Source organism: Onychomys torridus, chromosome 1 (assembly GCF_903995425.1).
Source record: "Onychomys torridus chromosome 1, mOncTor1.1, whole genome shotgun sequence".
Classification (NCBI taxonomy): domain Eukaryota; kingdom Metazoa; phylum Chordata; class Mammalia; order Rodentia; family Cricetidae; genus Onychomys; species Onychomys torridus.
In genome coordinates this window covers 147,444,362-147,516,450 of record NC_050443.1, presented here as the reverse complement: position 1 = coordinate 147,516,450, position 72,089 = coordinate 147,444,362, and the positions used below count along the sequence as shown (strand labels likewise).

General features: G+C 44.2%; 1 protein-coding gene across 2 annotated transcripts; it reads right to left on the bottom strand.

Moving 5' to 3' along the window:
- Positions 1 to 21,818: 21,818 nt before the first annotated feature.
- Positions 21,819 to 71,253, bottom strand: Rcl1 (RNA terminal phosphate cyclase like 1). 2 transcript variants are annotated; one of them, XM_036176928.1, is made up of 9 exons: positions 70,998 to 71,253; positions 51,117 to 51,188; positions 49,275 to 49,450; positions 46,144 to 46,218; positions 45,573 to 45,697; positions 41,127 to 41,252; positions 37,613 to 37,769; positions 33,738 to 33,841; positions 21,819 to 24,440 (listed from the first exon to the last, which is right to left on the bottom strand). In XM_036176928.1, the coding sequence occupies exons 1-9, from the start codon at positions 71,131 to 71,133 to the stop codon at positions 24,290 to 24,292; spliced, it is 1,122 nt and encodes a 373-aa protein (XP_036032821.1). In that variant the 5' UTR covers positions 71,134 to 71,253; the 3' UTR covers positions 21,819 to 24,289. The 2 variants fall into 2 exon arrangements, with proteins under 2 accessions (XP_036032821.1, XP_036032822.1); XM_036176929.1 differs by lacking the exon at positions 33,738 to 33,841 and having other exon boundaries at positions 24,323 to 24,440.
- Positions 71,254 to 72,089: the final 836 nt, after the last annotated feature.

Sequence of the window (72,089 nt, the reverse complement as noted above, 5' to 3'; positions counted from 1 at the left end):
ACTGAGTCCTTACTTAATAGGGGCCCAAGAACCATCTCTACCCTCACAAAGCTTAACTGCCATATTTGCCTCTTAAATGTCACTCAAAAGCAAATCCGTGGGTTAGAAGGGAATGAAGGAGCTAGAACGCAGCTGCTAGCAGCTACAGAAATGAAGAAGGGACTGTCCTCACTTGCTGGACAGTTCTGAGTAGAAGGCCATCCGCAAAACTGTAGTCTGCTCCACTCATCAGCAGAACAATGCTGATTGGAGGGATAATGCATGCTCTTTGCTCTGGGTTTACAATATAACAAAACTGGTGGTTTTAATGTTCCATACCAATGTCTGCCAGACTTTGGTTGGGGATAACTCTCTCAATGAGGAGGTGCACGTCCCTAAGCAGAACACTTGGGTACCAGGAATTGGTGGACACCTTGCACTATGCTGATGTAATAAAGCAAGAGGATATGGCTAGGATACAGATCTTATTATCTATGATTTCCACTGACTTCTGTATCCCCTAGAAAACGGGAAGATAGCACAACTAAGGGCATGTTACCATCTCCAGCCCGTCCACCAGACCTCTCTCTGTAAGCCATTTCTAACCATCTACCTAAGTATTCCACATGGCTCTGGCGATTTATGTTCTGAGAAACACAGCTCTGTAGAGTACATTGAATGGTGTCTAGCAAACAACCAACACTGGCTAGAAGGTGGAACACATAGTTTGTAGAACAAGCTTGTGGTAATGCTGTGGAATAATCCTTCTGCACACTGTGTAAATTACACTGCGATTGGTTTCATAAAGAATCTGACTGGCCAACAGCTGGACAGGATAAGGTTAGGGGAGAGCTGAACAGAGAATTCTAGAAAGAAGGATGGAGTCGAGGAGTAGTAAGCAGACACAGAGAGAAGCAACATGGACATGCTGTACTGAGAAAAGGTGCCAAGCCACATGGCAAAGCATAGACAAAAATATGGGTTAATTGAAAATGTAGAGCTAGTTAATAATAAGCCTGAGCTATTGGCTGAGCATTTATACTTAATATTAAGCCTATGTGTGGTTACTTGGAAGTGGCTTGTGGGACAGAAACTTCTGCCTCTGTGGTAACATTTTCTGTTGTATCTTTTTTTACAGGGGTTTTTTTTTCCCCTATCAACACACTTCCAGTTGAGAGACTTTGTTTTCCTTTAGTATGCTGTCTTCTTAGGCTCTGCTGCTCACTCTTCAGTGTGTTGTTGATAATTGGTTCATATGGCAAATATTTCCAGAGTCCCATTGTATGTAGAGCCCCATGTGTGTTGTGGGGTCCACACAAATAACTAACTTGGACCCTTCCTTCAAAAAAGCATTTGTGGACCCTTTCTAATGTTGCTGGAATTTTTCTTTAACTTCTTATTAATTTCTTCTCTTTGCCACCTGTTAGAGCCCACCAAGGTTTCCTAGTGGCTGTACCCAGCAGGACTGCATAAGGGGATGATTGGACCACAGGCCTGGGTACTAGGCATTTGTAAGGGTCTATAATCGGCTGTAACCAGCAAAGTGGAGGTCTTTTGCTCCATCCCTTGACATTGTTATAAGTAGACCTTTGGAATAAAGTTCTGGGCTGGTGGATAAGGATCCAAGCCCACTTGAGGCTATTCTGTGTTTCTCTCCCTTCTTTATTTCTAAGTCCCTTATCCCTCACTCCTCAAGAGTCCCTGGGGTAAATAAATGTGGGGGCTGGTCCCCCACAGCCACCCCACTTAGAACCTACTGCTTCTGAGACACAAACTTCATAGTTACGTACATTGTTTCATTAGTGGAGGCTCCAAATGAAAGTCCCATTGGCTCCTAGGGCTGAGCTCTTCTATCCTGGTCCCAAACATGGTCATAAATTTGCTTTGCTAGTGGACATTGCCAACCTGATACAAGCCAGCCGAGGCTGGATACCCATCACACACTGTAGCTTTTGCTTATGGAATGCCGCACAGCCGTGGGCAGCTGTTCTACAATCTGTAAAGGTGAAAAATCATGGAAACAGATATCTCGCTGTCTGTCTGGGATGAACCCTACATTAGGTGGACATGCCTGCCGGATGTAGCTGTGATAGGGAGCCAGACCAAAACAACAATCCATCCTGGGATACAGAGTCAAGCAATGTAATTGTTGCCGAGGTCACTGTTTGTTTTTTTTTTCTGACTTCTCATTTTTAAACCTATTTTCTACTAAAATTTATTCTTTCTCAAGCTCTAATGCTGATAGGTGCATTTATTCTCTTCACTCTATAGTGTTATTTAAAGGATCTGCAACACTGGTGTAGTGGTCATTGATTGCTTTAGTTTATGCTTATCATGGAAGGTTTTTTTTTTTTTCCCATCAATTTTATTTTATTGTTGTTGCTTAAGGAAGAGTTTTTTTTATGTAGCCCTGGCTGACCTGGAACTCACCTTATAGACTGACCTCAAACTCAGAGAAATCCATTCACTTCAACCTTCTGAGTGCTGGGATTAAAGGCCTGTGTCATTACATCCAGCCCCCTTCACTGTTAAAGGACAACGTTGATGGGCGTAGAGGTCTCAGTTAGCAGTTATTTGCTCCAGAGTTTGAAAATACATCAAGCAGACTGCTTTCTCCTGTTTTTTTGGTGTTGTTTTAACTTCGGCACACCTTACGCTGCTGCTATTTCAGCCACCAACTGAGACTCCACAGTTACTGGCTTGCTTCTCTGGAAGCAGCCTGGCCACTTAGGCCACAGTCTGCAGGAATTCTGTTCCCACAGGCACCAGCTCTGTTGCTGCCATTAAAGGGATCTTTAACTAAATCTCTACCATACTATTTACAAATAAGATTCAAGATTCAAAGGCTGGAGTGAAAACCTGCTAGCTCAGAGAGGCTGGGTCACAACTAGCTAACCTCCTTTCCTTGCTGGTGTCTATGAAAGACCAGTGTTTCTGCTTCGACACACCAGAAAAGGGTGTGCCACTCCAAATCCCTCCCTACTTCATTTTGTGTCTCGCTGTCTCTCCCAGATGCCCTCTGATTACTTCCTGTCAACTAGTTGCTAACTCAGCCTCCTGACCCAAGGTTTATTTTATCAATGCAAATGCAAACTTGGGGTTCACAGTGTGATCAAATATCCCCCAACCCTTGAGTGTTTCTACTGAAAAGTCTGCTGTTACTCTGATAGGTTTGCTTTTGTTTGTCAATTGGAATTTCTTGCTTCCTGATTTCCATATTTGTTCTTTGTCTTATACACTTGGGCATTTTAACTACAACAAAACATAGAGAGGTTCTTTTCTTTTCTTTCCTTTTTTCAAGACAGGGTTTCTCTGTGTAGTTTTGGTTCCTGTCCTGAATCTCGCTCTGTAGACCAGGCTGGCTTCAAAGTCACAGAGATCCACCTGGCTCTGTCTCCCGAGTGCTGGGATAAAAGGTGTGTGCCACCACCACCTGGCTTGAGAGGTTCTTTTTTTAGTCATGCCCACTTGCGGTTCCAAATGTCTCCAAGTACTTGAATGCACATTCTTTCCTTTGATTTGGGAAATTTCTGCCTTAATTTAATCTGAACAGTTCTACACCTTTTGTTCATATCTTGCTTTCCTCTCCAACACCACAAATGTATAAGGTTGGCTCCTAGGTTTTGTTCCAGAGGTCTTAGATGTTGTAGCCATGATTGCTTAATTTTACTCTTTTTTTGTTTGGTTAGTTTTTTGTTTTGTTTTGCTTTGTTTGGAAATAGGTTTCTCTGCATAATTCTGGCTGTCCTGGAGCTCGCTTTGTAGACCAGGCTGGCCTCAAACTCACAGCAGTCCACTTGCCTCTGCTTCCCGAGTGCTGGGATGAAAGGTCCACACCACCACACCCAGTGCTTAATTTTATTTGTAATTGCTATCTGAATATAGTAACTCCTCAATTTTGTTTTATATTCTTTCTTTCACCTGGTCTATCTTGGTTCTTTGCATTGAATTTTTATTTTGTTTCTTGGCCTTTTAATTTATAAGATTTATTTATTTTTTTTTCAATCACTTTTGGCTAAATTTCTCATTGGAGCTATTAAAATTCTCACCCAACTGGCTGAAATTACTCTGAAGGGAGGAACGCATCCATTTCTTCACTTCCTGTTCACCTCCTCCATCACATACGCCTGGCACTGTTGTGTCCTGTACAAGCCACCATGGCCTGAACTCCAAAATCGTGAGCCTGAATCAGTCCTTCCTCCTTGAAGCTGTCCTTTCAGGGATTTCGGGTCCAACTATGCAAAGGAAACTGAATTCTACAATAACTTCTGTCTCAGAAGCTTTTGTCCTCATCTTTAGGATTCAGAAGACTTCGAAGACCACTTTTCTTCCGAAATAAAAGCTCTTTTTCTCATTTCTTTCTAATGATTCATTTCTTTTGATTTCTCCAAGGAAACGTAACATCAAGGACTTACCATGGTGAATACAGGGATAACATATAGTCTTTACCCCTGCAGGTATGGTACCCCAGCTCCCTAACACAAATTTTCAGACTTAATAACTTGATGGACTATGAAAATACAAAACAATACAATGCCTATCCTAGTTTGAGGGACCAAGAGGGTTTCCATGAGCAATTCCCAGCTGAGAAAAATGTTAAACAGGGGATAGGGATCGAGCAAGCCATGACTTAGATAAAGAGGTGAAAGGTCCATTCCAGGCAGAGGCAACATCAGAAGTGAGGACTGTGAAGGAAGATTCTAGGTTTTGAGTTTTTCAATTGAGTGTGTTTCATACATGCATATGTGTATATCATTATATGTTTCTTTCTACTGTTCTCTATAGATTAAACCCAGTAATTTGTTGTTGTTGTTGTTGTTGTTTTAAGACAGGGTTTCTCTGGGTAATCCTGGCTATCCTGAAACTCACTCTGTAGACCAGCCTGGACTCAAACTCAGAAATTCTGTCTCCCAGGTGCTGGGATTAAAAGCTTGTGCCACCACTCTCTGGCTAGACCCAATATTGAATCCAAATTATTGGGGTGTAGAATCTGGAATGAATATCCCGAGGCTTGACATCTGGTTCTACTTGAATCCTTATCTGGCTTCTGTGCACACAGGAGTTTTTTGTTTGTTTGCTTTGAATTATTTTGCTTGATATTACAATTACATCATTTCCCCTTCCCTTTCTTCCTTGCAAACCCTTCTATGTATTCCCCCTTGCTCTCCTTCAATGCCATGGTCTCTTTTCTCATTAATTGTTGTTATACACACACACACACACACACACACACACACACACACACTCCAAATACATAAATACAACCTGCTCAGACTGTGTAATGTTACCTGTATGTATACATTTTCAGGGCTGACCACTTGCTATTGAATAACAATTGGTGTGCTCTTCCCAGGGGTAGACTGTTCTTCTGCTCAGCATTTCTGGCTGCCCCTAGTTCTTTGAGTAGGGTTGAGACCTCATGAAAGCTTTCCCCCAAGTCAATGTTAGCATGTCTATTGTTTTCCTTATTTATCTCATGTTTAGGCAGTCATGTTGGGGAGACTTTATGGATGTAGCTTCTGATATTCAAGTAACCTGATGTCCATCTCCCTGAAGACTAGCTTTCATGGTACCAGAAGGCACCACGCAGGCTTCCAAAGGAGGGAGTGCTTTTTTAGGAAACCAAGACATCTTCACACCATGAAGGCCTGTTTGGCACAGTGGTTATTAGACTTGAATCCCATCAGGGTTGTGATTTTATTTGGGTCAGAACAGCTATCTTTAGACTACCTTCCAGTCCACTCCTACCCTCTCACAACTTGTTTTCATTTTGCTCTGAGGAAACTGGAGAGCTGGATGGAAACTCTGACAGAGTAACTCCCTCTCAACACCTGTGGAATTGAGTTCAGAGCCCAGTTTCCAGGGGACTCAGACATCTGAAGGAGATGGCATTTGTGACTAGCTGTGAGGAAAGAGAAAGGATACAATGAAAACCAGATGCTCTGGCAGAGCCAGCAGCAAGGCGGGCACCCAACCTCGTGTCTGGCAGCATGTGACAGCCATGCTGAGAACATGGGATTGTTTTTCTATCAACAGAACCTGGGAAGGCCTGTCCAGAGCATGGGAAGGAAGGAGAGTGGAGGACACTCAGGAAGTGTAGCAAACAAACATACAAGGGGTTTTTTGTTGTTGTTGTTGTTTGTTTGTTTTGTTTTGTACCCTAGAAAGCTGCATACAAGACAAGCCCCCAGCTTGTCTGGCCTTGTCAACAAGCTAATAGAAGACAGAGATGATTTGGCACACTACTCACAAGGGATAAAAGGCACCCATGCTGAGACCAGTGCTGTTCAGCTGGAAATAGTCTCAATGAGCTGCAGGAGAGATCTGGAAGATGAGCTGCTAATTACCCAAGCAGTCCTCCAGAGTTTCCCTTTGGTAAGACTGTACACAACCTCATTCACCAATCCCTCCAGCCTGCTGTGGAGAGGATCTACCAACCAAGCCAGCCAAGCCTCTAACTCAGTGAGAACAGCTGGCTTCCCTTTGCATTTGCAAGCATCCTCAAAGGGTGGTAAGTGGAGAGAGCAGAGTGGGAGCCGCCTTCCTCCAGAGAAGTAGCCTGAGGCACAGAAAACATCAAAACAAGCCCCTTCTTGCAGATATTTGACATTCCTGGGTTTCCCAGCATCCCAGTGGGGGTGGAATTACTGTTCAATTAAGGTCAGCACCAAGGAGAGCATCAAAATGTGGCGCTCACCTTTTGGAGAATCGGGTTTTGATGACTCAGACTGCACCGGGCACTGATGAGTGGATCAGGTCAGGCTTCTCCAGCCTCTGCCAGCCTCACTTAGGTAACCAGGGACCAGCAGCCACCACTCTCCTGCTGCCTCAGTCTACCCACCCAACCCTCTTCATACTCAGGGTCCGATCCATCCCCCACTCTCCTCTTCACTCACCCCACAGCCTAAGCCGTTGGCTTTCAAGAACTGGGTGTGAGAAAGATGAGAACGCTACTGCGCAGGCGCATAACGCACCACATCCACTAACTTCAGAACATTGGGTGGAGAGTCCTCCCTGTGGAGGGGAAGAAATGAAATTCTGAGTCTGGGATATTTGACATGCGGGGGTGGGGGAGTGGGATCCTGGGGGTGGTGGTGGACGGACATTGCCTTTAATTTTGGACACACCACTGAGGAACATGTAAAATCCTGTACTGGGTAAGGTAGCAGCCATACACACCTATGCCCATCCATACCTCACTGGACTAGGGTCAGCAGTAGCTCCCAGAAAGAAGGTACTCACTCCTCTAGAACATGGACCCTAAGAGAACAAGCTGGAGAAAAAGTGTCCAGGCTGAGGATGTGCAACCACAGGCTAGATAGATACGTGTACATGGAAATGGCCAGAGCAGAGCAGGCTGTAGAGATGGGGGAGGGGCGGTGCTAAGATTCACCACCGGCACTCTGGAGGTACTTGACTGAGACATCACCCTAAGGCTGCCTGGGTAACCACGCCCAAATGTGGAAAGTGTACTGCTGAGCCTGGCGCTCCTGGGGACAAGGTGACAAAGGGGCCTTCCACAGCCCCTCAGAGAGTCCCATGTATGGAGATGACAGTCCCCAGGACACCAGAGACAAAGCTGTCTAGTCTCAGACTAGAGGATCAGCAGAAAGACGGACTTCTCACATAAAGATCTGTCATCACGGCCAAAGAGATGGCTCAGTGGGAAAGGTGAGATTCCCAGCACACATGCATAAGGTAGGTGTGTGTCTGCCACCTCAGCACTGGAGGGAAGACACAGAGGATCCCATGGGCTCCGGCCAGCCAGTCTAGCCCAGATCATGAGGACCAGATTCAGTGAGAGTCTCTGTGTGGTGGCTTGAAAGAGAACGGCCTCCTGTCTTATAGTTTCTATTGCTATGAAGAGACACACACCATGACCAGGGCAACTCTTACAAGGAAAGCATTTAACTGGGGCTGGCTGACAGTTCAGGGGATTAGTCGATTCTTGTCATGGTGGGCAGCATGGTGGCACACAGGCAGACAGGGTGCTGGAGAAGGGTTGAGAGTTCTACATCTGGATTGGCGGAGAGCAGGGAGAGAGAGAAAGCCACTGGGCCTAGTTTAGACCTTTTAACCCCAAAGCCCACCCCAAATGACACGCTCCCTCCAACAAGGCCACACCTACTCCAACAAGGCCACACCTACTCCAACAAGGCCACACCTCCTAAAGCCACTCCCTAAGCATGCAAATATGAGTCTATGGGGGCCGTTCTTATTCAAACCACCACATTCCCATAGGCTCATAGGTTCAATACTAGGTCCCCAGTCAGTGAACTGTTTGGGCAGGATTAGGAGGTGCCGCCTTGGAGGAAGTGTTACTGGGGGCAGACTTTGAAGTTTAAAAGTCTATGCCATTCCCAGGTCATTCTCTCTGCCGTGTGCTTCGCGGATCAAAATGTAAGCTACGGGGAAGTGCTTCGATGCCACGCCTGCTTGCCTTTTGCCCCGCTCCCCACACATGCAAAACAAAGAAGAGAGAAACCCTTGTCCTCAGGAACCGCACACACTGGCTCAACTTGTTTGAATTACTGAGACAAGCAGCCCATCCCTCACCTGCTGAGACTCACACAGAGGAAAATCCAGGGAAGGGCAACTCCTCCGCCATCCCAGCGAGAAAGGACTATGACTAAGTCTTTGTGACATCTACTTTATTTTGCTTTATCTTATTTTAATAACTGTAATTATTCTGTTGCTGGGTTTATGTTTGTATCTCCCCAGTACACTTTAGGACTGGTCTGGCACCTTCTGTGCTGTAATTTCTCCTCTGTTTCAATACCCAATCCATGCCTTTCCTTCTCGCTCACTCCACTTGCCGTTCTCACCTTTTCCCATTGCCTCCCCATTTCCCTAGAGAATTACCGACACCCTTAGTCCTCAAGAGCTACAGACTACATACCCCATCAGCACCCTGGTGCCACTGGCTCTGAATCTTGTCTGGGACACAAGTCCAGTTCACAAATGTCTTCTACTACAAGTTAAACACCCAGACTGGTGCCGAATCCTTCAGTCTGCTATTTCAGTCAACTTCCTTCGAAACAGAACTAAAGAGAACCACCATACGACCCAGCTGTACACTTTTGAGCATATACCCAAAGAACTCGCAGTCCCACCACAAAGATCTAATTGAGAACTCCATGGAGTCTGCTTAAAGGGCAAAGGGATTAGTTAAGAAAGGAAAACTCACAAGACAGAATATAGGAATTGTTGCAGTGTCCTGGAAAAGGTCAGGCACGATCCCACGCTGTTCTTCCAGGCCTGAGGCTGTCTCAGCATCCAAGTCCCACAAGGGAGTGAAGAAAAGAGGTGAAAGTGTACCTCAGGTCTTAAGGGTAGCCCAGAGGCCATGCCCCAGGGGCAGGTACTTCAAGATCATAGGCAGCTAGAGCAGTTACCTGCTATGGCTCTAGGGCTGTGCTTCAGGGTCATAGAGCAGATAGCCACTACAAAGATCCATGCACATTCACGTTTACATCATGCTGTTCACAGCATCTAGAAAAGGGAACCAGCCTAAATGGCCATCAGTGAAAGAGTAAAGAAAATGTGGTACATAAACCCAACAGAATTTTATTCAGCCTTAAAGAAAAAAGACAGCGCTTTACAGGAAAGTGGATGGAGCTGGAACTAATTATATTAAGTGAAATAATCCAGACTTAGAAAGACACATACCCCTTGTTTTCTGTAGACATAGACCCGAGCTTTCATTTCTGTGTGTGTGTGTGTGTGTGTGTGTGTGTGTGTGTGTGTGTGTGTACACGGAGGGAGGATAGGTCATAGAATTGGGAAGGGGACCAAGAGAGGGGACAAGTAGATCTGGGGGAAACACACCAGATAATAGTAGGGAATGGAGCACACGGGACAAAAGAAAAGAAGCAGAAATGAAGGGTAAGGGGTGTTTGAGGAAGCGGGCTTGGAGAAGAGGGATGGAGAGTGAGAGAACAGATAAAGTGCATATTCAATGTCACAATGAAACTCATTGCTCTCTACACTAGCTTAAAAAATAATCAAAAGTAAAATGAAACGAAATGAAAACCATCTTGAAGCTAGAACACCCCCAGGTACACATCACTGCTCTAAACCCTGGGAGTGAAAGAGATAGAAATACCATCGTCCCCTTCTGGATTTCCTAATTTCATATGAACGCTCCAAGAAGAAATAAACCCTGCTCTGAGAGACCTGGGTGCCAGGTACTAGAACACATCAGCTGGGCCAAGCTGGTCTCCCACAAAGTCTCACAATGTTACTACATCATGATTTACATGGACCAAACAGGATGCTGACAGACAAAGCCCATTTTTGTTTGAGCCTGTCTGAATTGTTTTCAATTAGAAAGAAAGAAAGAAAGAAAGAAAGAAAGAAAGAAAGAAAGAAAGAAAGAAAGAAAGGAAAAGAAAAAGAAAAAAATGGAACTACACTGATTAATTTTAAACTCGAGTATAGTTTTCATGGGTTTGGGTAACACAAGATAACCAATTTGCCCTTGCTGTGAAATATGCCATGACAAGAAGCAAGTTGGGGAGCAAAGGGTTTATTTTGCTTACATTTCCACATCACATTCATTATTAAGGAAAGTCAAGTCAGGAACTCAAGCAGGAGCAGAGGCAGGAACCCTGGAGGAATGCTGCTTCCTGGCTTTCAAGCAGACACGAGACCCATTGGCAGGCAGCTGCCCTGAGGAGAAGAGGACTCCAAGGAGGAGGATGCAGCTTCACTAAGGCAGTACTGGAGAGACAACCACCTCATAGCACCCCTCTAACCTTTCCAAGGATACCTGAGCACCTCTTTTCAACCCCCAGCCCCAAATTTCAGACTTGTTTTGACCTGACAGAATCCACTGCCCAAGAAAATTCTTGATGGAAGAAGTTCCACAGCATTTTATTTGTGGGTTGTTTTTTATTTCATTTCGTTTCATTTCACTTCTTTCCTTCCTTCCTTCCTTCCTTCCTTCCTTCCTTCCTTCCTTTCTTTCTTTCTTTCTTTCTTTCTTTCTTTCTTTCTTTCTTTCTTTCTTTAGAGGCGGTCTTGCTAAGTATCCCAGTGTCTTAGTCAGGGTTTTATTGCTGTGAAGAGACACCATGACCATGGCAACTCTTATAAAGGAAAACATTTAACTGAGATAGTGGCTTACAGTCTCAGAGGTTCAGTCCATTATCATCATGGCAGGGAGTATGGCTGCATAAGGCGGACATGGTGCTGGAGGAGTGGCCGAGTGTTACATCTTGCAGGAAACAGGAAGTCAACTGAGGCACTGGGCAGTATCCTGAGCATAGGAAACTTCAAAGCGCACCCCCACAGTGACACACTTCCTACAGAATATGCATGGTCTATCCTGCACCCTGATGCACAGAATCCTGGCAAACAGAACAGACAAGTGGGACTGTTTGCAGGGGTTAAATGGCTGACCCTCTGCTGTTTGCCTGTGTCCTCCTCCTTTTGCCAAAGCTATTTAGTAATATTGTAATGAAGATTCCTGCTACATCATTCCTTCCATCTGAGGGCATTTGCCATGTGTTCTTTCTCTTCTCGGGGAAAATGGGCAGGGCACTCAGTGATTCAGCTATTCTAGCTGGGTTGGACAGGGGCTAGTTGAATCCTATGTGCTCAACAGACAAAAACAGGACTGAAAAACAGCACCCACTTAGGCAGTAAAGAGCTCCAAAAGTGTACACATGTAACAGGAGCAAATGCTTCGAGAGACACCCACATGAACTCTCCACTATAGAGAAGTCAGAGCAACCACTCAGGCTCTTTTCTGGAGAGCCCATCCAGAGAACAAGCTACCAGCTTTCATGACAAGAGCTTGTTTTATGTGCAACAGCATCTTTCCAGAAACCCACTCACAAGGCCCAAGCCCTCTTTTCCATTCCCAGAAACCGGGTTCTTTGCTCTAAAAAGACCTATCTTTGCTAGGCTTAGCAGTGCAGATCTGTCATCCCAGCTACTTGGGATGCCAGGGCAAGTTCAGAGCCTTCCTGGGTTAGAATAAACTGAGACAGCTTGGGCTTAAGGAGTCCCTCACACACACACACACACACACACACACACACACACACACACACACACACACACACGACGACTGGAGATGTAGTTCAGTGGTAGAGCACTTGCCCAGCATGCCCAGATTCCTAGGTTTTAATCCCAGTACCCCTTAAAAAGGGGCACAGTTTTGTATCTCAGTGACATGCTAAAGTGGAACACCCAAGTCAGACTTCTCTAAAGCACAGGCATTTGAAGGCTCAGATGTGACCTAGGTTAACCATAGATGTACAGGGGCTCTCCATTTCTCCAGGGTCCCCTTCCTCAAGTATTTCTCCCTAAGTTCTTCTTACCTCATCTTGCCAAGGACTCAGAGTGGGCTCCAGGGGCACACTGAACTATTGGGAGGAGGAGAACAGTCCATGTGACTCTCAGAAACTGGGCTCTTTGTAACAATCACATAATTGAAAAAAGAAAAGTCCCATCCTACCCATACATCTGAATTTTCTAATTCCTGAAAGCCAAGACATGAGGATATGCCTTGGGGCCTGCTGGGGTGGGCAGCCATGATTTGACACTCAGATGTGGGGATTGTTGATGTTATAGGTAGGGTGGGGATAAAGCCTGGATTTCCACCTCAAGTCCCTCATATTACTCAGCTTCTCAAAAATATTTCCGTCAAGAACATGAGAGTTTAAGCTCGCTGTGGTGATGCATACCTGTAAACCTAGCACTAGGGAATCTGAAACATGAAGATCTTGAGTTCAAGGCCAGCCTGGGCTGCATAGTAAGATGTCTAAAAAACAAAAGAAAACAATAAAATTTAAGATTATATATTTTCCTAAAAAAATACTTTGCCAGGAACCCCCTAATTTCCACCTTAGAATAAAGCACTGTGTGACATTTGTCTAGTTACAGTTTTTAATGCTGTGATGAAACACCATGACCAAAAATAAATTGAAGCCAGGCAGCGGTGGCACATGCCTTTAATCTCAGCACTCAGGAGGCAGAGCCAGGTGGATCTCTGTGAGTTCAAGGCCAGCCTGGTCTACAGATCGAGATCCAGGACAAGCACCAAAACTACATGGAGAAACTTTGTCTTGAAAAACAAACAAACAAACAAAGATGGAGAAGAAAGGGTTTACTTGGCTTACACTTCCACACTGTAGTTCATCATTGGAGGAAGTCAGGATAGGAACTCAAATAGGGTTTGAATCTGGAGGCAGGAGCTGATGCAGAGGTTGTGGAGATGCTGCTTACTAGTTTGCTCAGCCTACTTTCTTACAGAACCCAGGACCACCAGCCCGGGGATGGCCCCACTGACATGGGCTGGGCCTTCGCCCATCAATCACTAGGAAAATATCCTACTCCCTGCAGCCCTATCTCATAGAGGCATTTTCTTAACTGAGGCTCTCTCCTCTCAGTTGACACTAGTTTGTGTCAAGTTGACATAAAACCAGCCAGCACAGATCTTAATACTATTTTCTTTTCAGAATGGGGACAGGTTCCTGGGTCAGGTAATTTAAAGTGGCAGGTTACACACAGCATTTCAACTGCATGACTGCAAACTTTCACAATGTTAATGCACAGTGAGACTCATCTCCAGGGTGGGGCTGCAAAGTGTCCCAGGCCTGTCTATAAGCCCTTTCAGGGAAAGCCCAGCATGTCTCCATGTAACACCTTCTTGTCAAGCCCAGTCTTCTAGTCTAGAACACTACCACCAGCAAGAGAGAGGAAACAGACCAGCAGGGCCAGCCCCTTAGCCACCATCTCTGCAGCAGCCTCCACGGAGCATCTTTCCCAGGCTGCAGCTACTTCCCAAGTGAGGTGCTTGTATGGATTTTGTTTGTTTGTTTTGTCTTTGAGGGTGGGGCAAAGTGGACTTTTAATACTTAATTGCTGCCTGATTTTTAATATCAACTGAAAGGAGGGGACCTCAATTGAGAAAATGCTTCCAAAAGATGCTGCTATAGACAAGCCTGTAGGGCATTTTCTTAATTAGTGATTGATGAGAGAGGGCCCAGCCTATTGTGGGTGGTGCCATCCCTGGGCTGGAGATCCTGGCAGCTACAAGAAAGCAGGCTGAACAAGCCATGAGGAGCAAGCCAGTAGGCAGCACGCCTCCATGGCCTCTGCATCAGCTCCTGCCTCCAGGTTCCTGCCCTGCTTAAGTTTCTATGCACCACCTTTGGTAAAGAACTGTTGCTTCTGGTCATGGTGTTTCAGCACAGCAATAGCAACCCTGTTGAGACAAGACATTTGTCTAAGATTACAAGAGTTGTGCCTTAGATTCTCAATATAAATTAGCATGTACAACATAACTAACTATAAAGCAAAATAGAGCCAATTATTTGGAAATATAGCAGCACTTCCCATATTCCTGTCCAGTGCCTGCTGTTACTTGATGTCATCATTGCTTTTCTGTGGGTAGTTCACTGTCGTCGTTAAAATTGTTATAAGTCCATGAAATCTTCCTCTGCTAAACCCTCTCACTCTTAAACTGTTTTCCTGAAGTTGAGAAAGGCAGAGCCACCATGAAGAGCAGCAGTTGACATCTGTGTGAAGATGCTCTCTTTCCTCCAGCCAGGTCCTACCTCCTTCTGGTCCACAACCCATATGATGCTCTCATCTTGAATTGGTCATGACCACTTCTCCGTGTAGTTCACCATCCACACTGCTGCTCCTCTTTCTAGACCAAGACTACTACTGGCTAAAATGGTCACAAAATTTATTCAGTATCTATCTGGATATTAGCCTTCTGGATATAATCTTTTTTGTTGGTTATTAGTTGTTAAACTGATTTTATTTTGTCCAACTAATTCCTTATTACAGTTCTGAAAGATTCTGGATAAGGAAAACAGTGGTCAGCAGGAAATATTGTGGGGTATCTTTTTGAGAATGTTGAGGGGGCTTGGTGATACAGGTTACAGCGGACAACTTGCTTCTGCCTCCTCAGGATCCATGTCTTTTTGTAAAAGCACTCCAGTCTTCCCTTGGGAATCATCTCTTCCTTTTCATTGATCCACACAAACTGGGAGAGAATAACATTACCATCCAGAGAGGAGAACAGGACTCAGAAATAGTCCCAAGAATGTACTAGTCAGCAATTGGAGATGCAGTTCTAAGGGAATTAAACTCAAACAAACTTTAGCTAGAGAACAGAATACAAAGACAATGTCTCCAGAGAAGGGAGATGTAGTCGGACTTTCTTTTCAGCCACCAGCTCCAAATAATGACACAAAGTCTTATTATTAAGTATGAAAGCATGGCCTTAGATTAGGCTTCTTCCCAACTAGCTCTTATAACTTAAATTAACCTGTTTTTATTAATCTACATTCTGTCACATGGCTCAGTTACCTCTCCTCTGTACTATGTTCAACTTCTCCAGTATCTCGCTGGTGTCTCATGCCTAGATTCATCTCAAGCTCCTCTCTCTGCCCAGAAGTCTCTCTGATTTTCTCCTGCTTAGCTATTGTCCACTCAGCGCTTTATTAAACCATCACAGTGACACATCATCACACAGTGTAGACAAATATTTCACAACATTTCTCCCTTTTTGTCTAAATAAAGAGTTTAACACAGTAACACAGTACACACACACACACACACACACACACACACACACACACACAATAAGAACAACTATGAGGTAAGACTTACATTTACAATGTTTAGTCCATTTCCATTTGGCAAATTCAGAGAAAATACTCCATTATCTATCCTATCATGTTGAGTCCAAAGTTTTGTACTTAATTTACTCTTTATCATAACTTTTATTACCAAACTAAAAATATCTTTTTAGATCTTAAAACATTTTCTTAGATAAACAACCTAAGTTTTTATGTTTCTCAACTTTATACATTTTACATCTCTTTTGTAAGTTTTTTTTTTAATTTGATAACAAGGAAAATTGTAAAAGTATAACTATTCTTCAACCAAATTAGAGACCCAAGAAGTTATATTATCTGAATAAACAGACAATGTAGAGCAAACAATTTCCAAAACTAGAAACAGAGATATTTGCCAGCCTGGACAGTCATCCAAGGTTCCTCTGTAATACTGAGGTATCCATCTTTGGCCTACAGGCCTAGAATATCTGACAGACTTTTCTGTGAAGCAGGAATTTTGAAGGACTGCTCTACCTCGTCATGTCAAAATTTGGCAGTTGCTTTGTGTTCTGCCTGTCCAATTTGAACAGCATACTGTCAGCAGTCAAGGCAAGGGCAGTTTCTTGCCCAGTGGTTAACTTTGCCATATTGAAAGCAAACTCCATATGAAGGTTCTTTGATGCCCATCATCTTTTTTGTAAGTAAATTGGTGCTGCCAGGAGCAGATGTGTCTCACTGTCATGAAAAGCCTTATGTTATTAAAACATCTTAAATGTCATATTATATAGATCTCTGAAGTGTTTGAAGACCATTAAAACTAGTAGTTGCTTTTTTAGTTTAAAAGTAGATTCAGTAGTCTACCCTTTTATCCTATCATTCTTATATCCCCCTATTTTCTTCTCAGAAAGAGATCTCTGAATCTAAGCTCCTTTGCTTAGTTTCCCCAGCCATGACCAGTAATAACTTGCAATCAACCCTCCTCTAAACAATGATAAACATCTATAATCCTACTCACCCTACTACCTCTTGGGAATGTGGGTGTTGTGTTCTTTAGATTGCTTCCTGTTGTGTGGGTGCAATGGCATCTTTAAGGGACCCTGAGAAAATTGACATAATGGTTAAGTCCTGAGGGAGCTAGCTGTTGTCCAGTCTCAGTATGATGGGAAAGTGTAGGGCTTATCTGAAGTCTTGGCTGGAGTAGTCTGTGAAGCTAAACCACCTCAGCTAGCCAACTCTGAAGTTGTTCTAGATGCAGATTTTTGAGGAAACTGCAAAAGAGGCATTTGGAGAAGCTGTATCATCCAGGCTACTTGTCTTCTTTAATGGTGTCTGGTCCTTTTTGTTTTGTTTTTGAAAACATACCAACTTTTAAAGGTAACATACGTATTTGAATTAACACAAGTATGGAAATGCAGTGTGCACAAGCCAGCTAAAGATGATTCTTTGCTCTGTTTGAGCAGGTAAAAGGCATCTGTCAACTTTATAAGTCTGTTTGGACTGCATAACCAAACTGTAATATAAATCTCCATCCATGTCATAAGAAAGGATGCTATAGAATAAGTCACCAGGACTCTGTAACCAACAAGATTTATCATGTTTCACCCAGTCTCTGAGCCATTCCCCTGTCGAGGAATCATTTAATACATCACCTGTCTTGTAGTTTTTCTTGTTTTCTTTTTTTTTTTTTTTCCTTTGATGTCTGTAGCCAAGATTTTCAGGAAGTCCCACCCCGCCCCTGTCAAATCTGGTCTTCATTAATTTTGAAGGAATCCTGTGGAAACAAAGCATGCCCTCTTCCCCAACACAACTGACTTCCATTCTAAAGCTAAGACATCCTTAAAATACACTGGCTGGTTTTTTTTGTTTTTTTTTCTTTTTTTCTATAATCCAATATCTCTCAGCAGCTGGATTTTTTTTGTTGTTGTTGTTGTTCATTAGCATTAAAAAAATTTGAAGTCAACAAAGCGCCACACAGGATCCAGATGCCCGGTGTGTTCCCATGTTTATGTGGCTTATTCTTTTTATATTACTTTCCTTTCTCACTACAGACTTTATTATTTTTAAACTATAAACTATTTTTCTATGACTATCTATACTCGTTTATTTGTTTGTTTGTTTGTTTTTCAAGACAGAGTTTCTCTGTGTTGCTTTGCACCTTTCCTAGAACTCACTCTAGCTCAGGCTGGCCTGGAACTCACAAAAATCCGCCTGGCTCTGCCTCCCGAGTGCTGGGATCAAAGGCGTGTGCCACCACCACCAGGCTTCTTTTCTTTCTTTAGTACCTAAGTACATTTTTAAACATTTTAAAACCTGTTAGAGGTTTTTTTTTGTTGTTTTTTGTTTTTTTTTTTCATTCTGAACCTGACTTTTTGCATGCTTGCAGCCACGCACTTGAAGCTTTCTCTGACCGCTAGAGGCAAATCTTAAACTGTTAGGCTACAACTGTAGAATGGTGCTGGCGGCTGGCTCCTCCTCCTCCTCCACGATACCACCACCACCACTCCTTCCCTGCCTTAGTTCCATGAGAGCCTAGCCTCATACCAGTGAGTACTGGCCCCAGAGCCACATTTACTCTCCCCAGCTCTGGGAAGTTGCTGAACTTGCTTTTCAGAGTCCCAGCAAGCAGCTGCCAACTGATGTTGAGTGTCTGCGGAGAGGCCCAGGTGGTAACTGTGGTAGCTCTGGCTGGCATGACTTCTCTGTCCATTAGTCACCAAATACTGTCAGACTTTCTTTTCAGCCATCAGTCCCCCAAAATGACACAGAGACTTATATTAATTATGAGAGATATAATAATAACCTTAGCTTAGGCTTTTTCCCAACTAGATCTTACAATTTAAATTAACCTATTTTTATTAATCTACTTTCTGCCACACGGCTTGATTACCTCTTCTCTGTACTGTATATACAACTTCTTCAGTGTCTCTCTGGTGACTCTCAAGTGCCCAGATTCACCTAGAGTTCCTCTCTGCCAGGAAGTCCCACCTACCCTCTCCTGCCTAGCTGTTTATTAATCCAATCACAATGACACATCTTCACACAGTGTAAGCAAATATTCTGCATCAGGGAGACAACAGTGGAGAAAGCAGAGCCTAGAATGGGAGAGAGTCAATTATGAAGACATTTGAATCCTGGAATCAGCTATTTCTGAAGCTAAATGTCCAAGTGAATTTCTTAGTAGAATTTATAAGTCTGAGTCAGTTTGTTGATTTCTCATTTGAAATTGCATTCTATCCAACTTCAGAGCCTGACAATTCCATATGTTTCCATATTCCTGTCAAGGTGCTTCTGGATTCAAGACAGTTAATCTATTCTACTATCCATGAAGTAGCTGGCTCAACATATCTTACCTAGTATGTACCAGGGCTCATGAAATGAGTGCCTGGATTTCATTACCTTTTGTTGTAGGTTTTGGTCATATCCTAATGAGCAAACTCAGGCTCAAAGGGGCTTTGTGACTTGCTCAAATGTAGGCCTCAACTATTAGACCCAACTTGGCTCTTGGGCTTGTCTGACTTTTTCTAACTACATGATGTTTCATGTGACACCAGATTAGCTACCAAAAAATTATACTGACATATGCAATCTCAGAATTGCACATAGACATTGTTTTCTTTCTTGGAGGGAATGGCTGTTCCTTACAGCTCTATCTGGCAAAATGAACAGGGAGCTTTAGACCTGGCAGTTCTGACTCAGCTAGGGCTTTCATTCTGTGAGGCTGGAACACAGAGAACTTCACTGGGATGCCTGTAGGCCTCCTTTATAACTCTGTCACCACGTTGTAGGGCAGTTTGACCTCAAGCTGCGTGCAGGTGCCATAGCTTGTATCCGGTCTGTTAGCTGAGCACATCCAAGGACTAGATGTAAAGATAAGCCCTGTGACTCACGTTGACTTTAACCTGTTAGATCAAAAACTACTTTGAATCTATACCAACGACTGAACAGCTAAAAAAATATCCCAATCTCAGGATATTGTTTAATAAAGGCTCTTAATACTGGTGTGGGGTGAGGTAGATGCTCTGTAGTTTCAGAAGAAACCAAGGCTCTGAAGGATGGAGAGCCAGACCAATCTAGGAACCAAAGGTTTCCCTCAAAATGACCTTTAAAAAAAAGGCTTAAAAACCATTAGGTTACTAGTCATACCCAGTACTTAATAGTGTGAGTTAAACAAAGTAGGACAATTAGCAGCATAATGAATGCTAAGTAAGGGGTCTGTGGAAACAGGGAGAAGAAGGTGTACCAGAGTACCCCTCCCCAGGAACTAAAACTGAGGAGGCCCAGAGAAAGGGCAGGACTTGGCCTAAACTTCTAGGCCTCTGATAGTCATCAAACACATTAGAAGGCACCCTTATTCCAAATCTGAGACTTCATAGTTTTCCCTTTTAAATTGATTGGTGGCCAGCTATTTCATTCCTTGACAACCAGTGTCCTTACAAATCCCGTGAACACTCTCACTCACATGCTTTCCAAGGTTTGTAACAATTGGCTGGAAAGCATTTATTTTGCTTTCTGGGTATTTAAATGGTTTTGCTCTTTCCCGTTTTCCACCACTATTTCTCCCCTGGTTTCCTGAAACATTCTCATATCTTATAAATCTTAGACGCAATGCCTCCATTGCCCAGCAGGTAAAACAGCAGTGACCCACAGAACTCAAGAACCAGGGAAGCAGGTGTCTGGGGAGGGACTTCCAGGAACTACACAGCCTCAAGTTGCTTGTCACAAGTGAAGTTGGATCCCTTCACACAGCAAAAGAGGCAGCCATTGCAAAACACACGGCCTCTAACATTCTTCTATGAAGACTAAGCAAGGGCTTCTGGATGGCCATGCACGCCCAGATGCAGCAGCAGGAAACAGCACTGCCCTTACTCCAAGACCAGCAGCCACCCTGCTACTCTGTCCTAGCCTTGGTGACCCGGTACTCAAGAGAACAGACACGTAAGCTCACCATGTGCCATCACTTGGCTAAGTACCTCCATATTTAACATGGCATCTACTTTCCCCCAAACTGTAGCAGACAGAAACTAACAATCCAGTCAATCATAACAGTTTTTGAACGCAAGGTTCTTGAAAGGGTTGGAGATTGTGGGGAGAGGAATAAAGTATATCCTGAGTCCTTGGAGAAATGCAATGATGTCAGAATCACCCAGGATGTTTTCAAATGAGTACAATCAGGACCTGCCCTCCAGGTTGGGTCAGACCGTCTTGACAAGTATAAGCCAAATATGACAAGGCCCTGGAGCAGTCCTACACCCAGCACCCTGACAAAATGACAACTTCTGTTTGAGTAAAGGGATGATCTGACTTGATCTGTTAGATGTCAAATACTGATCATTCATTCCTCTCAAATGACTTCTTAGTTGTGGCCAACAAAAGGCCATAAAGGCCTGGTGTGCTTACTGACGTTCCCACTAACTGTTAGTCACTTCTGAAGAACAGGCTAGGGCCACTTGAATGTGGAGTTCTAAGTCTGGTTACTTGTCATGACTTGGATGGGTAATAATGGAAACATGGGTTGGGCACATGCTAAATCCCTAAGTCTCCAACACAGGGGCACCTGTGTAAATCCATTTATTCAGCCTACCCCACTCCTGTCTCAGCCAGGTAAATCCAGTCCTACTACATACACCACCAAAACTTTCCATTTCCTGAGTGTGTTAGTTTTCCCATCTACCTTCCATACTTAAGAGCGGTCTATAATCTGAAAAGAGTGGCATGCTGGATAATTTTGTGTCAACTTGACAAAGGCCAGGGTCCTTTAAGAAGAGGAAACTCCAAGTGAGAAAAATCTCTTAACTGACCTGTAGGCAAGTGTATGAGGCATTTTCTAGACTAATGATTGACGGAGAAAGGCCCAGTTCACTGTGAGTGGGGCCACCCATGGGCAGGGGGTTTGGAGTCCTATAAGAAAGCAGGCTGAGCCAGGTGGTGGCGGTGGCGGTGCACGCCTTTAATCCCAGCACTCGGGAGGCAGAGGCAGATCTCTGTGAGTTTGAGGCCAGCCTGGTCTACAGAGTGAGTTTCAGGACAGACTCCAAAGCTACACAGAGAAACTGTCTCGAAAAACTAAAAAAAAAAGATAAGAAAGGAAGGAAGCAGGCTGAGCAAGCCAGTTAGCAACACTCCCATCCCATGGTCTGTCCTTCAGTTTCTGCTTCCAGGTTCCTGCTTGAATTTCTGCCCTGAGTTCATGATGGATGCATGTCCTGGGACACTTAAGTCAAAACAAACAAACAACATCAAAAACCTTCTCCTCCCCAAGGTGCTTTTGGTCATGGTGTTTTATCACAGCAATAGAAACCAAAACAGGGAAGGCCAAGACAGAAAGCCAAATTCCTACACCAGATCTGTCCAAACAGAACTCTACCACTTCCTAAACAACCTGTGGCGAATGGCTAGACCAAGGAGCAAAGCCAAGAACAGAGCAGACTACACGAGCCGCGTGGTCTCCAGACAGCAGCTGGCAGATGACTCAAGCCTACAGAAGGGCTGGCTTTGTTTTCTTTGAGAAACCATCAAGAACGGTTGTTTAAATATTGCACTTGTGGGGATGCAGCCTTGTGATCACAGTACTCAGGAAGCTGAGGCATTGCAATCTGGACTACTTACTATAAGATCTTGTTCAAATGGGGGGAGGAAACCAATTCATCCTTTCTACTTCACCACTGCTCCCAGATGTTCCAACTCCAGAACCAGCTGCAGCAGAGGGCTAGAGCTCACCAGACACTCCTGTGTTTACAGACAGAACAGACAGACACACATGTCCTCCATGCTGCTCGGGCTTCTACCTGCTCCCTGACACTGACACGTATTTCCAAAGCACATATGAAAGAACAGGAGCCCCTGTTAGAGAAAACCTGGCAGGTCCAAAGCACCACAGTCACTTAGTTCTGTTTGAGCAGGTGTCATTTAAAACAACAGTGGCCTCCAATATGTGGTAGACCAAATTCTAAGATGACCAAACACACACTAATTCAGACCGTGTCGTAACTGCCTGACCTTAAGACAGGAGGACTGCCCAGGTGGGACCGCCACACCACAGATGGTTTCAAGGTAATATTTTCTCTAGCTGGTGTCCCAAGAGGAAGTCAGATTCTGCTTAAATGTCAAGGATTTGACACAGCCTTGCTAGCTTGAAGATGGAGGGGTCAAGTAGAGGAACTGCAGGTAGAGTTCACAGGCTTCCATTGTTGGCAGCAGCTAGCAAAGGAATGGACTTCAATCCCACACCCTGAATCCTGCACCTCTCTTTTTACCCAGGGCCTTCAAGTGAGAGCCCGAGGGGCTGATACCTTGACAGCGACCATGTGTGATGTCATGTAGAGACGTTATCCACACCTGCCACACTTGTGACCTACCAACTCTGGGATGCTGAGTGAGTACTGTTTTAAACTGTTATGCACCAACAGGACACGGCTATACAAAGGAATGCTCTGAGCTCAGGGCCTCATCCAGAATGTCCCGGTGTCCCTCAAGGTCAGATCTCCAGCTCTGCATCTTCAGCCAGCAGCAAATGACACTGCTCTTTTAATGAAAGGAAAAGGTTCTGAGGAAGAAGAGTGAGGCAAAGGCCACCCTGACTTCCAATGCCTGCTGCAACAGGGAGAACACCACTGGTGTATCCTGTACATGTCACACACGCACACTCTACAGGGGAATCTGCCGTGATCCTGGGACCCCTGCACATTCTCATTGGTCTCTGCCTAAGTCCCTTCTCGAAACTGTTTGCAGTAAGCAGTCTTGAGGGGTCAAAGAGTCTTTCCAGTGGAGTAAAGAACAGACTTGCTACGAAGAAGGAAGATTCCTCAGCACCCATGTTCCCCGCCTGTGATGTGAGTTTTACTGTATGCACACCTACCTGAGCCCCTTCCTCCCACAGCAGGACTTGGCAGTAGAGACTTCAGTTTAAACATGTTTATGCTGCCTACTATGCTACAAAGTCCTATGTCTCTGACCCAGGACTTGGACAGCTAGGACTCTTGCTAGCATCCATGAAACAGGAACATTAGCTTACAAGTAGGTAACATCGTAGACTCTGGCTGTTACACCTTTAAACCAGAAGATCTAATGTTTCTGCATTATAAACATCAAACAAACAAAATATCCTTTTGAATTTTCTTATGGAAATAATAATTTACACTATAGCGCTATTAGAAGAATAAAAACAAAATTTATGCCATACCTGGAATATAGAAAACACCTAAAGACACCCCAGAATTGCCCCCCGCATCCCAACCACTGGTCCCTCACACACAATTTACCAGATTAAATACAGCATGCACCTGTGCAACAACTCATTCACAAAACAAGAGATAAACGAAATGCCCCAGCCTCTGGCATTCTCACAGTCTGTCATGGTGAACAGGGCTTCCACACACACTGCCACGTGAATCCCCACACAAAACCACAGTCCACAGACTGTTTGAGCAGCACGGCCACTTCCTGAGGGCCCCTCCTCCAGATGAGTTGGGACGCTCACAGCTTGGGCCTCCAAGGAATGTCACTGTCACTGGAGAAAGAGCTGGAGTCACAGGGTAGAAACGTCTTCTATTTGCACATCAGTATTTTCAGTGGAAAACTAGTTAATAAAGTCCTTATTGTTAGGAGGTTGTCCTGTCCTGGATGCACACATCTGGGCATGCTGGATGGACACATCTGGGCATGGTCCCTTAGGTCCTCTGCAGCTTCTGCTTCATCCATCCACAACGGAGGCTTACGGTGTAACAGCATCACTTGAGGGTCTTGCTGAGATTCGAGAAGCCAACCCCAACGCAGGTCATCAGCACTTTGTCCCCACCCTTGCGTTCTTCACCACATGGCTTCGTTTCAATTTTAAACATAACCTGGAAAAAGCTCTTCAAATGCCGCAAAAATTCTATCCTAAAAGAAAATAATGAAAACATTCATTTTAAAAGAAACTCTGCCTTCTTAAAACTCAAGATTTTAATTCCTGAGACTAAGAAGACTGAAGTTAAAAATGTCTAATCAAAACTGTTTAAGTAATATTTATAGCCTGTCAGTTTCTCAAGATTACTGGAGCAGCCTATAGACACACACAACCCAGCAAGGTAAGTTTGGCTGGAAATAGAGCCTAGAGTTTTGTGCAAGACACCCAGCCATTTAGTCCCACACACTTGTTAGAGAGAAGACATAAATATAGAGGTAACTTTGAGTGGTCCATACAACATTTACCTCCATCAGTCACAGCATCACAGGGTAAAAAGATAAACAAATACTATTTCTGAGACTGAACTCCAGCAACTGCCTTCTATAGACTAAAGAGTGTTTCCTAAATGTCCATGAGATACAGGCACTGTTACTGTGCTGGGGACAGGGCGGTCTAATGAAAGGTTGAAAAAGGGAATGCTTCCCCATGACAATTTCCATCTGTTGGTGTAACTAGTTCTTAAGAACAGTTATAAATTTTTAAATAGAGCAACAGAGAAGGAGAAGAACTGCATTTGCACATATTTAATAGGAGACAAATGGTAAGGAGCTCACAGTAAGCACTGTGAAAGATTCATGAGGCTGTTTCTTACCATTTCCCGTAAGAGCAAGAACAGCATTCCCGCCGAAGGGACCTGAGGCATCAGCTCTTCAGGTGGGCTGCAAAGCAGCTGCAGGGCCCTCAAACAGCAGCCCTACTAAGCTGAGTATGAACCCAGTCTGACCAGACAGCTTACCTGGAGCAGTCACTAAACACATAGGTTCCTAAGGGTTAGAGGAAGCATCCTCCCAGAAAAGCCTGTCCTCACAGCACGTGCAAACACATGCTCTCCTCTTCGCTACACTCTGTGCTGTCAGAGTAAAGGGACTCAGGATCTACTGCTGGCAAATATCCCTGCTGGGTCTCAGCAAGCCAGCTGAAGAAACACTGGTAAGAGAAGAAAGAACCCTGTTCTGTCCATCTGCAATAAAGCATCACGCAGACACCTGTGCTGTGCCGTTTCCTGACCCCGCCCACCTCCCTACCAGCCACGGAGTTCTAAGCCTAAAGTACACATGGATCCCCTGAAGAACTTTAAAAATACCAGATGTGCACATCAGCAGAACAGAACTGAGGGTCAAGAAATAAAACCATGTAAGCTTGATCATGAAAGAATTACACAAATGATATGGGAATGACTGATAATTCACAAGCAAAGAATGAAGGAACCAGAGCTCTTCCTCCATCACACAAAAAAACAAACTCAAGCACTTCAAAGACGTTGGGGTAAGGGCTGAAACTATTCGGTGAACTTCATTACTTTTGGATAGCGAACAGTTCCTTAACAGCAGTAAGAGAAAATGTGAAGATTTCTTACAATAACTTAGGAAAACCATTGAAAAGACAGGTAAGAGATTCAAGTAGAACCCCCAAAAGCAGAGCAAGCACATGGGAAGGGAATGAAAAGGGGAAAGTGCTGTAAGATCCCACTTCACACTCAACTGGATGGCAACACTAAGAAATCCACCCAGTAATGAGTGTGGTGGAAGGCAAGGAGAGGGTACTTCACATGCCCTGACAGTGATGGAAAGTGCCACTGTTTGGAAAACAGTTCGCCCCTCAGACTCAAGCAAGGAGTTAAGGCATGACATCTTACTCTTAGATACATGCCTGAAAGAAGTGAAAACCCTACAAAACATCTGCACAAACATACATTGTAACAGCACTGTTCCTAAGAGTCAAAGCGAAGGAGCCACCCAAATGTCCACCCCCAGATGAGAGAGTAAATGTGTCAAATTCAATGGGATATCACCCAGCTTTCTAAAGTGCTACATGCTGTATCACAGACAAGCTTTGTAAACTGTGCTAAGTGAAAGAAGCTGGCCAACGGGTTGGGGATTTAGCTCAGTGGTAGAGCGCTTGCCTAAGGCCCTGGGTTCGATCCTCAGCTCCGAAGGGGGAAAAAAAAAGAAGCTGGTCAATAAGTACCATATATTATATGACTCGTATTCTTTTTTTTTTTTTTTTTTTATTGAGCTGAGGATCGAACCCAGGGCCTCGCGCTTGCTAGGCAAGTGCTCTACCACTGAGCTAAATCCCCAACCTATGACTTGTATTCTATGAAATGGTCATAATAAGAATTCTATTGCTTCAAGGCTTGGTGGCAAGCCTTTAATCCCAGCACTTGGAAGGCAGAGGCAGGCAGATCTAAGTTCAAGGCCAGCTTGGTCTACAAATCAGGTTACAGGACAGCTAGGGCTAAACAGAGAAACCATCTTGAAAACTAAAACAACAACCTCTATTACTAAGACAGAGAGCTGGCAGAGTGGGAAGAATGGGCAGAGACCACAAATGGGCACAGGGTTTCTTTCCGGGTGATAAAATGTTCTAAAATGAGACTGTGGTTATTCAACTCTAGGAGTATACTAAAAATTGTTAAACTGTACACTATAAATGGGGAAACTGTATGGCCATGTAAATTATATTTAGATGCGGCTGTTTAAATAAATACATATATATGAGTTTTTAAATGTACTGATCCTGGGTCCCACCCGAGGTCAATTATGCATGAAAGTAAGGATAAAGTCTGCTGCTGTGAATGTGCCTCCCCTGTGCTTCTGATCCAGTCACAGGAGGGGAAGATACCAAGAGATTAAAGGGTGGCTGATGAACTCACCCTCTGTCTGAGCTGCCTAGCATGTCACAAGAAAGGAACCAACCACTAAGCTACCTGGCAGAACCAGAGCTCTGGGTGGATCTACTTTGCTGTTCCTCCATCTAAAAACACACGACTTCATCTTTACAACACAAGCCCATTTCTAAATTTTTCCATGAAGCCTTTCTCAGCAGTAACACCCATTATGTGATTCTTCCCTCCCTTGTGGGCTTCAGCGTTCTCTGCTTAGAGGCTCCTTAAGTTACTGCCACACTGGGCTGATCCCCTGCCGAAGTCATCTATGCATTTCAACAGTGACGGCCTTCTGCACACATGAAACTCCCTCCCTGCTATTGAAGGCATTTGATAAGAAGGCACCAGAGAGAATGGAGGAGTTGGGGGTAACAGAAACGTCGGCAATGTTCTTGATAATCAAGGAAGTAAGTTCTCCCCCTGCTGGCTTTCTGGTTTGACTGCCCGTGGGAAACTTTTCCCTTTCTCCATCCATCCCATTCTGTCTCAGGGAAAAAAGAAAACAAAGACATGAACCCCTCAGATAAACAAGCCCCATCTGTGACCAAGCTTCCAGCTGGCAACAGCAGAGAAAACACCAGGTCCTCACCCCTCATCCGCACGCCCAGGGGGAAGACGGCTTGTCCCTCACTGCTGTGGTGTACTAACACGGGCCTGAGGCAAGTGTCCCTCTGGGCCTCACCCAACTACCTCACTCTGAATCACTCAACTGTGCTCAGAAAACCAGACGCCCTCCCCAGCTGGCAGAACTCCTGGGGACTTCAGCTTGCCTGGTGTTGTGGAGGGTAGGAGAGATGGAGAACTGAGTGTGTGTGCAGCCCTGAGGGATTTGTAGCTTTGGGAACAGTTAAGAAAAGCAAAGGCTGTTTGGACTTTCTACAGGGTGTTCTACCGACCTCTCAAGCTGTCTGAGGAAGACTGCAACAGATGGGATTGAGGAAATCTATCAGAGTGTCCTTCGTCCATCTCCAGCCTCCTCCCTACATCTTCTGCAGCTGGCATAGTAGAAAGCAAAAATGAAGTTGAAAAGTGACCAGGGATGGTGTTAAATCCAAACAAACAGCTTCCTTAAGAAAGGGGAAACTGATCCAAGAGCAGGGACAGCTTTTCTTATAGGTAAACCACTCAGGGCAACTGGAGTTCTATGCAACTTCTGAGTGAAGGATCTTAATTCCTCACTTGACAACGGGATCTGCAATGATTTTTTCTTCCAGAACAAAGTGATTCACTTTCAAAACAAACAAGATTTTTCTATGAAAACCTCCAGTCTATCTGACAAGCAGGTTTCAGAGAATTCTGGAAGCAGAGATAATCATCTCTGTAGATTTCCGAAGGTCAGTTGTTCCCACTGTCCACAGGGAAGGACCATCTGCCCCAGAGTCCCGGCAGACAGGAGGACAAGCTCAGACACAGAGAGTCCCTCCAAGTGCCCAAGGAAGCCCGAGAGGAGGGGGCAGTGACCCAAACAGAACACCCTGCCTCCTCTCCCACCATCCAGCAGGTTCTCTGTCACCTGAATGTGGGTAAGGCTAAGGTTACCAACGCGGTAGGTTTAAGAGTTGTCCCTGGAGGCTGAGGCATAAGATCTGAGAGTAGGAAAAACTGCTTCCCGTGCTCCCCTGTGGTCAGTACATGGCAGCTTTTGAGATCAGTGGTGTGTTTAATGCCAACAACATTGAAACTCTACTCCAAGCATGACGTTATTAAACTTGGTGAGAGGCAACAGGAAAGAGAACCAGGCTGGCCGCACTGCTGGTACACAGGGATCCAGGCTGAGTTTAGCCAACCACTCTTCACAAGCAGGGATCATTTTATTTTACTATAATCCAAACATTTCCTAAGGTTGAAATATAAAAAGTGTCACAGGATGTTTCAACTTTCACTGCACTTGACAAATGTATGGCAGGGACACTGCAAGAGCTCCCTGCAAGTGCTCCCTGCAAGCTGCAAGTGCTCCCTGCAAGCAGCAAAGCCAATAATCAGGAGACTGTCACATGGGTGTGAGCAAGCAGCCCTGAGCAGCTGAGGTGCTCCTGAGGTTGAAGGAGAGAGGCTTTTGTACTTCGGCACTCCCCTAGCTACAGGAAAGAAGGGTCATGGTCTAAGATGTGGCAGAGGCTGAAATGAGGACCTCTGAAAGCTGCAGCATGATATTCTCTGTCAGCAACGCCCTGAGAAGCTGGAAGAGTGGACAGGACCCCAGCTCTTACCTGAGCTCACAGTGGTAAGAGAAGAGGATCCCCAGCCAGAACCCCACTTGCTTTCTGTGTGACCTTGGCAAGCGGCATGTCTATCACCTCTGATGCACACAATAGCACCTACTTTTTCACTAACACAGGTTATGTTGAAAACTACATGAGTTAAAAGATATAAAAAGACATCTTTCTGTTTAACAAGAAAGAAACCACACCTGGTCCTGGATCTTAGAGGAGCACCTACAAGCACCACTTCTAAGCCAGCATAAGCCCTAACTACATTCTGAATATTTGGCCTTAAACCCACAGCTAAGTGCAGTCCTCACACAGCAAGGAAAATTTTCTATTTGCAACAGAGGGAGACCACTACAGAAACCCACAACCAATCAAAACGCAGAGTTGTAGAGTCCAGTCCCAACTGATAGATAACGCTTACAATTCCTGTACCTAAGGCTCAGGGAACATTTTGGAAGGGGGTGGAGAGATTTTACGAGCCAAAGGATCATGTAGTTTACTGTGAGATTGTGGCTTCTAGAAATGTCAGAAGCTATACCCATAGAGTCTCACCAGCATGACTGCCTAAACATGAGCTGAACAAGAGCAACAGCAGACATGCTGAAGTGGACAGGTGGGAAAGCCCAGGAGGCCTCAACCCTATACAAAAAACTAGAGTCAACTAGGACATGCTGAGAACAGGACAAATAGTCTTCCCCAGGGAAGGGCACAACTACTGCTATCCAGTATCAATGGTCAGCCCTGAAAACACACACAAGTAACATTATACAGACTGAGCAGACTGTATTTATGCATTTAGGTGTATGTATGTATGTATGTATGTATGTATGTATGTATGTATGCATGTATGTAACAAAGAATGAAAAAGAGACCATGAATTTGAAAGAGAGCAAGGAAGGGTTATGGGAGAGTTTGGAGGGAGGAAAGGGGGAAATGATGTAATTCTATTACAATCTCAAAAAAAGAAAAGAAGTAATTTTCAAAATATTATCTGGGGGTTGAGGCTCACTCGTCTAGCTGAGTGGCAGAGCACTCAGCTGGCTAAACATCACACGACCCTGGTTTAATCTGTAGTATTAGAAACAGAAACAAACAAAACCAAAACCAACCAAACAAGTGTTCTGCTCACAGCAAACACTGTGTCTATTAAACAAACATGACTTCCACAATTCTGGGGAAGAATAAATAAGAACGTACCGTTTGGGAAGAAGTGTGACTAGAAGTCAATCATAACTCTTAAAAGTAACAGACTGAGATTGATAGACAGCTCGGTAGCTAATCTGCAGCCGACTCTACCTCCTGGCACTCAAAGTGACGTGATGGGAAGAACAGACTGGGATGTGGAGTGTCCAGGCAGGATGAGTTCCTCAGAATCGGTGCCAGGAATGCTGCTATGCACCGGACCAGCCACGCTTCAGTCTGTCTGCACAGCTCATGGCTTTAGGGCCGTCCATGTTATTGACAGCGGGTGGGAGATGCTCACCGTCAGCCTCCTGGTGGCTCTGTGGCATAGACACACTGAAGGCCACACAGGTTGGACTCCAAGGCCTCATGCACAGGCAGAAAGCCGATGCCTGCTAGCTCTGACCTCTTGTCATGATTTCTGAGCATTCTAAGACACCTGATGATATACTGATATATAGATAGATAGATAGATAGATAGATAACTTGTTGATGTTATTTCAACTTTAAAATAAGTGCAATCTCTCCCTAAACTGTAAAATTAAGCTTGAGGCACCAGCTAGAAATCAACAATATTCAAATTAAAAAAAAAAAAAAGAAAGATAAAGAAAAGAGAGAGATTCCCTTCACAGGTCAATGGCATCCAATAATACTTATTCTACAGAGAAAAAACTACCTGGCCTCAAAAAGTTCACCTATGTCAACTATTTTCTCAATTAAACAGTACAGAGGGATGGAAACAGCACCCTCCTCTAGCAATGGGGAGACAGGGCAGGGCAGGGCAGGGAGGAACACAGGACCCTGACTTCCCAGCAGGAACCTGAACAAGGAGAGAAAATGTTCTTAGTCCTGATGCTCAAGAAGAGGGCACTTCCCATACTGCTCAAGGACATCGAACACATGCAGACTGCCAGAAGAAATACACATGCTTTTTTCAAACCAAGTCTCTTCCTTCTGCTTTCCTTGAGGAAAAGTGAGGCTTAAAAACTGTGTTTTAGCCAGGCGGTGGTGGCGCACGCCTTTAATCCCAGCACTTGGGAGGCAGAGTCAGGCGGATCTCTGTGAGTTCGAGGCCAGCCTGGACTACAGAGTGAATTCCAGGAAAGGCACAAAGCTACACAGAGAAACCCTGTCTCGAAAAACCAAACCAAGCCAAACCAAACCAAACCAACTCAAACAACAACAACAACAAAAAAAAAAAAAACCTGTGTTTTATGACTTTAATGGCACAAGAAAATGCATGTGATACTCTCCCCACCCCCATGACGAGTCATGGAGCCTGTCCCATTAACAGATAGATGCAATTATGCCTGTAAGGTCCCAGGTTCATTCTTTATCTTTCTGAGATGTTGGAGCCTTCCACAAGATTAAGGACAAAAGGGTCCCAATCACGGACATGTCTTGGCTGAACATAACTCCCTTTCCTTCAATTGTGCTTGCTTACATCGAAAAGTGCTTGGGGCAGATGGGGTATGTATGTGGCAGGAGGGGGGTTCAGGTGCACTTTCCCACCCTGGGAAAAGCCTTCTGCATAAAGCCGCAGAGGAGGGAGCACATGTCTAAACTTCAGGCCCAAACCTCCAAGCACAGAATGCTCCTATCTGGTCTACTCTTTCAATGTTCCACTAAGAGCAGACGACTGTTTTCCCAGGAGCTGCAGTAAGAAGAAAGGAAACCTAAAAGGATTATGTGGTGAAGGACATGCTGAGGAGGGAACAGTCACATCCTAGTCATCTCCAGAGAGGCTGTAGACATTAAAAGATTATATAAGGCCCCAAAGCCAAACTGAAACACTCTCCAAAACCAACTTTTTAAAAAAGCACCAAGAAGAAAAAAAGATACAAACATATATCCCCAGTTCACATGATGTCCTGCCAAGGCCCATGCCCTGGACCACATACATTTGGAGACAGTGGCTCTTGCTGCCTCCAGGAGAGCCACGAGGCCTCTGCTGCCCTGGAGCAGAAGCTGGACACAGCACTGACCGGCTAAGAGGCCAACAGCCCCAGGATGCTCACACAATCACCAGTTGCTTCAGGCAACTCTGATGGGAGGCGGACCCTGCACCTGGGGCCATGTGCTCACCTCCACCTCCCCTCTGGATGCCCCAGTGCCATTCTCTTAGAGCAATGTTGACTACTGAAGAGGCCGGATTACTCAACTCTAGGTTTCCTGTCCTGTGAAACACTTTACACACATTATCAGTAGATAATGTGTGGCTCTTCGGGTCCTGCTTATCAGTTTCCCCTGCTGCTAACAGTGTATTCTCTTTCATCTTCTATTCTAAAAAACTCCCACTGCCAACGCAAATAGTAAAAGATTCTCTTCCAAGGTTCCGGTTGCCGAAGCGTCGCCCCACCCCAACATGATGGCACCGCCATTCTTCAGCTATCACAGTACTGTACCTTCCAGATACACAGCATCGGTACCATGATAACCGAAAAAGGACAGTTCAGTCCAGACGACCCGCACCTCCCCAGTTTACCACCCCAGCTGGTCACACGGCTGCCTTTAAGTCTGTAAGCATGTAAGTACATGTGCATGTACACACACACACACACACACACACACACACACACAGCCTATTTTCAAACCTGTTCACTTATTCCTGACTAGAAATGCTTCTTTCGCTTTGTGCTCTGTAAGTTGACTCTTCTGGCTAGCTACTATTTCTGGAGCATGCAAGTTTTTATACCTTAGCTGTTAATTTCTGCTAATATCCAAACTGCCCAAACTCACCTCTATAACTTCCCAACTGGTTTGGTAACATTCCTATCCATTTATCTCTCCCAGCCAGTTAACATTTCATACCACTGGAAAAATAACCCATCTGCCACAGTAAGGATGCTAGCGAAAAGATGGGATTGGAAAAACTTCAAGCTATATAAAAGTTTATCTCCAGAATACTAACAAACATCAAGTACAGACACAAGAACTGTATACTGGACACATCTCAGATGACATGAGGACAACAGCTGTCATAGGAGAAGGGAGCCCCAAACCCATGTGTGACCAAACACCAGGCTGACAGTCACAACTGCTGGCTGGTAAAGACCAATAGAAGCAGGCGCACTGCTGTGGGCACAGGCTACACACAGCACATCTTGTCATTCTGTACAATCAGAAAATCAAACTGAACAGGGTAATGAGGTCAACTGAAAAGAGCTTACGTGTAAGGGGAGAGTGGTCCCAGCAGGACTTTGGAAACGTCCTGCTGTCCAAGGGTCATGAGCAGCAGAACTAGACTTTGGTTGGTCGAGTCCACACATCCGCCCTGTAAACACAAACACTCTAGTAACTAATTCTAGTACAACAGAAAGAGGAATCAGCAAGCAGGGAGAGGAAGGCAGAGATAATACCAGAGGCTCCAGAGCAGTGCACTGCAGCTCACACAGCAGCAACGGAACATGGGCTCCCGAGAACAACTGGTCTAGCAACCAGCTCAAGCTAACCCAAGCAACAGCTGAAAACATAACAACACAGGAAATCAGCATTCCCAGGCACACCTCTAGTGGGGAAAACAACGAACTCCTCCCTTCATAACTGGGGCAACAGAGGGCATCATCTTACTGAGTGAAAGAAGGCATGTACAGTTCGAGGGCCAGTGTAGTTGCTAAAGGGTTAAGCAGACAATGACCTGCGCTCACTGAGTGTGTCACAGAGTAGTCATCACACACATAAGGAATATCTCTGAGGTGTCCCTGCACTCACCCCATCTGCGCTGAACTGCTCACTGCCTCTTCCCATGACTTGGCACTGCCAAGGGCCATGGTCAGACCACCTATTCTCATTACTGAGAGGTTATCTGTCCCCAAGACTCCTTTCCTGTTTTTTCTTCCAAGCACAGGCAAAACACAATTTTCTTCAAAATGTTCACCCCGAAGGACAACTGTTTGGGTTGCTTCCTTTCTTCATTCTGTATTTCCAACCATGTCAGCTGAGTTGCTGTTTAAATATGTGTCTTTGAAAAAGCCTTTATTTCTGATTATTCTTTCTAGGGTGCCTGTAGCAACATCAACTTACACACACCCTTACGGAGTACAAGCAAGATGTCATGAAATATCTACCCATCTTACATATCTAAGAAAAATATCCAGTTTGTGACCATGGCTCACTGCTGTCCAAGGCTAGACCCTGACTACAACAGGCAGCCAGTCAGGGATGCTTACAGGGTGTAATCCCTTCCTTTCTGAATGCAAGCAGGGCAGGGAATAAGCCAACTCCCAGCAGCAACCAGTCCTCGGCTGTTACTCTCAGTTTGGTAGGCCTTTTGCGAACCCATCCTTCTCCTTAATTAAGTTAATAAAGAACAAGAAACATTTTTCATTTATCCAGCAAACTTTAGGACAAAAGCTGCTTGTCCATATACAACAGGAAGTCTGACGAACAAAACTAATTGTTTCACAGAGCTTGTTCATTTTCCCGAGACTGCCTAAAATTAAACTATTCTCTTCTGTCTGTTTCCTGCACTGAGCTCTATTGCACCATCCTCAGCTGACTTGTATTAGGTACTGGAAGCTGACTTGTATTAGGCACTGGAGTGAGATGTTAATGCAATAAAGATGTCAGGGTCCGTGTACAGGACACCACTGAGGCTGGGGGGAGGGAAAGGGCTACAAGATGTGAGGGCACAGATGAGGGTGTTACTTGTCCAACAACAGAAGCAGGCTTTGGGGAGCAGGCGTTTGAAATGGCCTGGAGGGATAGGCAGACCTTGGAAAGAAGTGAAGAGCAGCATGGAGGAGTGGCCCCCAGCCAATGGGAAAGAGGCCAGGCTCTCCAGAGAGCCTGTAACTCAGGGTAAAGGGGGAGGGGCGATACCTGAGGTAGGACTTTCCTAACTGGTCACAAATACCAACTGCATTCCGGGAAGGTAAGGAGCCAGCACAGGGCTCCAGCATGAAGAGATCAAGTCAAGTTTGGAGCTCGAAACAGACTGAGAGGGAGGCTGAAGAGGATGTGGAAAGGACCTCCCCTCTGAAGACAAGGAGAGCAGCTCCCACAGGAGTGTGAAGTGAGGTGAGGCGGAAAGGGAGCAGGGCAGTGGCTGGAACAGCAGGGAAAAACCAGTAGGGCATGGTAACCCATGAGCAGAAGGAACCGGGTCAGAGACTTACAGTTTTGTTTAAAAAAAAAAAGAGAGAGAGCACCTTCAGATGGGGGGCAGGGGTTATCATTACATGTCACATCACAGACCTACAGAAGTAGTCAAAGGAACATTCAGTATTTCATCCTTTTACTAATTGAAGACTAGAGACACTCACAGGAAGTTTTCTTAATGATTAAAACAAAGCAAATTTGGTTGGGGAACAATAATGGTTTTTTTAAAGATCTCAATTAAAGATAGAGTTCAATCCGTAATCCAGGCCGTATGTTTTCCTCCTGGAACTAGTAGGCTACGCTTTTACACCAGGGCTGGAGTCTGCTATTAATGATATGAACCCAAACTCCAGCTGTGCCCACGGGTGTCTGTTGAACTTCTCTGGAACACAGTGTTTTTCATTTTCCCACAGTCTACTAGGAAGGGACAGAAGTGTCCCCACAGTCAGAGAGGGGACAATCAGCCCACAAGGTCAGGAAGAGACCTACACAGGCCAACAGGGACCTCAGAGACGGACAGCTAGTTCCCACCACACCCTTTCCCCAACACCACATAGATGGAAAATTTAAAAAAAACTCCATGAATTAAGTAACTGGTGAATCGTGGCTTCATCAGTTACCTACACACATCTAATCACTTATCTTTCAAAACCAACACTGAATCTGTCATCAAAAATGAACTGAATTTGACACCAAAAACCTGCCCCAGACCTGGGCTATCCAAGATTCCTGACAGGCCATGTCTTGAGAAGGACCTGACTTCCTGTCTCCACTGCTCCCAGCATCAAGCACAGTGGCTATGCCATGCATGCTCTTCATGTATATTGGAAGACACTCCTAACTTAATGAGATTAAACATAGACACTTAGGACCAGTGTTTACTTAATTCTGAAACAGTTCAGTCTCCCTGTCCCCACTGTGAGAATGCTGACTTTTGTCACATGACCATTGGGCAGGTTTCCATGCTAGGTTTGGATCAGGAGTGCAGACTGCCATGCTCAGTGGTCCTCCACTGTGTGGTCATTCTGGGAATTGGATCCTTATCATGCTCTCTTGGAAATGCATTTTCCTCTTGCTAGCATCTTCTCTGCCCTCAAATCTCCTCCTGCTGACAGTCACCTCAGCTGTGGATGACTGAAGTGTGGGCTTACTTATGTGTCTACTGCACCTGTGAGCGACAGTTTGTGGCCACAAAGAACACAGTCAACCTGAGCTGAAGCCTACCCATAGAACTGTAGAAGCAAAATGCTGAAGTTTCTCTTTACCACTGCCCAGTTCTCACACTTTCCAGAGCCTCCACCATGCTGTGACAGCCTGGCTTCTCTAGGCAGTCTTCAGTACTCTAGAATATCCTGCAAAATCTATCCACATACAAACCCCTAAGAACATACTGTGGGGTGGGGAGACTAAGAGAGAGTAGTCCCAGGGTGAGTGAGAGACGGCTTGGTGGTTAAGAACACTGGCTACTCTTGCAGAGCCCAGATTGATCGAAACAGTGGCTCACAGCCACATGTTTCAGGGGAATCTGACAACCTCTTTTAGCCTCTGCAGGCACCAGGTATGTATGTGGTGCACATATATACATGCATGCACATAAAATAAAAACAGATGGGGAAAGAGATAGAGACCGAGAACAAGAGCGCTTGTTCTGTTTGGTCAGGTCCGTGTGCCAGCCTCCACGTTACTTCACCTGCTTCTGTGTTTTTATTCTGACTGTTCCATTTCTCTCCTCCATCTTCATTAAAATGTATCTGTTCTATGTCCCAATAGAGCTAGATCTCTGCTAATGAACTAATTCAATGAACCCATTAAACTAGTTCATTCTAAACGCTTGGTGCACAAACAGAGGTTAGCTCTCTAGCTTAAGTGCTTAGAAAGGAATAAAGACAGATACCAATTGCCTTCTTCAGATTGTTCCCCTTTCCCTGCACAGGAAGGGACATACCCTATAGATTTCTTCAAGCAGCAGCTTTGCACAGTTCCTGCCGAGGTCCTCAGGAAGCACTGCTGCTCCCTGGCCCTGGGGATTAGAGGCCAGTTCAGCACTCAGGAAGGTACCATTGGTAGTCTCTGCCACCAGCGACAGTCCAAAGCCTGGAGACCTAGTGATTCAAAGGCAGACACTGAGTAAGTACAGGTACACACAGTAGCATACAAAGACAGGTATGTGTTCTTCATTAAAGAAATACAGAATGAGGCATGCAACACAAATCTTAAAAGGTCTTACAATAAAAAACCCAGAGCCAGATATTGGGGTGAAAGCTAAAAGATCAGAGAAGCAGAACAGCCAGCCACTAGCTTACCTCTACAAAATCCTCAGCCTCAAGAGAGTGAGTTCTGTTTCCTCACACCGTATATACCTTTCTGTATCCTGCCATATTACTTCCTGGGATTAAAGGTGTGTGTCACCACTGCCTGGCTCTGTTTCTCTCATATAGCCCGGTGTGATCTTGAATGGTCTTGAATTCACAGAGATTCACACGAATCTCTGCCTTCCGAGTGATAGGATTATGGGTGTGTGCCACCACTGTCTGACCTCTATGTCTAATTTAGTGGCTGGCTCTGTCCTCTGATTCCCAGGTAAGCTTTATTGGGGTACACAGTATATCACTACAAAAGCACACAAAGCAGAACTAAAGCAAGAGGCAAGTTTGCATTTCCAGTCCTTTACTTTCTCCCTCCTTGCTCTTTACAAAGACTCTCAATGTGTTTATAGCAATCACAGAATATGGTGTCAACAGGCTTCTATGTACCGAGCATGCAAATAACACTGGGGCTACTTCAGTCTTGTTAGAAGTTACCTCTGCCTTCACTTTACGAATGAGAATAAGCAGCCTGGACCATGTCCACTCCGTTGAAAAGTGACAAAGGTAAGTCTCAAATGCAGGCCTTACAGATTCCAGAGACCAGGAAGTTCTTCAGTTCCCATTGACCCTGAACTGCTGCCAATTCAGAACGTACTACAGCCCTGGACACCATCTGCCTTCAAGTCTGAGAAAAACCGGATGTTTCCCATAATGAGAAGTATGAAGTCAGGAAGGGCAAAAGGAGTTACATCTTTCACTCCTGTCTGGAGACAGTACTAAACTGAGAACTCACTTAACTATAGTCAACGAGCTGGCACTGTGGTCTCTGCCATGTTTCTACCACCCAACAGCTAGAACCTAACTGTCCAGGACCACAGCCGACTTACTCATGCATCCAACAAGCAAGCACCTGTGGGAAGCTTCCACAGCCAGGAACTGAAGCATGCTGGGTAAACACCCGAGATTCTGTCCTCACAAAACACAGTGACAACCAATTTAGCCAGAAGGAAAGTAAATAAATAAATTACCAGTCCATAAACAGGAAAACAAGGCTGGGCGTTGGTGGCGCACGCCTTTAATCCCAGCACTCGGGAGGCAGAGCCAGGTGGATCTTTGTGAGTTCGAGGCCAGCCTGGTCTACAAAGCAAGATCCAGGAAAGGTGCAAAGCTACACAGAGAAACCCTGTCTCGAAAAACCAAAATAAACAAAGGAAGGAAGGAAGGAAGGAAGGAAGGAAGGCAGGCAGGCAAGCAAATCACCTCTCCACAAATTTGCCAGATTTGATGCCTCAAATGTACTTTGTCCAATGCAAAATAAATCCATCCATCAGAAAGCTTTAGCAATGGCACACTCCATACACAACTGCAACACCGTGCTGTCTCCTTTAACACCATTCAATACTGTTCTCAAAATGTCTTCTATATCCAGAACACTGGCCAGAAGAATTCCAGAAAAACTATAGGTATAATTATGATGTTTACTTCATTTTTATTTTTAGAGACAGTATTTCACTATGTAGCACCCAGCTGGCCTCAAACTCGCAATCCTGTTGTCTTAGCCTGCAAGCAGGTCTGGGATTATAGACGTGTATCACCAACGCTGGCTAATGATGTTTTCCATACACTATATTGACTCCCTACATGGAAGAATTCTATTGCCCAGTTTTTAACTTCTTTAAAACTATTATCTATTTAGTCAAAGGTTAACACCTGCCAAAGCCAAGGTTCCAGAGAATCTGACCCATGTTTAACAAATATCATTCATCATTAGAGAGACAAAGAAAATTCTAGTGCAACATACAAGATGCCTTTGAGTCAGTCTCTCTCTCTCTCTCTCTCTCTCTCTCTCTCTCTCTCACACACACACACACACACACACACACACACACACACACACACACACCACATCTAGCATGGTGGCTACATGCATAAGACATCACTGAGGATCTGCACTGGGAATCTGCAAAGAATAATCTCCATGGCTTTCCAACATATAAAGAACTACCTTATTCTTTGTTTAAAGTAATGACTGTGTAAGTCAAAATGTGCCACACTGGACCAATGTGCCTGCTGGTCTAAGTGCTAACACAGGTCACCAAGAAGTGCTAGCTTCCAGGGTTTCAGCCTGTGAACACTACATTGCAACAACCCTTACTCATGTGGATTCATCACTGAATCAGATTGGGGAATAATCCAGACGTGACTTCACAATGACTTAATACCCAACTTGGGACTTAAAAACTAAACACAAGTGTAAATCACATACTGGTTTTATACGTTAATTTTTAAAATCAAGTTTGAAGATTATAATAAACATCATGTCCGTATCTTGATCTCTATATACAGCTGCTCCTCACAGAATCTGACCATATACCAGGTCGGCTGGGTCAATGGCACTATAAAAAGCTATACTGTAGCTGGTGGCAGGCAGCATGGCCTCCAGGCCTGCACTGTTTCTTTCCTGTACATTCTCGTATAGCAAGAGATCAGAGAACGGACTATCCTGCAACATTCAGACAGCTTCTGCTCCTACATGCCCTCCCCCAGCCCTTAGCAAACCCCATCAGAAAAGAACTGACCCATGAATTCCAGACCTACAGCTAAGGTAGAAAGCAGAAAGAAGAGGCCAACATTAGGGGTTGCCAATTCTGTGATATGTACTGAGTGCTAGATACACTTATAGTATACATATATGCCTTTTAAATTTAATGTTTACAATTATCCTGGGACACATCGTTACATTCAATGTGTCAATGAAGAATGTTCTGGTGGTTGAGAAATAAAAGGTATGGGAATGTCAATGATCCCCCCCAGGGAAGTGCCAACTCTGTGTACACTCTTTCCAGTCCTAACCTCTGACACCACCACTTTCCACTGTACAGTGTAAAGGTCAGACTTCTCACTCACACTCAACCTCCCCTTCTTCACCTGCACTCTTAGCTCAGGTCAGAGACTCTCAAATAGCTGTGAGGACCAGCGGTGCTGCCCCTCAGAGAAAAAGGCACTTCTTAACCCAAGTAGATAATTGTAGAATCCAATGTTTTTATTTTCAGGAGAGAAACCTGAAAACTTCAGATCCAAACCAATGTGATGAGAACTGAAAAAACAAAGTGCAGTATTCTCACTGGGGAATTTGTTCTAAAATGCACTCACTTCCCAGAGTTGACGCCTTTCATGTGGTCTGTGTAGATATAGATGTCGGGTATGAACTTGTTGAGGATGCTCCTGGCAGAATCCACAATCCGGTTTGCCATCTGAGGTGATACGCGCACCGAGTACCTGCAGCCCAGGGTTAAGGAAGTTATGATACTTGGACGACAGAGCAGAGAAAAGCAAGTGAGGAAGCTAGCATGTTTGTGTCATGCAGAGACTTACAACTCCATCGTCGCCCAACTATTATTATTTAGCTTAATAGTTCCATTACTCAATTTTTCATTATTATAAAAAAATGGTTAAAACAGTCATAATAAAAAGAAATCTAGTTTCATTCCTATAATGGAAAGTATAAAGTCAAGCCAGACATTGGTGGTGCACAACTTTGATCCCAGCATTTGGGAGGCAGAGGCAGGTGGACCTCTGAATTAGAAGCCAGTCTGGTCTACAGAGGAAGTTCCAGGACAGCCAGGACTACAAACAGAAATCCTGTCTTGAAAAACCAATAAATAGAGAGAATGAGTCAAGACTCACACCCAACCCTGACTTCCCAACCACCTTTTCTCTTAACTGTTCTACTCTACAGTGTGAAGACGCCTGCTTCTTCAGAGCCACAATCAGGCCCCTGTGAAGTCCAGGGAACACGCTGCTCTTTGTGTAGTCTGACTGCTATAAGAAGTCTAAGAATGTAAGGCCAGGCCAGATACCACACTGGGGTGGCCCTGAGTCATGGCAGCCCACTTCCCAGGTCAACAGAGGGACAGGGAAGCAGAAAATGTTTCATGAAAGATCAAGGGGACTGCTGTTTTAAAGATCACATTGTTTCCAAACACATAGAGCTATTTTCTACTATTTAAGAATCAGTTACTGCATTTGTGATGACAGAGGGGCCTCTACTTACTACTCTCTGGTGAAAACTACTACCCAGCTCTCCACAACAGGAACTCCAGAAATGGAGGAAGAAATTAGCAAAAAGGGTGGGTGCCTGAGGATGTGGAACCAATAAATCCAAATTAAAACTTTGTAACAGAGACAGACTCTTCCTGACCCCACTTCCAAAGTGCAGAGTATCCTCAAGAGCTGGAGATACACAGACAAAGATGCAGAACTGAGCAACCGGAAGAAGAACATGTGGTCTTCTCACCACGGTATCAATCCACACGGACTCCACATAGGGTGATCTGCCCATTCCTACAAAGCTGTTCAATAATTACTATCAACAACACACTTGATTCTCATTAGAACTAAGAAACAAATGCTGTGCATGGACCCTGACCTGTCAGCTAGTTCCTCTCCTTGTCTGGACTTGAACCCTGCTAAAGAGCAACCTTCCTGGATCCTGCTGCCCACTTTCCAGCCTGCCCAGTGAGTTCACCCCCAGATGGGAACCGCTGCCCACCTCCATCCAGGCCATCTTCGTCCCGAACTGCCTTCCATCACGCTCAGTCCACAGATGTCTCCTGTAGGAGTCCTCCAGCCAGTACCTTGAACTCCCTCCCCTTCCCTTCAGACACAGCTTGTCCTCACTCCACACGGGCAGTTACTGCTGTACGTTCACAACTCTCTGAACTCCACTTTGTACTCAGGAACGCTCGATCAATATTTGACTGGACTCAAAGGACAAATCCGAAATGGGGAAAGAGCAAAAGAAAAAAGGACTTTTTCAATACACACAGAGTCCAGTTTCATCACCACCACCTCTTCTGTCCAGAATGTACTTTGAACAGTTGAGGCAAACAGCCCCAGGTCTCACAGCCTTCGGACTGAGTGGGTGCCATCTTTCTGGAACCTGAGCCTACCCACACTCCAGGACAGCTACCACCACCCAAGACAACCACACAGCACTCACGGATCCCAAAGTTCTTTCACACACCCAGCTCCTTATTTTATGTTCACATCAACCCTGTGACGGGGCCTTAAGTCCTGGCTCTCAAGCTTACTACAGGGTAAGCCCTAGGATACAGAACTGAGACACTTGCTCAAAGAGAAACAGACCTGACTACAAAAAAACAAATCAACCAAACAAAAAACCAGCTTCCTCCCCCATCCCCACTCTGAGACAGGGAAAGCAGAGGACAAGGCTGTGTTTCGGAGTGCACTGCATGTATATACATGTGTGGTTACATGGTGTGTGAATGCAAAAACAGACCAAAAGACTCAAACTAGCTTCTGTACTGATAGGGAAAAGCAGCCAGATCCCACAAATCCCAACCCACCAGGCTCTCCTGCCTGTACCCCAGCTTCTGCACTTAACTCTTCCATGCCAAACCATGAGCTCTGGATCAGCAGCAGGAAACTAAGAGTGCGCACCCTGTCAGAGTGGGTGGATGCGGCCAATAAAAGGGGACTACTCTCTAATCACGGCTGCTGGACACCATCATGGTGGCATGGGCCACCAGCAGCTTCTTCCCAGGACCTGTCTACTTAGTCATTAGTCTCCAAGTGGAAAAAGCAGTACTGGGGGGTAGGGGTGGGACATCAGTTAAAACTACAGTTCTCCCAATACAAGAACAAGCTCAGTCCAGCCAGAACCAGCCCTACAAATGAAACCCACATTAATTACAGTTTTTCCAAAGTCAGCGTTTTCCCCTGGTTCTGAAACAGGCAAGGTGGAGAAACAAGTCTGCGCTGCTCTGAGCAGCTTATTAAATGACCTGGCTCGGCTGGAATGTTTGCTCCTCAGAGAGGAATGTGAGCCAGGGTGCTGTGAGTGCTTCCGAGGGCAGATCTGTGCCAGGGATCCGTGCCAGTTTAGGTGTTCTGTCCCTGCTTCACTCAAGAGGGAGGGATTTGGAACCTGCCAAGTGTCTTCTCCCTCAGACTCCACATGGGGAAGGTTCAAAGAGCATTAGCAGGGAAAGGCAGGAGGACAATGCTACCTTTACCACTTTCCTATACAAAACACCAACAGTATTCCCTACACCTGATTTCAGTTCTTCATGGCACTCACCTATGTCCGCTGGACCTGATCTTCAATCTCAGGCTTCCAATCCCTTGCCCTTCTGCCTTCTACAGAAGGGAGAGCCCTGCCACCTTACTAAGTGACTCCCACCCTGGCAGCTGCTCCATCCTGCCTCTCCAGCTTGCCACATCTCTCTGCCATCACCCTGCATTGCCCACCCACTCTGCCAGGTGTTCCCATCCTTCTCAGGGCTCATCTCCTCTCTGCAATCTTCGTGGCTGCTGACTTCAACTCACTTCTAGCTCTCATATTGCCCCAGAGCTACAGACCCTCAATTCCAATGTCCTTTCTAGACTCACTTCACTGAAGCCATCAAAATCAGCATGTGTAACACTGAACTGACCTTCACTCTATTTCACCCTACCCCGGCCTTTTGTAGCAAACATCCCTACCAGCAAGCCTTGGTTAAGAAGCATCAAAACCATCCCCAGCGACTCTCAGTCCTCTTGCGTGTGTGCCACGTGCTCTCCCTCCACAAACTCTCTCACTAGCAGCTCTCACCCACCCTCTGACCACCACCCTCCCTGACTCTTTGCAGGGCACAATAATTCTGTGACCACTGCCTCTGAGTGGCTGCCATTAGGTGATTTTCTCCCATGACCATACTTTCCAAATGTTCCACAAAAGTTTTTATATGACCACAGAAGTTGTCCTCCTAACATGCAAATTTGTTCTCCAGACGAAAATGGCCTTCAGTTCTTCACCGGCTCCTGCTCAATTCATAGCCCATTGTGTTCATCAACTGTCACTGACCACCTGAGTCCTGCTGGCCTGCATTGCTAGCCACTCCCCAGAATGGTGGTGCACCACTTCCTCTGGCAAGGCCCACTTTTCTCACAGGAACATCCCCCTTTCTTGCCCTACTTCACAAGCCTCCATCTGTTAAGCCTCATTCAAATGTTTTCCTCCAGGAAAAAAAAAGGCAGAGGTTAAAAGTCTGGGGTTACTGACAAGGTTTAAATCCCAGTTGTGCCAATTAGCTATGTGACATTATTAGCAAACGGAGCTTTTATACCTCAGTTTCCCTTATCTGCCAAGTCAAATTTGAGTTAACTCAAAACTTTCTGAACCTTAACACTGAGGTGCATAAAGTGATCTTCCTCCTCCAAAGGACACAGGCGAAGCACTTCACAACAGAACATACGGTTATGATTCCAGCCTCCCCCCAAATCTTCCAGATAATTGGCCACTCCCTCATCACAGATTCCCCCAGCCACTGCTCCCACCCCTACATCATTTTATGTGTGATAGCAGAACTTTACTTCACGGAATTGTTCCCACCCTTAGCTAGTGTAGCAGTAACGGAAGAAAAAAGGAATGATCAACCTTGTCACCATGAGGCACATAATAAAACAGATCTCAATGACTACAATCTCACCACTAGCACTTTGATGAGACTGTTGTCTAAAACGCAAATAGTGGAAAGAAGTGGAGCTCTTCTCTTCTTGAGGCAAGAAAGAATCAGTATCTAATGCAAAGGATACGCCATTCCTCTGATCCGCTTGATTTTTCCTGGGTCTGTGAGCTGGACAGGCTTCAGGACCTTCCTTACAGGACATGAGAAAAGCACTTCACCTCCTCCTCCCGGAGGCATTCCCCGTCGCAAGATCTACACAAAATGATGAGGGGACGTAGGTGATAAAGCAGACACAGAAAACATGGCTTCCCCGACACCTCAATCCAGGAAGGTTAAATCATTCCCACTAGCCTTTGAAGACACCACGGATTCTCGGGAGCTCCAGGACGCAAATTATACCAGGATGATTCAGACAAGAGAGGCAAAGGGCCAGAGTCCATGTAGTTCTATTCCTCGGCTAAGCAACAGTTGTGGAGTGGTGTGAAGGACTCAGTACTGTAAGTGTTCATAACAGTACCTACCACAGAGTAAGTGTCATATGAGAGGGCCTCTTTCAGTTCACAGTTTGATGCATCAGTTAATAAGCCCCGTAAATCATTGTGATATATGATGATGTAGAATGTGGCACACACTTCTTCCAATAAGTTAAATAAAAAAATGTCTTTGGTATATAAAGCCAGAAGCTCACACATTCTTACCTTTAGCTCAAATGATTCTCCATCAATCCCAAACTGTTTCAACAGAGGGAGTGCTGTTGCCTTAAGAACATCAACCTATAAGTTATTTCAAAGAAGAATTTTTAATTAAATTTTGAACACGTAGATAGAGTTCAAGAAGAAAACAAAATTCAAGAGACTGCTGGACTCACACAGAAAACAAACTGGGACCTCTGTTCATTTTCATAGGTATCTGTGGCGTTATTTCATTAGCTTATTAAGAAATATATATAACACGTATATTCTTTCTAACACTTAGAGCTGCTGTCTCTCCAGGTCAGAATAAACCAAATAAACTCCTCAATGTACACCTAAGAATCCCGATACAGGTGCTCATTCCACGGGGTAGGGGCTTCGGGGAAATGATGCCCTCAAAACACAAAGCACTGAAACCCCAACAGTAATTACAAAAGACTAACGGTTTGTGGCAGGACTTTGACAACTACTGTTATCTCTTCTGTATCCCGGAAGGCCCTGGAGAGGAAACGAGGGTGGTAGCTACATAAGCAGAAAACACCAGAAGCCTTAGTCCTGGTCCCACACTCGGCCTCTGATGAGCTACATGGCTCTGGTCAAAAATATCACATCAATCTCAATTTCCTTCCCAAAGACAGGTGCCAAGCCTTGCTATCTCCATGATGCCACAGCCTAACAGGCTGATTCAATACAATGATCCTCCACTGAGGTTCCAAGAGCAGATGACGTGGTCAGAAGCAGAATTGATATAGAAGGCCTAGGAACACATTCAGAATGGACTGGGTGTGGCAGGGGCAGGATCCAGCAAACTATTAAAGATTAGCTAATTTTATTAAATATTAAAGCTAAACACATCCAAAAACATCAGAGTCATGCATCCCTTAACAATGGGAGATGTTCTTGAGAAATGTGTTGTTGGGGATTTTGTCCTCGTGGGAAACTATACAGTGTCCTTACACAACCCTAAGGGGTAGTCTACGCCAGGATTTCCCTGAACCCACAGTGACTGGTTTCCCTTCCTGTAGTAACTCTATCTTAATACTCTTCTCCAAAACTTAGGTGGAAATTTGTCATTGCAACACTGGGAAAAAACAGGACCTTTTAGAGGTGATGTAGCGAATCGGATGCAGCCTTCATTAATAGACGATGGCCAGCATCAGGAAAGTGGCTTAGTTATCTTTCACATAAGCTTCTGATACAAGGTTCAGTTTGGCTCAATATCTCATATGTCCCTCAACCACATTACAATATGCACCATCTCTTGAACTCCCCAGCTTCCAGAAGAGAAGAAAGTTTTAACTGATCGACTACCCAGTCTCAGGTACTTTGTTACAGCAATGTTCATCAGAATAAGACAGACTCTCTCCAGCTGTGCATCTCTATCAGGGCCAGCTTCTGCCTTCCAGTTTCCAGCTACACACCCCAAGAGAATGAGAGTTCTTTGAGGGAAGAATTAATTACTCATGAAGTCCATTCTTTATGCAGAGAGCAGCATGACAGAGGGACAGTGAAAAAAAGACGCCTGAAGATCCTATAGGCTGAGGAAGTTACTCTTTACCCAAGTTAGGCCTTTGTTTTAATCAGCTAGTCAGGTTAAACAGGGTCAATTTAGTCAGAGCTGGCAAGAAAAGCATCCCCTAGCAATGAGAACAGATTTGCCTTAAGCACGCTACACAAAGGTTAAAGCCCTATTTCTGGGGAATTCATCAACTGATCGTTGTTACTAAAACAAAGTGTTTTTAAAAATGTGTTTAATCAGTGCTCATGAACATTAGCAATTACAGAATAAGTATGAAACAGACAGAGGCACAGTGCTGAAATCCCAAGCCTGCGTTTACTTCAGACACATTACCTACCTACAGCCAAAGTGTAGGGGCCTCCTCTGCTATTTGAACCAAAGAAACCATTTCCTAGAATCTCTAGACAATGTGGGGGAGATGCGGCAAGCAGCTCTAATTTAAAATTCTAAACAGGTTACAGAGCAGCATTCTTTCACCCACAGCTGAAAACTACAAATCTTGCACTGTACTTAGCATCCGGGTAAGAGTCCATGTAGAGGGCGGTGGTGGCACACGCCTTTAATCCCAGCACTTGGGAGGCAGAGCCAGGCGTTTCTCTGTGAGTTCGAGGCCAGCCTGGTCTACAGAGTGAGTTCCAGGAAAGGCGCAAAGCTACACAGAGAAACCCTGTCTCGAAAAACCAAAAAGTCCATGTAGTTAAGTTTCCAAGAACTGAGGAGTAAGTAAGTCCTCAAATGCCCAGCAACACATTATATAATGGGACCATAGCGGAAACCTTCGTAAGTATGAGTAGTTGCCATGACTGTTCCTTCCCAGTCAGGAAATTTGCAACGCCCTGTAGCTGCCCTCGGAAGCTGCCCTGGCCTGCATCTACAGGAGAGATAAGATGCCTCAGCAGTGACCACTGCAGGGCCATCAGCTGTATGAAGCCTCTTCTAGATGGTAAAGTGTCCTAAAGGGTAGACTCCTTCCCTCTCCATAAGATGTTAACACAGGTGCTGACAACTGTGGTGAGCGAAATAAAGATTGTTGAGGGGTATTAAACCATTTTCCTCCTATCTATAAGAAATTAACATGCTTAGTGAGAAGTCCGCTATTTCCCACAGCTCACTCATACATTCCTTCTCCACCCTCACGCCCATTTTGTCTGAAGCTTCTTAAGTGAAACGTCCTTGAGTCAAGATCGAGGCCTGAATAGGACTAAGGCAATGCCCAGAGATAGCATTTCCTGCCTAAAACTTTGATCTGCTGCCCTCTAGCCTCAGTGCTCACAAGACCTTACAGAGACTCCACCCACACGGCAGCCAGCAGAGCCATAGCTCATGTCAAGCTGAGACAGCATGACATGATGAGACAGCAAACATCTGTTTTGAAGGTCTGTAGACACAGCAGAGAAGGCACTTTGATGAATGTTAACCATCATCTCCAACTTGATGACCACGGGTCTGAATTCTTCTGTGTCTTGGAGTGAATTAACTAACTCTACCTCTCAAGCTAAGTGGCAAACAAAATGCACGTGAAAACAAACTGTGCTTATAAGAAACTTTTTTTCTTCGAAACTGGCCTGTGACAAGAGACAGAAGAAAACTCACACCCTGGTCTGACCTCAGTACTCACCGAAGGGTCAACCTGGTCATTGGTCACTCCTCGCAGGATGATTTTTAACGGGTGCTTCATAAACGGAGCCAGGCAAAGCAGAGCCTCCAGGTAGTAGCCAATGCTACGGAGAACACTACAGTCATGCTCCACAGACCCACCGTACAGGAGGCCAGGCTGGTAATATAAGCTTGTTCCTTAAACCAAGACAAAAAACAACAAACAAACGATGCAGCAGGAACAAAACTAAGTATGAAGACAACCAATGTTGTGAATTCCCAGGGGAGTCGGAGGAAGGCATCCACGAGGCTCAAAATGGCATGAGTCCACACCTCATGTCAAAAGCTGACTCACTACCACCAAGCCTCTGAACAATAATAAACTGGGGCTACAATCTACTAGCAGTAATATATAAACTCCTCCTAAGCTATGTAAGCTTCCAGAGTCACAGTGGAACACATAAGGCTCCTAACAGACACCAAACTTCCAGCCTACTCAGACTGCTGGCTGTAGGTCTGTGGACCAAAGCACACCAGTGGCCCCCAGTCTGTGCACTCCCCTCAAATGAGGACTCTCATGTACCCCACCCAAACAAGATAACCACATAACCCAGGTTGTTCTTATGATATCGAATTCCATCAGTGTTAGCTATTTTAATTGGTATTAGTTAGTGAAATATCTCGGACTTATTTTGTCAGCGGACCCTCATCATCATCCTAGTTCAGATTCATGCAATCCAAAAAAAATTTGTCACTGCATTTATCAAGGGAAGCACAGCTAGAAAGAGACAGATGAACATCTCATTCCTGGGTCTGTTCTCCATTAGGTGTGGTAGAAAGCAGACAGAGACCAGCACATCTGTGTGGTACAGTGCCACCTGTGAATCCAAATGTGCCTTCTTTCCTAAGAGAGTCAACATGCGGGAAAGGCTAAAGAATCCTTTGTGGAATGGAGATGGACAGTTCATGGTGTTAGCCAATGTCTGCCCTACTTCCTAGTCAATGCAGATAATGGTTCCAGTAACAAAAAGAAAAACTATGAAGGAATTCCAAAGATTATCAACAGGGGTAGTTAAGTAGTGACTACCCATCCATACAATAAAATACTAAACTGTGACGCAGAGACACACCGCAAGCCCGCACAGGCCAGCAGGAAGCAATGGCGGCAAGCGAAGAGGAAAAGAACAGCCACGGAGCTGTGACCAGACTACCTGAAGGAAAGTCTAGAAGAGTCGGGAGCTCAAGGGCTGACGGGACTGCCAAATTTCTTGAAATATATTTATAAAAACTTGAATAAAAATAGATTTCAGTACCTACAATAACACAGTATATCTGGGATTGCACATGTTAAATTCAGAAAGTTTATCTATATGCTAAGTATATGAAAAACTGAATGCTCACTTTTGTCTGAAATGGCCACTTGTCAATTTCTCTAAGTCAAATGTATGTCCCTTATTTCTTTTCTTCCAGTGTTGAGGATTAAACCTAGGACCTTAAGCAAACTAGGCACGCACTGTACCACTAACTTATAGCCTTAGTTCTGAAATGCTCTTAAAAATTGGGAGATTTCATATATTTATGTTTGTATTTATGGTATGATTGTGTGTGTACATATATACATAATCATACCATAAACACACTGGGTCTTTACAGTTGAAACTAACATATTAATGATCCAGCATAATGAACTTTTCTTACAATCTCAACTTAGCACTTTCTTGGGTTAGCTTCAAAAGGTCCTCTCCACACATTCAAGATGATGGCTTGGACAACACAAAATGGTTAGTATTTATACCCCCAAATGAGAGGCAGAGTAATGTCTACACAGCACAGGTAGGTGCTTTTAGGACAGGGAGAAGCGTACCTGTTTGGTTGATTTCAATTCGAGAACCATTAGTTATTTTGTCCAACAGCCTTATAAAGCTTGCTTCAAAATCTGTGAGGGAAAAAAAGATAAAATCTTCCATCAGACACCATTCTAGACAACACATTCCCTCTGGAACTGGCTGACAGACCAGTACGGCCTGAGGGACCTGAGGCAGTGAAAAAGAACTGATGAGAACAATTCAGTTCTCACATCCAACTGTGTGTGTGTGTGTGTGTGTGTGTGTGTGTGTGTGTGCGCGCACCCAGCACTCTATCATCTAATAGAATGCTAATTTTACCCATATAGAGCCTATTAAAAAGCCTAGTGTGACAGCATACAACTTTAACCCCTGTACTCGAGAGGCTAAGACATGAGCCAGCCTGATGGACACAATAAGCTCCAAGGCTCATAGTGAGACTCTGTCTCAAAACAAACAAGCAAAACTACCCAACCTATAAAAAAAACCTCAAAGGGGGCACACCAAATGTCGTAGTTTGAATGAGAAATGTCCGTCATACTCCATACTCTCAGGCATTTGAACACTTGTGGCCGTTTGGTGAGGTTTAAGAGGCGTGGCCTTGCTGGAGGAAATATGTCACTGGAGAAGGGTTGTAAGGGTTTAAAGCCTTGCGCCATTTCCAGTTCATGCTCTCTGCTTCCAGCTTAATTCCAAGTATGAGCTCTCAGCTTTCTGCCCAGCCGCCAGGTCTGCTGCATGCTGCCATGCCTCCTCATGATGACAGACTCTCACCGCTCTGGAACTGTTAAGCCCAAATACAAGTTGCTTTGGTCTTGGTGTTTTATCACAGTGGCAGAAAAGTAATTAGGATGCCAAACAAAGAAGAAACAGCAGAAAGTACAGAAGACTTTTAAAACAGAAGTTGTCCTTTCTCCAGAATGTCTAGGAGGAATTTAAGTAGATGCCACCTTCAGTTTAACAAATGAGGAATTCCTTTTCCCCTCTCTCCCTTTCTGATCTATAACTATCTGACTAGTTCAGTTGGGGGAGGGGGAGATGTTTTGTTTTTTATTAAAGGAGTATGAGGGTCTGGGGAGGTAGCTCAGTAGGTAGAGCACTTGCCACAGCAAACCCGAGTTCAGGTCTGTGTTGTGTAAATGGTGATGGCCTACCTGCAATCCCAGAGTGTGCAAGGTAGAAACGGTCACCAGAGGAAGCCAGCTAAAAGAGTGAAAGCAGAGAGCTCTAGAGTCAACCAGGAGCTCTCCCTCTCACTACACACAAGGTGAAGAGTGAGCCAGGAACTCCTGAGGTCAACCTTCGGCCTTCACATGCACACAAATGTACACCCACACACAGGCAAACACACACTGCAAAACCAATTCTTTAAAATTGTACTTGAATATAAAATATTATTACCATCTATTTTTAAATGCATAAAAAGAATGTTAATGAATGGATTTCTATTGATAGGAGTAGGTAGAATTTAATTTTACATAAAATATTTATATTTTATGCTCAAATTTTCTTTAATTTCTTTCTAAATATTTCTTTTTATTTTATGTGTATGTGTGGCTTTATCTGCACATATGTACATGCATCAAGTACATGCTGAGTGCCCTTGGAGACAGAAGAGGATGTCAGATCCTCTGGAACTAGAGTTAAATACAGTTGTGAGTCACCATGTGGGTGCTGAGAACCAAACCCCAGTTCTCTGCAAGAGCAGCAAGTCTCCTGAACTGCTGATCTGCTGTGGATATCACTCTGTGTAAATAAAATGCTGATTGGCCAGTAGCCAGGCAGGAATATAGGCGGGACAAACAGAAGAGAATTCTGGGAACAGGAGAGAGCTGCCAGTTGCAATCATGACACGTGAGATGTAAGGTACAGGTAAGCCAAGAGCCACGTGGCAAGTTATATATTAACAGAAATGGGTTAATTTAAGATAAAAGTAGATAACAAGAAGCCTGCCACGGCCATACAGTTTCTAAGTAATATAAGCATCTGAGTGATTATTTTATATGTGGGTTGTGGGACCGCGAGGGCTTGGTGGCCCCTGGAGAGAAGATCTCCAACTACACTGATCTAGCCTCTCAAATTTGCTTTAATAGTTATTATCTAAAACCTACTAACTTGTCAAAAGCCAAGCATGGTGAGTTCATACCTGGAACCCCAGCACTTGGAAGGCTGAGGCAGGGCTGTTGTGAGGCTGGAGCCAGCCTAGATACATAGTGAGTTCCAGGCAAGCCAACTCCTCAGTGAGCGCAAACAAAACCCACTAGCAACTCTTTAAAGGAGAAAGAGATGAAGGGAAGAGAGTGAAGACAGGAGGGGCTTGAGCGTGAAAGGGGAGGGGCTTGAGCGTGAAAGGGGAGGGGCTTGAGCGTGAAAGGGGAGGGGCTTGAGCGTGAAAGGGGAGTGCATCCTCTAGCCTGTTTCCCTGTCTCTCCTCCAACTTTAAGCTTCTACTCTTGAACAATAACTAGTAAGACCAGCTCTCCTGCCCAGACAGATCCCACCCCTATAATACACTAGCACCCCTAGAAGTCACATACTGATCCCAAAGGGAGAGCAAATCATCTCAGCGTCTCCCACCTACCAGCTCTGTTACTCAATGTGGCCCCACAGCTCCTCTGGGAGCAGAACGTGTAATCTATACAAAGAGCATTGGCCCAAAAGTCAGAAAGACACCATTAAATCTTAAAACAGACAAAAACAGTGACTACAACTTACTGTTATTACTGGAGGTTTACTTTCAGCAATACATTGTCATTTAAATCTTCAGAATCACAAGGCAATGGAGTCATTACCACGTCAAAGAAAAAAGGCTGAAACCCAAGACTGCTGACACACCTAACCTGTTCCAATGACAGCAACTGCAGAGCCAGGATTTGAGTCTGCCTGTCCTCCAAAGTCCATGTCCTTAACAACATCATGACGAGTTTGCCTCTCCACTCTCAAAACCGAGCCCTTTGCTCGGAAACCCGAACTTCTCTACTACAGAATGAAGGATTCTGCAAGCAATGGAATGGCCCTCATCCACACTGCACTTTAATAAGAACATCATAGACCACAGCAGACCCCGACCAATCAGGAATTGAATTTTCCAGTTGTTTACTTCTTTGTTTTGTTTTGTTTCTCAAGACAAGGTTTCTTTCTATAGCTCTAGCTCCTCAAACACACTCTGTAGACCAGTCTGGCCTCGAACTCGAACTCCTAAGTGCTGACATTAAAGGAGTGTGCCACCATGCCAGCTTAATTTTCCAGTCTTAATTACTACAGTCAGGCCTGTGAAATCTCAGAAGATAAAGAAAGGTACTGCCACCAAGGCTGACGACCTGAGTTTGATCCCTGGGCCCCAGTGATGGAGGGAGAGGACTGACAAGCTGTCTTCTGACCTCCACAAGCACACATACTAGGTAGATAGATAGATGATAGATAGATAGACAGACAGACAGATAAAATTTTTTGAAGAATTATTACCAGTCAATGCCAGTCTGAAAATATTAAATAGAAAGTTCTAGAAATAAACAATTCCCTTCTGTTCTTCCAGGATATGAATCCTACCTTTATCCAGCATATTGAAGTCATATGTTCTACCTCCCCATTGAATATACAGCCATCCCAGCTGTGGTATACCACAGCACTCTGTTCCAGGCTTTTGTATCTTACCCAGCGATGACCCTAAGGCACAAGGGTAGTGATCTAGCTATGTGGCCATGCTTAGGAGAAGCATATACATACCATGTATATATAGGGGAAAATGTGTAGCAAGGAATGGTGGGGCGTGCTGGCAATCCTAGGACTATAGAGATTGGGGCAGGAAGATCAAGAGTTCAAGTTCAACATGGAAAACACAACAGACACCAGGCTACCCTGAGCTACACAGTGAGACCCTGCCTAAAAGAAAAAGGAAACTATGCAAAACTAGAGTTCAATACTATGTGTAGGTCAGCCATCAACTGGGATGGGGGACTTGGCGGGGGATGGGATGTCTTAGAACAAATGTCAAGGAGAAGGTATAGCAAGGGTATTCAAGACTCTTTCACTTCAGTTTTTCATGTATATGTAACAAGTTCTTCTATAGGCAGCATCACAAAATCTGAAAGTAACTGAAGGACAGAATTAGTTACTTCTATAGAACATTCCATTTCTAAAAACAGGTACAATTACAATGCCACTTTCTAGTTAGGGTTATAGTAAATGCAAACTACTCTGAAAAGAAGCAAGTTTTTGATTTGCTCAAGCTTTCTAATTACTTAAAGAAGAGAAGAGGCATTTACAAATGAAGCCTAAAATTAAAGCGCCATAGATCTTATAGATAAAGAAAAAGAAGGAAGAGAAGGAAAAATTAGATTGGGAGGGAGAAGAGGGAGGAACTTTAAAATCATGTTGTTTTGCAATCCACAGTGCTCTTAGTCATGACCTCAGTCAGAAGTGATCACTTGGCAGGAACATGAGTAGGAAGAGAATGGCACCTCAAAAGGCCTCCAGGCAGATCATCCCAGGTCACTGCAAACGCACTTCAGAAAGCCAGAGTCCTCCCAGCAGTGAAGGTACAGCTCCATCATCTGGTACAAAAGATCATCTCAAATTCACTTAACATCAGAGCCAATTCCCCAGCCTCCTAAGCAGAGATGCACAGGAGTATTACCCACTCACCTCCCTACCTGGAATCTTTCCTTCTGGATTACTCCTTAGTACCTGAAATTCAGAAGGCCAAAAAACTTAGGGGTGACGTTTCAAAACCAAACACAATGCTACTACACTGTGTGAGAATACAGAGGGTATGTAACTCAGGCCAAGACATGGGCGCCATCAGAGACACAGAAGACAGCTGTAAATGGGGAGAAGTATACAGATGCTGACAAGGCCCCATTTCTTGACCTGGGTGGGGGGTCACACAGGCCCAGGGTACAATCTCTTAAGCACTGTTTTATGTCTCAAAGTATCTCTTGGGTTCTTTTAAATTTATCGTGTGTGTGTGTGTGTGTGTGTGTGTGTGTGTGTGTGTGTGTGATGTATGTGTGCCATGGTGTGGACATGAAGATCAGAGGACGACTCCATTGAGTCAGAGATCTCTGTCTGCCTTTATGAGTGTTCCAGGGATAGGACTTGGGTCGCCAGGCTTACACTGCAAACACCTTTGCCCACTGAGTCATCTTGAAGACCCAGATTTACACTTTAAAAAGGTCAGATGCATTCCCGTATGAGGCAGGAGGACCAGGGCTTTAAGGCCAACCTGGGATACACAGACAACCCTTGTCTCAAAAAGTAAAATAAATAAAGGATTTTTTAAAAAAGGAGCTAATTCCCTAGTCCTATTTGTTTTCCTTGAGACAATGTCTCAATATATACACCCTAGCTGCTATGGAATTTGCTACGTAGACCCAGTTCTCAGGTAATATTATATCCTTCTGAGGTCTTTGATGTGGTTGAAGACTAGATAGTTATAATTTCCTCAGTTATGATAAAAGATAAGTTAGATATAAAACCTTAGACTTACAAATATAAGATAGATAGGATATCTTCTTTAATATTGTAACTAATTCTTGCTTGATAATTGTTTGGTTATCTGAAATTTTACTATGTAAGTTAAAACCTTGCTTCTTGGAAAAAAGAAAAGAGGAAGTGCTATGGGATGTTCTGTATGTCAAATGTGTTGCTCTGATTGGTTAAAATAAATGAAATGCTGATTGGCCAGTAGCCAGGCAGGAAGGATAGGGTAGGTGGGACAAGGAGGAAAATTCTGGGAAGTAAAGGCTGGGGCAGAGAGACACCGCCAGCCGCCACCATGACAAGAAAGATGTTAAGGTACTGGTAAGCCACGAGCCACATGGCAAAGTATAGATTAATAAAAATGGGTTAATTTAAGATAAAAGAAGTAGATAACAAGAAGCCTGCCACGACCACACAGTTTGTAAACAATATAAGTCTCTGTGTGCTTACTTGGTTGGGTCTGAGCAACTGTGGGACTGGGGGGTGAGAGAGATTTGTCCTGACTATGGGCCAGGCAGGAAAACTCCAGCTACAAAGGTACATTAAGAAAAATTGTAAAACTATACAGGTAACTCTGTGTGTGTGTGTGTGTGTGTGTGTGTGTGTGTGTGTGTGTGAGAGAGAGAGAGAGAGAGAGAGAGAGAGAGAGAGAGAGAGAGAGAGAGAGAGAGAGAGAGAGAGTGCACGAGAACAGTTATGGAAAACAAAAAACCCCAGAAAAAAGACACAAATTAGTAACTCTGGCGGTTTCAGAGTGCAGACTAGGAGACAGACTCTAAATTCCTTCCTTCTCTTTAAACTTTGAACCATGTTCATGGATTTTTAAATGCATAAAATTTTACATAAAATCCAAATACTTTTTCACACAATTTAAAAGTTAAAGAATGATTTCACCAAATTTTGTAATACTATGCAGTTGTTAAGAATGTTTAAAAGCCTGTCCTGCAGGATGTGATTGTAATCTCAGAACTCAAGAGGCTGAGGCAGGAAGAAATGAGTTCCAGATCAGCATGGGCTACATAGTAAAACCATGTCTCAAAAAATGAAGAGAAAAATACCAGGTTTAAAGGAATTGTGCAGTTGCACAAAGAAATGTTCATACTATATCAAAAGAAGGGTTAAAAGGAACATATTTAATGTGGCTTCAAGTTCTTTTAGAAAATAACAGGAAAACAAGACAATAAGTAAAGTTATTGTCATATTTTCCTCATTAAGTCCCAATGGCAGAAATTACAAACACACACCGATTCTCAGTTAAGAGATATTCAATCACTTAGAAAAAAAATATTTCCTTTATACATGAGATTCTATAACATTTTATAATTTCTTAAAGTAAAGAAATATGACATTTTCCTAGATTGTGAACAGACAAAGGAAAAGTCACAAAACTGAATAAAGTATCTTCAACAGAAACACAGATCACGAAAGCATAGGAGGATTACTAAAGCGAAGGTCACCACTCCAAAATTTTAGGAATTAGAAGAGGCAAGAAACAAGATGAACTGAGAGCTTAGAAACGGTAAAGAAAACATAGCACTACGGAAAATTCTGGAAGACTGCTTCCTGGAAAATGGGGGATGTTCTGTGGTCTAGGAATTAAGGTGTACAATCTACACCAACTATTTAAATTTTTGAACAATAAGAAGTTTCCCCAGAGAAGTATCACTTTTATGACATAAAGATGAAACCACCATTTTTGTCTCATACATGCACATTTTCTGTGTATTTTGGTGTTCTTTTATGAAACTGTGAACACAATAGAATCAGCACCCTGATGCTGGGAGTCAAACTCATGTCTCACGTTTGTAAGCCCTTCACCAACCAAGCTAGCTCCAAGCTCCCCAGAGTTAAGAGCTTTTATAATAAACCAGTCTCTATTCCTATATTTAATACACTACTACTATTATAAGTAGTCTCTATTACTACATATAATAAACTACTCTATTACTACCAAAACAAAACAGAAGACACACACAAAGAAAGACGCAAAACAAAGAGAGTGAGAAAATGTATCAACACTGAAGAACAGTGGTAAAGGCCTTGGAAACTTTCAACATTCAAAGAAAAATAAAATTATTGGCAAATTGCATCATTCAAAGTGTAAAAAAGAACATATAAAGGGGGCTCCTGCAAGACAACAACAAGCATTAATTTTAAAAAATAAGCTAAGGAACAAGCTAATCTCATTTAATGAAAGCAGGTCAAAACTCCAAATAATACCTAAGTAAGGAGATGCACACATATTACCATGTATTTTTAAATTATCCACTCTGACTAAGAAGGACTCAATTTAGCCAGTTTGGATGGAATGTCTCTCTTTTCTAATAAAAGGGAAACACTGTAATGAAACATAAGAATGCCTATGTCCCACTACTAACTACAGCACTAAACACATAAATAAGGGGGAAATCAAGTAGCCTATTAGTGAAAAAGACGTGATAATATTCAGGTCTGCATTCTGTTTTGAAAGGTATGGTGAGTTTACTAATTTTAACAGAGTTTATTTCTAAAATAGAAGCCTTGGCTCAAGAATTGAGAAATCTTCCTTAGTCATGGGGGAATTGGTGTGAAAACACTCAGGCAATGCTGAGTTCTGAATACAATAGTTTTTCCTCTGTATATAATGTATTTACACTTAACTTGGAAATTAAGTAAGAGACCAACAATAACTACTCATAAAACAATTATTTCAGGAAAATGCTGAGTTACATGAATGTGCTCTTTCTCTCAAAACATCTTACTGTACCACCTTCATCTTGCTGACAGTGCGAGGCTTCTATGGTATGATAAAGTAAGGTAGTAATGAAGTGCTGTGGAGTAGCACAGGTCTGTGCTGTAAGAGTCACCGGAAGGCAAGTACTATGATAAGTTTGTTACCAAACACAACTTGTGACTGAAGTCAAGTCCAGCCACCCATCCTCAATAAGCCACTTGAAAGAGCCAAATAAGCCTGGTGATTGTGGTGCATGCCTTCAATTCCAGCATTTGGAGGCAGAGGCAGGCAGATCTCGGAGCTCCAGACCAGCCTGGTCTACAGAGTAAGTTCCAGCATAGCCAGGGCTACACAGAGAAACTCTGCCTCCAAAAAAACAAAAACAAAACAACACAAAATGAACAACAACAAAAAAAAAAGGCAGAAAAAGAGCCGAGCAGCAGTGGCACACACCTTTAATCCCAGCACTCAGGAGGCAGAGCCAGGCGGATCTCTGTGAGTTCAAGGCCAGCCTGGTCTACAGAGCAAGATCCAGGACAGGCACCAAAACTACATAGAGAAACCCTGTCTCGGAGGAAAAAAGGCAGAAAAAGGAGATTTATTAACGTGACCACATTGGGAAAAGGGGTAAAGAGAAATCAAAGTTTATAAAAAGGGCCAAGGATATGCATATCTAAGCATTCCTAGTCCAGGTGTGCCCCAACTACCACTGACCTACATTGTCTAGGTTCTTATCAACAGAGAGTCTACCTAACAACAACAGAATATACATTCGTTCTAAGTGACCACAAAATTTAGACGAAAATACACTTAAAAATCCAACAAATTTAAAAGAGTTGAAATCATAGCAATATCCTCATACCATATGAAGTTAAAATCAGTATCACAAAGAAAGAGATAATCCAAACACTAGGAAATTAGACATGCTAATCTACAGATTCAATGCAATCCCCATCAAAATCCCAACACAATTCTTCACAAACTTGGAAAGAAAAATACTCAACTTCATATGGAAAAACAAAAGACCCTGGATAGCTAAAAGAATCCTGTATGATAAAGCAACCTCTGGAGGCATCACCATCCCAGACCTCAAGCTCTACTATAGAGCTATAGTAATAAAAACAGTACTGGTATAAAAACCGACATATGGACCAATGGAATGGAATTGAAGACTCTGACATTAATCCACACACATATGAACACCTGATTTTTGACAAAGAAGCCAAAATTTATACAATGGAAAAAAGAAAGTATCTTCAACAAATGGTGCTGGCATAACTGGATGTCAGTATGTAAAAGATTATAAATAGATCCATATCTGTCACCATGCACAAAACTCAAGTCCAAGTGGATCAAAACCTCAACATAAATCCTGTTACACTAAACTTAATAGAAGAGAAAGTAGGAAGTACTCTTGAACACATTGGCACCGGAGATCACTTCCTAAATATAACACCAACAGCACAAACACTGAGCACAACAATTAATAAATGGGACCTCTTGAAACTGAGAAGCTTTTGTAGGGCAAAAGATACAGTCAATAAGACAAAGACAGCCTACAGAGTGGGAAAAGATCTTCAACAACCCCACGTCTGACAGGATTGATCTCCACAGCATATAAAGAACTCAAGAAATTAGACATCAAAATACCGAACAATCCAATTAATAAATGGGCTAAAGAGCTAAACAGAGAATTTACAAAACAAGAATCCCAAATGGCTGAAAGACATTTAAAGAAATGTCCAACATCCTTAATCATCAGAGAAATGCAAATCAAAACGACTCTGAGATACCACCTTACACCTGTGAGAATGGCAATGATCAAAAACACTAATGACAGTCTAAGCTGGAGAGGATGCGGAGCAAAGGTAACACTCCTCCACTGTTGGTGGGAATGCAAACTTGTACAACCACTGTGGAAGTCAGTATGGCAGTTTCTCAGAAAATTGGGAATCGAACTACCTCAAGACCCAGCCATACCACTCTTGGGCATATACCCAAGGAATGCTCAACCATCCCACAAAGATACATGCTCAACTATGTTCATAGCAGCATTATTTGTAATAGCCAAACCTGGAAACAACCTAGATGCCCATCAACTGAAGAATGGATTAAGATGTGGTACATATTCACAATGGAGTACTACTCAGCAGAGAAAAATAATGACAGCACAAAATTTGCAGGCAAATGGATGGAACTAGAAAAAATCATCCTGAGTGAGGTAACCCAAACCCAGAAGGACAAACATGGTTTGTACTCACTCATAAGTGGATTTTAGATATAAAGCAAAGAACAATCAGACTGCAACCCACAGAACCATAAGAAGATATATATATATATGGCATGGGGGACCCTAGGATGACTGTTGCTTATAAGATTTGGTTTTACTCAATTACTGAGCAACCCTCAATGAAACATTACACTATTAAGGTAAGAATTTATACTGTATCAAGCTGATAATAGAAAAATTAATTAATTTATTAATCTAAATAAAAAAGAAAAGAAAATTTTGAACTATTAAAAAACATATTTTGCTAAAGCAAAAAGGGGAAACTAGGGGCTCATCATTCCTTTCCACATTCTATTCTTTCCCTTGTTTTATATATTTAAAATTTTTTATTGGTATGTTCTGCTGGAGTATCGACTACAGATAAGCACTGGAGGGCTCCTGTTGCAAATCACCCTCTGAAGCAATGGAAGGATCTTTCTGCTGATACTTGAAGGGGACCCAATCTGGTGGTGTGGGCCCAGGGTTCTGCTTATGTTTTTCCTTGGGGTAATGAAATTCCTCATTGGGTTTCTGTGCATTGAGTGCTCCCTGTGGCTGCAGCTGAAGCCCAACATGGCAGAGACCTATTGGGCCTTCGTGAAACTCTCCCCTTCCGATGCCAATGGGGATTGAAAGCCCAATATGGCCAGCTTTGGCAAGCATTAACAAAAGCCTAGGAACTGCAGCCATGCAGTTGGATTCTCCAGAAGGTAATGGATGGTAACTGCTTTTTCAAGTATGTTTGAGAATGTGTCACCCAGACACCTAGGAGATTAAGGATAGATAACACTGAAGATCACTGACCTCCATTTATTAGCAGTAGCATGCCAGCTAAGCATTTTCATTCTCACAACCCTATTCAAGCTGGAGTAGTGCCTACTTCTCAGGAGTGGCTCTGTGCAACATTTTTTGGCCTCCTGAAATTCATTTAGCCCCCTCTGAAGATACCTTAAAATTTGTGAGCCTGAAGGTAGCCATTATGAGACTATTAGTTCTGCTCCTTGTGAGCTGCCTGTTTTTCCTTTATGGTTCTTAGTTGTTCTTTTGCAGAGCTGCCAGCTTAAGTCGTGCTGGGATCAAGAATAAGGGGCTTCAGCGATTCATGTTCCTGGAATTGTGTCCATGCCAATGGATGCCCACACGTTCCAGAAGAGAATTTGACATTGCTGCTGCTGTTGTTGCTGTTATAACAATGATGACCACTGCTACTACTGTTTCTGGGATTGCCATTTCATTATTGGTTACTACAGTTAGCACAGTGGAGACCCTGGCAGCAAAAGTAGATACCACAATTAATCTTTCATCTATTGGGCATGACAAATTTAAATCAATAGTTATATACATTTTGATTGGCTTTGAAAGTTATAAATTTACAAACTCAAGTTCCGTTTGCTCTCGGGATATCATCTTACAAGAACTCCAATTTGAGGTAAGGCTCGTTAAGGAAGGGAATGGCTCACCTGCCTTTAGCCTACCGGCTATGGGTGGATTAAGACTTCTGTTGGTCTTTTCTGTGTCGAACACACAGATTGCAAGCCCAGTGTCACTTAGAGATCTTTGGCAACAGTTAAACTCTGCAACTCTCACACAATTGAGCCTGTATGATAATGAATATTCAGAGACCGGTAATGCCTGGGGGGTGCTCACCAACCTAAGACAGACCGCCTGTGTGGCCTGGACAGGCATCTCCATGATGGGTAAGGTGACCTGCTGATGTCCCATGCATGCAACCTAAGTCAGAAGCTCATTTTTTTTTAGTAAAAGGGGGGGACCTGTAGCTCCCTGCCCCCCCCCCCCGTTTTGGGTAACTGTTGCCTTGCTTGCTGACCTTGACCTTGATATCCTCCATATGCTAATTCCCTGTGAGAGTCCACCCTCCTGAATGCTTAAGAGATATTCCTTGTCCGTGTATCCTGCATATTGGGCATTAGCAGTTTAGATGCAAGATTGTAAAACATCAGAAGCGGGGTTGGGGATTTAGCTCAGTGGTAGAACACTTGCCTAGCAAGCGCAAGGCCTGGCATTCAATCCTCAGCTATTTAAAAAAAAAAAATCAGAAGCAAACTTCTGCCCTTCAGGGTTCTCCTACTGTGCTGTAAGCCTGTATTTAAGACCTCCTCCCTCCTTCAATAAACAGCATTTGGCATTCAAAAAAGGAAGGAGGAGGAGGAGGAGGAAGAGGAGGAGGAGGAGGAAGAGAAGGGATCAAGATGGGGAAACCCACAGAGACAGCTGACCCATGCTAGTTGGAGCTCACTGACTCTGGACTGACAGCTCAGGAACCTGCATGGGACTGAACTAGGCCCACTGAATGTGGGTGACAGTTGTGTGGCTTGATCTGTTTGTGGGATCCCTGGCAGTAGGACTAGGACTTATCCCAGGTGCATGAACTGGGATACCTTGCTTTTTGGAGCCCATTCCCTGTGGTGGGATACCTTGCTCAGCCTTGATACAATGGGGAGGGGCTAAGTTCTCCTTCAACTTGGTATGCCAGACTTTGTTGACTACTACGGGAGGCCTTACCCACTCTGAGGAGTGGATGGGGGTAGAGTGGGAGGGGGATGAGGAGGCGGGAGAAGGGGAGGGAGGGGGAACTGGGGTTGGTATGTAAAATGAAAAAAAAATTAATAAATAAATATATTTTTAAAAAATAGAAAAAAATTAGACATGCTAGTGGATAATCCATGGGTCAAAGAAAGTCTGAAAGGAAAAATTTTGAATCCCACTGAACTGAAAGAAAACAAAAACGCAAAGCACTACTGAGTGGGATACTTTTGTACACCACATGCTTTTATTAGAAAAAGAGACATCTTCATCAAAACTCCACCTTAAGAAGCTAGAAAAAGAAAAGCAAAAACAAAAAGAAAAAAAAAAACCCAAAACTAGAGAATGAAATAATAAAGATATAAGCAGAAATTAAATTAGATCAAGAGAGACTCACTGAAACAAAGACAGCCCCACCCCTACCCGATTCTGTGACCATTGATGGAGTGGGGTGGGGTATGAAGACCAGAGCCTCAAATATTCTGGACAAATGCTCTGCCACTGAGCTATATCCAAAAATCTCAAGAATAAGCACAAACTACTATATTTTAAAATGGGCAATGGCATGAAAATACATTTCACAGAAAATATTAGATATATGGTAACATATGCAAATTAATACAATAAAAAATGACATAATAATAAGCATGGCCTAGAATGACTAAAATAAAAAGCATTTTAAATGCTGGTGAAGATGGAGAGAAACCAAAGCATTTGTACGTTGCTGATGAGACTATAAAATGGTACCCGTACTGAGAGAACCTGGCACCACCTTAAAATAGTAACAGAGACAACTACCATGCAATCAGAAAAAAGGAAGACTATGGACCTCATAAAATCCAGCCCACATGGAGCTGGAGAGACGACTCAGTGGTTAAGGGCACTGGCTGCTCTTCCAGAGGACCTGGATTTAATTCCCAGCAGTCACATAAAGATTCACAACCATCTGTATGTAACTCCAGTTCCAGATCTGATGCCCTCCTGTAACCTCCAAAGGCACACAGACATACATGCAAATAAAATACCCACACTTAAAAGCCACCAGTCTATCAACTGTGTACAATAGTTCAAAATTAGAAATGCTCCAGATGTTCTTCACAAGTAATTTTAAAAAGAGAACAAGAGAGGGTTACTTTCATTTCATTTACACTCAGGATTTTTTTTTTAAAGGACCAAACTTGATTAAAAAATAAAAATTTAAGATAATGTTCACTCTACAATCCACAAGCTGTATTCTTCCAAGGGTAATTAGGAATACAGCTCAATGCCTAAACTTACTTTAAATATCATGGTTTTATTTTTAGTAACTCAACTCTAGTAAGATTCTAAGGTATGAACTTTGTACATAACATTGCTGTATCAAAAAATTAGATGCCCAAGAGATTGTTGGTGAATGAAGTATGTACCCCAAATACTCTATAGTTTCACTTATAGAAATTTTCTCCTTCTCCCCCTCCCCCTTGTTCTTTTTTGTTTGTTTTTGTTGTTGTTGTTTTTGAGACAGGGTTTCTCTGTGTCCTGGAACTTTCTCTGTAGACCAGGCTGGCCTCGAACTCACAGAGATCCACCTGGCTCTGCCTCCCGAGTGCTGGGATTAAAGGCGTGTGCCACCACCGCCTGGCTGCATTTTTTTTTTTTTTTTTTTTTAATAGCATCTAAGAGCAGAAAACAGGCTGTTTGGATTCTTGACATGTTTGGTATGTCTTGTTTTGGGCAGCCAAAGATGGCCTGGGAGCACATCTTAAAACATCAACAGAAGCACAAGGGAACTCCTACTGAACAGGATGTCATTATCTGTCATCTGGCTCCCTCCAATCCAGTTGTCTATTAACAATTCCAATTACCAAATCATAATGGAGAAAAATTATAGTTTCACCTTCCTTTCAGCAGAATTAATTTACAAGCAGCCAGATTTATCTTCTAAATGCATCGGCTAATTAAAGCTGCTTTCCTTCTCGAAGAACCTCCTGTAGCATGTCCATGGCAAAGCTTAAAGGATTCTTTCGATTAAATCTGGTTAACCTTCCCACTTCAGACCAACATCTACTCAAGCCACGTACAGCATTCCCACAGGCCCAAGCAACTCTTCTAATTTTGCATAGGATGGCTCTGAAGCTGAGCACAGGAGCAACCAGGCGAAAGCAATCTTATCATCAGGGTCCTAAACTTACTGCTTTTACCCAAACCAAGTACCTCATTTGGGTGATTCCAACAATTATTTTTCGTGTACCACTCAGCCCTCACATACATAGAAATCATTAGACCAACTGAACTCCTTAAGGCTTTGCAAAATCCAGGGGTAAAGACACCCTAGACAAGCCAGGCACGGTGGTACACACATTTAATCCCAGTACTCAGAGGCAGAGGCAGGTGGATCTCTGGATCTCTCTGATAATGCCTGCCTAGTAATGCCAATGAAGGACACCCAAGTCTGTAAGAGGGAAACAAGCCCCTCAGGCTGGAACTGGCTGAACCCTCCAGCCCTCATGAAATAAAGCACTTAAATCCATCAACTCACGTAACTATCCTGGCTATTTTACTTTCAATAAAATGGCAGAAACAACAACAGAAATATTACTTCCTCCTCTGACATGAAGAATACAATGATTGGTTGTGTGCAAGAGCAAACTATAAATTGCATACGATTATATTTTTGTTGCTTTTGTTTTACTATTTTGAGACAAGTTCAGACTACTTTGCCTAGCTCAGAGGTTCTCAACCTTCCTAATGCTGTGACCCTTTAACACAGTTCCTCATGGAGTGGTGACTCCAACCATAAAATTATTTTTGCTGCTATTTCATGACTGTAATAAGTCATAATGTAAATATCTGTGCTTTCTGGTGGTCTTAGGCAATCCCTGTGAAAGGGTCATTTGCCTCCCACCCCCATGAGGTTTAGACCCAGAGGTTGAGAGCCGATGGCCTAGCTGACCTCAAATTCACCAAGTAACCCAGGCTGGCCTTTGACTCTGCTAACCACCTGCTTCATTTCTGAGTTACCACTATATCAGGTGTGTCTGTAGAGTTAACTGGAACCATTCCAGAACCATCTTTCTTTGGAGTCCAATTTCTTCTTATTTAAAGCTCTATGCACAGAAAAAGGGCAATTTCATTTAACATATCAATTCTTTGCCTGAAGTCCCAGGATTTGGGCATGCCTGAGTCTCACCCACTTCTGAAACCAAGGGTCTTCCTTTGCAGCCCAGACTGGCTTCAAACTCAGCCTTCTCTATGGTAGGTTACAGGTATAAATACTACCATGTCTAGTTCCTTGGGCAGTACTAATAATACCTGCTGCTGTTCTGAAAAATTTGGGATATAAAGAAAAGCTTTAATTATTAAAGTCTAGGAGTTTTTAAACACCAGTACTGACATTTCCATAGAATTATTACGAGTATACAGAATAATTCTCGTGAGGCCTATCCTGTATAAAGTAGGGTACTAGTAGTTTCTTGGGATTTCCTACTTGACAATTCCCCCAGCAATATCCAAAAATGTCTCTAAATACTGCCAGCATCCCAGATGGTAAAACTACCAATAATGTACAAATATGTAGAACTGATCTCCTAAAGGGAAGCTTCAAAGGGACAACATAATTCTCTTTAAATATTTGGAAAGTTTCCAATGGCAGCAGAGAAAGGCTTCAGATACCAGACAGCTCACCTTTACCCAGTGCTTAGTAGAATCTAATAAACCAACTGGCATCTGTTCCTCCTGCTCACTGGGTCCTGCTCACTACATCTAAGTACTAGTTAGTCTCCATAATAATCCCACAAAGTAGGCCTACTTGACCCCACTTGACCGACAGAAAAACTTGAGGCTCAGAAATATAGGTTTTGCTTTGACATTTTATGTGCAGAATGGGGGAAGGTATGTATATACCTCCACATGCATACAGAGATCAGAGGACAACCTGAGAGAGCACATTCTTAGACACAGACATACAAAATGCTTAAAACAACAACAACAACAAAAAAAAAAACTATTTCTTTCACCTATAATGATCCTCCCAGCCACCGTCTCCACTCTCACAACAGAAGGACATCCAGAATGTCTTCCTTACAACTGCCAGGCTATTCTCTGCTACACTTGACTCCTGCCACTTCATCACACTATTCCACTCAAGTTCTTCCTGCTAGAGAACAAGTTCCCTGAGTGCAAGGGCACCAACTTCTATCTGGACTACGCTTACCCAAAGCCTGGCACACAATGAAGGTCAATGAACTCCTGAATGGTCCTGAGGCAGGCCTCCTCCCAAGTGCACTCCCTTGGGATGTTTAAGCAAGCACCTTTGCAGGATGTGACTGCTTTTTGCATTTCAGCTGGAGATTGTACTGGGTATTCTCAAGTTTTGGTTTTTTTTTTTTTCCCCCAAATTCTATAATCTGAGTCAAGAAGAAGCAGAGAAGGATGAAGCTCCCATAGATTTGACTATGGCCCCAGATCATGTGTCCAAGGCTACATACATACATGTGTTTATGTGTATGTGTATATTATGCACATTTAACCTGTGTACATACTTACACGCATGTTAAGTCTACAAGTGAAAGTGGAGATGTGTATCTGGGCCCCTCTGGAAGTAACCAGACAAGCTTCCTAAGCCCTTCAGTCAGCACAAGGTCTGAAGTGGCAGAGTCCGTTATACTAGGACATTGACTTAGTATGCTGCTTAGGTTTTTCTGTCAGCTTGACACAAACCAGTCACCTGAGAAGAGGGAATCTCAATTCAGAAAGTGTACTCAACCCATCAGATTGGCCTATCGGCAAGCCTGTCGGACATTTACTTGAATGATGGTAAATGTGGAAGGACCCACCCACTGTGGATGATGGGCAGGTAGTCCTGTGGAATATAAGAAAGCAAACTGGGCTAGGCGGTGGTGGCGCACGCCTTTAATCCCAGCACTCAGGAGGCAGAGGCAGGCAGATCTCTGTGAGTTCGAGGCCAGCCTGGGCTACCAAGTGAGTTCCAGGAAAGGCGCAAAGCTACACAGAGAAACCCTGTCTCAAAAAACCAAAAAAAAAAAAGAAAGAAAGTAAACTGGGCAAGCCAAGAGGGGCAAGCCAGTAGAAGGTAGCATTCTTCCTTAGTCTCTGGTTCAAGTTCCTACGCTGGCTTCCCTTCCTGATGGACTACAACTTAAACTGAAATAAACCCTTTCCTCCCAGACTTTCTTTCAATCACGGCCTTTTATCACAACAACAAGAGAACCCTAGACATGAGGTAAAGCAAATGTTCTACAGCAGTGCATCCCATAAAAGAACTACCTCCCTGGGTACCAGAGTCCCCTACCCTTTCAGAAAATGCCAAGGGTCGAGTCCATTCAAGTTCTTGGAAATATGAAATACTATATTGAAAGACACCTATCAAGAGTCAACTCTGAATTGTATCTTTGAGTATTACATTTGTGAAAGAAAGCCCGGGTCTCCAGGCTAAAGGACTTCTGGTCAAAAAATTAATTAAAAACAACAAAAACCTGTACCCAGTGGTCATAGCAGAAGCAAGGTCTCCAGGCTAATCTGGGGTTGAAAAACACAACAAAGCAAACTATGCAATAACTTTTCCCAAGAACCAGATTTAGAACTGGGGGGGGGGCACTGGGGGGAGGGAAGAGATTTGAGGGAAAGAGAACCAACTATTCAGTGGCCTCTCCTCAACGTTTGAGTTTTTTGACTGTTTTCTTTCAGATTTTGTTAATCTGTTTTGTTTTAAATAGGATCCAACTATGTAGTCTTGGCTAGCCTGGAACTCACTGTGTAGACCAGGCTGGCCTCTTAACTCACAGAGACCCACCTGTCTCTGCCCCCCAGTTTTTGTTTTAAGACAAAAACTCACTGTGTAGCCCAAGCTGGCCTTGGACTTATGATCCTCCTGCCTCAGCCTCCTGAGTGCTGAGATTACAGGTGTTTGCCCCAAGCCTGGTGTTCTCTCTAGCACTACAGGGAAGATGGGACTTAACCTTACTAAGCCTTCTAGTTTCTTCTTTTCTAACCTTGCTTCCATCACCATGCACAAAATTTCAAGAGCGGCAGAAACGAAACTATCAAAAAACCATATTCAGACAGGCGATGATGAGTTTAACCCATCTCTGCCTTTGTGCAGCAAATAAATAAGTAAAAGATCTTGAAGCCTACGGCTTACTGTTTGGTGTTCCTTTTCCTGAAGTCAAGACAATTAGGCCTAGGCCTTAAAAATTATCTCAGCGGAGAGTCAGGTAGCAGGCCTGTAATCCCAACACTTGGGAGGTGGAGGCAGAACGAGCAGGAGTTGAAGGTCAATCTCAGCTACAAACCAAGTTTGAGCCCAGCCTGGGCAACATGAGACCCCGTTTCAAAAACAAACCAAAAACCCATCTCAAAGCTTCTCTACTGAGCACATCAGTGAATAACAGAAACAAACACATCATTTAAAAATAAAATTTTGTAATCCACTCCCGAAAGATGCGGGAGGAGTGGGGCCGGGGGGCAGAAACAATGGCGACAAGAGCTGGTGTCCAAGTGGGGCAGCGGTTTCAGAGACCTGCTTTGGATGAGAACCGGGAACCAACCGGTGGTACTTTCCTCAATGTCTGTCCGTCCACTCACTCACTACTACATGTTGGTCCAATAAACTGTTTTTCTCCTCTGAAAGGTTTATGGCGAAACCAAGAGTCTCAAGAGAGGGAAGTGAGTGGGCGACGCCTACGATTCGTAGCAACACGCCAGCCAGGAAAACGTGCAGCTGTTTACTACCCGCGCCCAGGAGACGCAGGGAATCGTTCCACGCGTGGCGCAGCTCCGGAACAGATCCGCCTCCCGCGCCGCCCGACCACCACCAGCCCGCCCACGCGCCCCGCGGCGGCTCGGGACGGCGACCCCGGATCCCTGCCCCCTCCTCCACGCCCCCTCCCAAGTCACCTCGGAGGCCCGGGTTGTCGTCCCTGGCCCGAATCCTGCGGATCTTGACCGGGCGCCCGCTCAGGGTGGACAGGACCAGCCGCTGGCGCAAGAAGTTGCACCCCGCGTAGCTGAGGGAGTGCGCCTGGGTCGCCATGTGAGCGCGGTCCGCGGAGGGCCGGGAGCTGGGAACGAGACCGGGACCACCGCGGCCCCCGACGCGTCCACGTGGTTTGGAACAGGAAGACAGAGCGACTAGACACCGGGTCAGAGGGGAGGGGGGCGGAGCCAGCGGCCGCCGGCCCGCCTCCTCGCCTGGCTGGGGCGGTCCGGGCGGCGCCGGGGCACACTGCAATTGGCCCCTGGGGGAGCAGGGCGGTGCCCTTTCTGCGCCGCCATTGGTCCGCTCTGTAGCTGGGCGGTGCTCTGGCCGCGCCGCCATTGGCCGGTAGTGAAGGAGGGCGGTGCCGTGGCCCCAGCAACAGCGCGCGGCAGTGGGATGCGTAGCGCTGCGGGGTAACCCCGGCGCCCAGGCGGTGGTGGGGTCTGTCTGTGTGCGGCTTCTCGGGCCTGAGAGCTAGAGGAAGCAGTGGCTCGGCCTGGGTGTCCGCAGCTGCCTGGTACTTGGCATGGCATCTGCGGCAGCCCCTCGGTGAGGATGCTAGCCGCTCCCCGGTCTTCCCGATAGAGGAGGAAACAGGATTGGCGCGCTTACTCTGTTGTTGTCGCGATCTGGGTCTGAGCAGTACTCCTGGGAGGTGCTGCCTACAGTCTTTCACGCCCGGGAAATTGCAAAGCTGTCAGAGGCTGCCTGAACTAGTACCCAAGCTTTTAGACAAGAGGCCACTGCTTGTTTTGTAATGACGTGCCTCGCTTTGTCTCTATCTTATCTGCCCCTTCGTTTCTAGTCTTTGCGTTTGGTGTCAAGACAGATCCTTCACCTCGCACGTCTCAAAATGGTCAATTGCAATAACTTCAAGACATACATGCGCATACATACGCGGTGGGGAGGTGTATTGCTTTTCCATCTTTTATGTCACCCAAGCCTGCGCCCCAAAACCTTCCTAAATAATTGGATTATTTCACGCTTCTACTCAAAAACTGTCAAATGAC

Excerpts from the sequence above, each read along its gene's own strand:
- Rcl1 (XM_036176928.1), bottom strand. The coding sequence starts at position 71,133 with ATGGCGACCCAGGCGCACTCCCTCAGCTACGCGGGGTGCAACTTCTTG. Across the intron at positions 51,189-70,997 it reads CGACAACCCGGGCCTCCGAG|ATTTTGAAGCAAGCTTTATA; the intron begins GTGACTTGGGAG and ends TTTCCCTCACAG. Across the intron at positions 46,219-49,274 it reads ATGACCAGGTTGACCCTTCG|GTTGATGTTCTTAAGGCAAC; the intron begins GTGAGTACTGAG and ends AATAACTTATAG.